The sequence below is a fragment of the Puntigrus tetrazona genome, chromosome 17, assembly GCF_018831695.1.
Source record: "Puntigrus tetrazona isolate hp1 chromosome 17, ASM1883169v1, whole genome shotgun sequence".
In the NCBI taxonomy this organism is placed as follows: Eukaryota; Metazoa; Chordata; class Actinopteri; order Cypriniformes; family Cyprinidae; genus Puntigrus; species Puntigrus tetrazona.
Window position 1 is genome coordinate 18942573 of NC_056715.1, and position 60948 is coordinate 19003520.

The 60948-nt window shown below is 39.2% G+C and overlaps 4 protein-coding genes across 6 annotated transcripts; 2 read left to right on the top strand and 2 right to left on the bottom strand.

Moving 5' to 3' along the window:
- The first annotated feature begins 2956 nt into the window (after positions 1 to 2956).
- Positions 2957 to 4154, top strand: LOC122362023 (general transcription factor II-I repeat domain-containing protein 2-like). Its single transcript, XM_043263268.1, is given in 3 exon segments — positions 2957 to 3272; positions 3275 to 3512; positions 4121 to 4154. Coding segments are annotated over 3 exon segments (588 nt in total).
- An 18108-nt stretch (positions 4155 to 22262) lies between these two features.
- Positions 22263 to 23467, top strand: LOC122362024 (general transcription factor II-I repeat domain-containing protein 2-like). Its single transcript, XM_043263269.1, is given in 4 exon segments — positions 22263 to 22578; positions 22581 to 22630; positions 22632 to 22819; positions 23434 to 23467. Coding segments are annotated over 4 exon segments (588 nt in total).
- Positions 23468 to 36133: 12666 nt separating this feature from the next.
- LOC122362028 (E3 ubiquitin-protein ligase RNF12-B-like) lies at positions 36134 to 38795 on the bottom strand. Its single transcript, XM_043263274.1, has 2 exons — positions 37143 to 38795; positions 36134 to 36804 (listed from the first exon to the last, which is right to left on the bottom strand). The coding sequence occupies exons 1-2, from the start codon at positions 37285 to 37287 to the stop codon at positions 36134 to 36136; spliced, it is 816 nt and encodes a 271-aa protein (XP_043119209.1). The 5' UTR covers positions 37288 to 38795.
- A 133-nt stretch (positions 38796 to 38928) lies between these two features.
- LOC122361743 (NACHT, LRR and PYD domains-containing protein 3-like) lies at positions 38929 to 50308 on the bottom strand. Of its 3 annotated transcripts, XM_043262681.1 has the most exons (9): positions 50118 to 50307; positions 49098 to 49273; positions 45209 to 45373; positions 43070 to 44947; positions 42200 to 42364; positions 41615 to 41788; positions 41379 to 41540; positions 40534 to 40580; positions 38929 to 39840 (listed from the first exon to the last, which is right to left on the bottom strand). In XM_043262681.1, exons 2-9 carry the CDS (start codon positions 49253 to 49255, stop codon positions 39263 to 39265), a joined length of 3327 nt encoding a protein of 1108 aa, XP_043118616.1. In that variant the 5' UTR covers positions 49256 to 49273; positions 50118 to 50307; the 3' UTR covers positions 38929 to 39262. The 3 variants fall into 3 exon arrangements, with proteins under 3 accessions (XP_043118616.1, XP_043118617.1, XP_043118618.1); XM_043262682.1 differs by lacking the exon at positions 45209 to 45373 and having other exon boundaries at positions 50118 to 50308; XM_043262683.1 differs by lacking the exons at positions 49098 to 49273; positions 50118 to 50307 and having other exon boundaries at positions 45203 to 45343.
- Positions 50309 to 60948: the final 10640 nt, after the last annotated feature.

The window sequence follows — 60948 nt, forward strand, 5'->3', positions numbered from 1 at the left end:
CTAACTCCAACTAACTTCGTAACTCCTGAATCAGGTCGAAATGTGTTTGCTTCAGTTCAAATCAGTGTAAGTGTATGAACGAATGCCTACAGAATCCTCGCCGAAACCAACGATGAAGAACCGTTCACTCCTCACGAACGAGTCCTTGAATCGTGCGATTCACTCGAGTGAACTCCAATTCGTCTCTTCTGGCACGAATCCAAAAGATCGCAACGTGATGAAATCGTCCACTCCCACCAAGCACACACAGCACACTCCAAATCGCTAATGCAATAAAAGAGTTCAGGCATACAATTAAAGAAGAATATGCAAGGATGGCTATGAATAAGCCAGAGCAGAAGTACAGCTCGTATCTCCCGCCACGAGCTGGCGCATGAGTGACGTCAGCAACCATCGACGCACCTCTCTAATTAGTAATTCAAATTGACAACAAATCAAATAAAATATATTTATATATTTACTTTGCTTGCCTGAATATTACTATACATTAGAAAGAAAAAAATACATATTCAATAATATATATAAAGAAATATTACTGACACCTTTACTAATTGCATAACTCCATTATTTGAGTGGGTTACACTTGCACATAATAATAAACTAAAAAATGCATACAAAAGGAATGAATGAAGTGCACATTCAATAAGTAAGAAAATACACTTAACTGGATAATTATACACTAACACGTGATCAAGTATACGGCAAAGCAGTTAACAAGATAAACACACACCTCATTGGCCTCTCTCACTCAAGAGGAATAAACTTGGATAGTTACAGTTTCTTAAACAAGCAAACAAAAAAAACATGTTGCAACATGTTGCTAGCGCCGCACTCGTGTGGATGTGCTTGTAGTGCACCGGAAACAACATCCTGATTGCAACAATATAATAATTCCCAGGCTAAACCAACAAAAATATTTTCCCCCTTTTTAGGGTTTTAATTAAATAATAAAAATGAATTGACATATACTAAACAGCATGTACTTATTACTACTTATGAACTTATTTTAACTATTTATTAGCTTTTCAATTATAAAGTTATCATTATGAATTTAAATATGAGAGTTGCCTCTGACGGCAGCTACACTCCCACCAAATCACTTGTGATTTCCAAAATAAACTTATGATGTGTACTAATCTTGTGGATTGGTTTTATTAGATGAACTGGTTTACTCAGCTTCTTCCCATGGTCATCCAATATTGAGTCACTGATTAGTAGCTCCACCTTTCCTACACATCCATCTTGACTTGGGTACACGGCAGTAACTTTAGCTAACTTCCAATCATTTCTGGCTGTTGTATCGTCTTGTATGATCACTATGTCATTGACTTTGACTTTGACCGTTTGTCTTGGGCCACCTTTGTCTTTGTTGTAAGCTCAACAGATATTCTTTCTTCCATCTTTGCCAAAATTCGTTAGCTAGGTACTACACTCTACGCCATCTTTTACAAAGGTAAAGGTCTTCCTTTACAAAATTTCCTGGTGGAAGCAGTATTACTGACGATTTCATTAGCAACAAAAAGTTGGGTAAAAGTGGCTGAGATCCAGTAGGATCATTGAGTAAGTGTGTTGTTATAGGTCGCCTGTTTACGATTGCCATCACTTCATAGGTTCTCAAGGATGAACTGTCACGTGTCCTAGACGACTGATCCAGGATGGACGTCAACAGACTTCTGATTGTTCGAATTTGTCTTTCCCAGGCTCCTCCCATATGACTGGCAGAAGGTGGGTTTATTACATACTCGCAGCCTAGCTGTTTCAGGCATTCTTGGTCAATTTCTTTTACTGCTTCTAAAAACTAACGTCTCGCTCCAACAAAATTGGTGCCTTGATATGATTGCAGTTGACGAACATTTCCGCGTAGAGCAATAAATGCACAAAGTGAATTAAGGAATGCGTCAGTTGATAAATCAAGTAACTCTATATGCATTGCTCGAGAGCACAAACATGTGAACAGCAGTCCTTAGCGTTTTAGTTCCTTTCTTCCCTCCTTAATATAGAATGGGCCGAAACAATCAATCCCACAACATGTAAAGGGGGAAGTTGTCTCCATTCTTTTGCCAGGCAGGTTTGCCATCTTTTGTTCTTCTGTTTGACGACTGAATTTCCTGCATTTGACACAGTTGTAGATAAACGATGACACTGCTTGACTACAGCCGAGAATCCATATGCCATTAGATCTCAGTTCATTTATGGTCATGCCACGCCCTTGATGTCTCACTTGCTGATGATAGTGGTCAATCAGTAACTTGGTAATGTGGCTGGTCTTTGGTAAGATAACTGGAAGCTTGATGTGTGGATGTAAAGTGTCATGCTCTAATCGACCTTCCACTCTGAAGATCCCCTTGTGGTCCAGGAAGGGATTTAGTCGATACAATCTGCTTGTTTTGTCTTTGGTAATTAACTCTTTTCGGGACTGAAGTTCTTTAATATCCTTGGAGAAGACTAACCTTTGTACAATGGCAATAACAGTGTGTTCAGCTTCTTCCCTTTCTTCAAGATTTGTAGCTTCATTGGTTCTGTTTATTGAGCCTTTAAACTCCCTTACAAATCTGGTAAGACTTGCAATAGCTTTAACTAGCTTTGTCCAGCTTGAGAATTTCAGGAAACGTTCTGCCAGAGAATTCATTGATGTTAAGGTGTGGTGCGCAAGAACTTTACGTATTTCTGGGTCCTCTGTGTTAAGTTCTCCTACCTTAATCTCTCCAGTGGGAAGTTCATCCTGCCAAAGAAAACTTGGACCACTAAACCATTTGGAAGCAATGAGCTCTTTAGATTTGAGCTAGAGGGCAGTAAATGTGTAAAAGAGCTCACGTCCAGCATGCGGCACTGACATGAGTTAGTCACAGGAAATAAACATTCGCAACGTGATGCGTCAAAGTAAAAATAAAATGGCAATTTTGCTTCACCATCCACCACTACTAAACAAGTTTTCGGTCAACACACCGTTCCCGAAATGGCATTTTCAAAAAAAAGAAAAGAGGACGTGGAGTGCCAAGTTTTCCAGGAAAAATGGACTGAGAATTATTTATTCACAGAAGTGAATGCAAAACCAGTGTGCTTGGTATGTTATCAGCAAGTTGCGGTGTTCAAAGAGTTTAATATTCGGCGCCACTATGAGACTCAGCATAAAGACAAGTATGACCACTTGAAAGGACAAATAAGGAAAGACGAGATAAACAAATTGGTCACTGGTCTGAAGAAACAGCAGTCTGCTTTTACGCGCAGCCATGATATTCCTGATGGAGCTGTAAGAGCGAGCTACATTATTGCTAATTTGTAAAAACATGCATGCTGAAGGCTGCAGAAGTCGTGTGCCCTGAAAAGCGACCTGCCTTTGCCAATATTAGTCTAACGAGGAACACTATCGCAGATCGGGTGACAGAACTCTCAAGTGATTTGAGCAGCCAAACGAAAGAGAAAATCAAGTCATTTATCGCATTTTCAATTGCAATAGATGAGAGCACTGATGTCACAGATGTGGCTCAACTGGCAATGGAGCGCTGGATAAGGTGGGAGCGGACTGGTCCCGTGCCATGAGCCTGGCTACCGACGATGCGCTATCAGTGGTCGGGAGAAAGGCAGGCGTTGCCACAAAATTCAGTGAAAGTACAGACTGCAAATGGAGGACAAGTGTTTTGGCCATTTCACTGCATTTTGCATCAGGAGGTATTATGTTGCAAAACACTCCAAATGGACCATGTTATGAGTGTGGTTGTGAAAACTCAATTTCATCAGAGCGCGCGGTCTAAATCACCGTCAGTTTGACACATTTCTCAGTGATAATGACATTCATGTTGGCCTACCATACCACTCTGACGTGCAGTGGTTAAGCAGAGGTGCAGCACTCAAGCGCTTCTTTGAGCTACGAGGGGAGATGGACAGTTCATGGAGAAGAAGGGACGCCCAATATAGGAACTTAAATGCAAGGAAGGGGTGCAGGATCTTGTGTTTATGGTTGATATTACACAACACTTGAATACACTTAACCCTACATTGCAGGGCCTTAACAGAGTTGTCACTCAATATTACGACAGCATAAGTGCGTTCAAGATGAAACTGTCACTGTGGAGAACGCAGCTATCCAATGGTGAGACCGTGCATTTCTCTTGTCTCACAGCTGTGCGTTTGAAGGCACAGGACCGTCCCGATAATGATTTGGATAAATATAAAGACAACATAACAGATTTGCTGCGAGAGTTTGAGCAGAGGTTTCAGGTATTCAGTGAACTAAAGAACAAATTTGTCTTTTTTCGCTCGCCATTTACAGTGAAGCCTTCTGATATGCCAGCTGACATTCAACTCGAGCTTATTGACTTGCAGTGCGATTCCGCTAGGAAGGATAAATTTGGGTCCGTGGGATTGGATACGTTTTATCAATATCTCATGCCAGGTTACCCCTAATTAACAGCCATGGCTGCAGAGGTTCTATTCATGTTTGGGACTACTTATCTTTGTGAACAGGTGTTCTCCGTAATGAACAATAATAAAACAAAGCAGCACTCAAGGTTAACAAATTTGAATGACATTGTTAAATGTGCTGCAACTCAGAATTAGACAACTAATATCGATGCACTTGTGAAGGCAAAAAGATGCCAAGTTTCAGGAGCCAGCAACAGCAAGTAGACTGCAGGAGTGCAGTGTGTGAGAGAGAAAAAGTGTGATGACACGAAATTTGTTTGCACTCATGAATAGAGATCATTAAAAATAAGATTAATCTGGTTTCATATTAGAGACAATTAATATTGTGCACGCTCTCATCAGGACTTACTTGTAAATGTATCTCAACAGCGTCAGTGTCACAGTCTTCTACTCTAGTGTACTTTAGACTTAGTTACTTATGATTTTAACTCAACAAAGTGATATTACGTCCTTATGTATGCTTGTGAACTTAAATTTAAATTCTTTAAAGATTAACTTAAACGTGTGTCCAACCAAAATAGAAATAAGCTTAGTGAGTCACCTTATATTACAAACAAACAATATCTTTTTAACAATAATTTTTGACCACAGTACTTTTACCCTTTAAGCACTTAACAGAGTCCCTTTTCAGTTAGCAAGGTTAATCTACGTCTTCATATTTAACTTGTTTTAAATGCGTTACTTCTTAGCATAACCATGTTGTTGGTTGGATTCCCGTTCACCGCTGATTTGGGCTTTACGAGCATGGAGTCCGACTTTTCTTTAATGTTTGAGAGCGACTTCACCACTTAAAGAGCTGCTTGTTACTGCTCCGCTGCGACCGCCACGAAACACACTGAGTTCTGACTGTTACTCCCCTCGAGTTGAATCAAAGGATCAGGTCGTTCTTGGTTTCAACAGACAATTTATTTGGACACGAGTCTGTAGTATGTCTTGTACATTATAGTCTTGCATCCCTTTTTATGTCCCGACAATGCCGTCAGAACTACGAAAGGCAAAACATAAAACTTATATTAACCCTCTAAAAGTGGTGCTTGCACATAATAATAAACGAAAAAATACATACGAAAGGAATAAATGAAGTGCACATTCAATAAGTAAGAAAATACACTTAATTGGCTAATTATACATTAACACGTGATCAAGTATACGGCAAAGCAGTTAACAAGATAAACACACACCTCATTGGCCTCTCTCACTCAAGAGGAATAAACTTGGATAGTTACAGTTTCTTAAACAAGCAAAAAGAAAAAAATATCTTAACTTTCTTGCAACATGTTGCTAGCGCCGCACCTCGTGTGGATGTGCTTGTAGTGCACCGGAAACAACATCCTGATTGCAACAATATAATAATTCCCAGGCTAAACCAAAAGAAATATTTTCCCCCTTTTTAGGGTTTTAATTAAATAATAAAAATGAATTAACACATACTAAACAAAATATACTTATTACTACTTATGAACTTTTTAACTATTCATTGGCTTTCAAAAAAAAAAAGTTATTATGAATTTAAATATGAGAATTGCCTCTGACCGCACAAATCTTATTATTGGTCAGTATTACAGATCAGCATTTAAGTGACAGCATTGCCTTTTATAGTGGAATGATTTCAGACATGAAATACAATCAGTACTGCATTTAGCATTGCTCCTATCATAGACTCCACAGTGACATTAATTCTCTTCCTTTTAGAAGAAAATAAGAATGAAATGTAGAAGAAGAAGTTATATATATGCTTTTTATTTCACCATATACAGAATAGGACAGGCTTTAAAACTTTAAAAGGGGCACAGGTCTTCAGGGAGCGTCGGCCTCAGAGACAGTGGATGTCTGAGAAGCAGGAGCTGGATCAGATCCATCTGCAGTTGAGAAGCAGTGGCCATCTGATATTTCCAGTCCGAATCAGAGACACCGGAAGCTTCAGAGGTCAAGTCAGACTCTGAGATAGTGTCTGTGTCGGCCTCAAAGCCCCGGCATCCTCATATTCAAGGGCAGTCTCCGAGGTAGGGTCAGTCTCAGAGGCAGTTGTAGGCTCAGATGAAGTTAAGAGGCAGTGTTGTCTTTGAGGCAGCGTCAGTCTGAGACGTCCTGTCATTGTGAAACGTACTTTCAGTCTGAGACGTAGTGGCGGTCTATCAGGCAGACTCAATCTGAGACGCAGACTTAATCTGAGAGGAAGTGTTAGTTTGACAGATGTCCCCTTCAGTGGAAGTGTCTTTCTCAGACGCAGGGCCAGTCTCACGGGGAGGGTCAGTCTCAGAGGTAGTTTCGGGCTCAGAGGCAGTTTGAGGCTGAAAGACAGTGAAAGTCTCAGAGACAGATTCAGTCTCAAGGGCAGTGTTATCTCTGAGGCAGTTTCAGTCTCAAGGACAATGTCAGGGATGATGGCCTTCTCACTGTCCATCTCAGAGACAATGTCCATAATAACAGTTTCAGGTGAACTGTCTATCTCAGGGACAGTGTTAGTGTCAAGTGCTCCGTCCATCTCAGGGATGATGGCGGTCTCGGTCACAATAACCGTCTCAGGGACGATGACAGACTCAACGACACTGTCTACTTCAGGGACAGTGTCAGCCTCAGGTACACTGTCCATTTTAGGGACGTTGATGGTCTCAGGACCACCGTTTGTCTCTGGGACAGTGTGAGCCTCAGGAGCACTCTCCATCTCAGTGGAGATGACAGTCTCAGGCGCACTGTCCATATTATGGACTATGATGTTTTCTGGACCACCGTTTGTCTCAGGGACAGTGTGAGCCTCAGGAGCACTCTCCATCTCAGGGGCGATGACGATCTCAGTAGCACTATCAGTCTCAGGTGCACTGTCCTTCTGAGGGATGATGACGGTCTCAGGTGCATCCTCCGTCTCATGGACAATGACGGTCTCAGGAGCACTGTTCACCTCAGAGTCACCTGCAGAGGTAGTACTAGATTCAGATCCTGTGTCAAAAGTAGAAGAGGGCAGAAATAGCTTTGGATCTACTTTATTGTTATCAGAATAATGGTTACTGTGATTAAGAATTGTAGAAATATATACTTAAATATAGAAAAATATTCTATAATAAAACATGGAATAGTTAAAGAACGCATTGATCACTAAATCCATTAAATGCTAATAATTCAGTATCAATAAAAATTTAAATGGTATAGAAAGCAAGCAAAAATGTTGCTTATACAATTTTATCAATGAAATGTCACATTTTTAATTTCCCATTTCAGACTGGGCACCAAACACCTGGAATAACGTGTATGTACAGAAGATACAATAATGCTCTTACCTTCTGTGAAATGCCACTCCAGTTGTTCCTCGGTTTTCTTTCTGGTGATCTGTTGGTGTCCTCCTGATTCACTGTATTCGGTGATTTACCTTTCACCCAGGTGGAGTACCACCATAACATCACCAGACTGGCAGTGAACAGCATGGTTTTGTTTTGGGGAACCAGCTGAATCTTCTGGAGCCGGGATAATCGCGCAGTCTTGCAGACAGACTTGCAATCTTAATATATCGGACTCTTAGATCAACTGAGTTAAGAGTGCAGCGGAGCAGAGGAAATATTTTGGTACTTGCAGTAGAGCAGAATGCAAACGAGCAGAGTTGCAAAAGCGATCAAAAAGAATGAGTTTAGAAAGATTCTGTTCATTCTAATTTCAAACGTCATAGACAGCACGCGCAGGATTTATGCAAAGCATTCTAGTCACGTGACTAAACTCCCAAGAAGAGATGTATTTAATTTTTTTAAATGTATTTATTATTTGTTTGTTTCTTCTTCTTCTTATTAATATACTACAGGCTACTAGTAAAATAACTAAAACATCAAAAGACACGGAATATGCTAAATAATAACCGGGAAAAGATCACACTATTTTCAAATTTATTTGTTTTTTAATTATTTATATTTTTGTACTATTTATATATCTCCAAGGAAAGTTTTTAGTTTTATTCGGACGGAAAGCGTGCTCTCACTCACGTGCACGCGGAGCATGGACGCGCACAACTGAAGCCCCGTGACTTTATGAAGAAACCGAATCTCAGCTGAAAAACTACATGACATTTCCCGGTGTGAAAAAATAAATATAAAAGTAAAGCACAACACAAATGTTTGGTTGCTCTCTTGAAGCAAAACACACACAGGGTTCACATGAGTGATCTACAGTATAGTCTAACGCTATCTCAAACTTTGATACAATGTCTTTTCTTTCTTTGAATTTAACTTAATTTGCATTTAAAACAAAAATACAGTGAAAGCTAAAACACGGTAAACTAACCCAATAAATAACCACACATATTCACACACACACACACGCTGAAGATACACACTTGTTCTGTCGAGACAAACATGCTGCTCGTTAATGCTGAGTAAAGCTTTTGTTACTCCCCTCGAGTTGAATCAAAGGCTCAGGTTGTTCTTGGTTTCAACAGACATTTATTTGGACACGAGTCTGTAGTATGTCTTGTACATTATAGTCTTGTATCCCTTTTATGTCCCGATAATGCCGTCAGAACTACGAAAGGCAAAACATAAAACTTATATTAACCCTCTAAAACTGGTGCTTGCACATAATAATAAACTACAAAATACATACAAAAGGAATGAATGAAGTGCACATTCAATAAGTAAGAAAATACACTTAATTGGCTAATTATACATTAACACGTGATCAAGTATACGGCAAAGCAGTTAACAAGATAAACACACAGCTCATTGGCCTCTCTCACTCAAGAGGAATACACTTGGATAGTTACAGTTTCTTAAACAAGCAAACAAAAAAATATCTTAACTTTCTTGCAACATGTTGCTAGCGCCGGACCTCGTGTGGATGTGCTTGTAGTGCACCGAAACAACATCCTGATTGCAACAATATAATAATTCCCAAGCTAAACCAAAAGAAATATGTTCCCCTTTTAGGGTTTTATTTAAATAATATAAATGAATTGACATATACTAAACAACATATACTTATTACTACTTATGAACTTATTTTAACTATGTATTAGCTTTTCAATTATAAAGTTATCATTATGAATTTAAATATGAGAGTTGCCTCTGACGGCAGCTACACTCCCACCAAATCACTTGTGATTTCCAAAATAAACTTATGATGTGTACTAATCAGCTTCCAGAAGAGTGACAATCTTGTGGATTGGTCTTATTAGATGAACTGGTTTACTCAGCTTCTTCCCATGGTCATCCAATATTGAGTCACTGATTAGTAGCTCCACCTTTCCTACACATCCATCTTGACTTGGGTACACGGCAGTAACTTTAGCTAACTTCCAATCATTTTGGCGTTGTATCGTCTTGTATGATCACTATGTCATTGACTTTGGCTTTTCTGTTTGTCTTGATCTGATTGCAGTTGACAAACATTTCCGCATAGAGCAATAAATGCACAAAGTGAATTAAGGAATGCGTCAACTGATAAATCATCAAGTAACTCTATATGCACTGCCATCTTTTGTTCTTCTGTTTGACGACTGAATTTCCTGCATTTGACACAGTTGTAGATAAACGATGACACTGCTTGACTACAGCCGAGAATCCATATGCCATTAGATCTCAGTTCATTTATGGTCATGCCACGCCCTTGATGTCTCACTTGCTGATGATAGTGGTCAATAAGTAACTTGGTAATGTGGCTGGTCTTTGGTAAGATAACTGGAAGCTTGATGTGTGGATGTAAAGTGTCATGCTCTAATCGACCTTCCACTCTGAAGATCCTTGTGGTCCAGGAAGGGATTGAGTCGATACAATCTGCTTGTTTTGTCTTTGGTAATTAACTCTTTTCGGGACTGAAGTTCTTTAATATCCTTGGAGAAGACTAACCTTTGTACAATGGCAATAACAGTGTGTTCAGCTTCTTGCCTTTCTTCAAGATTTGTAGCTTCATTGGTTCTGTTTATTGAGCCTTTAAACTCCCCTTACAAATCTGGTAAGACTTGCAATAGCTTTAACTAGATTTGTCCAGCTTGAGAATTTCAGGAAACGTTCTGCCAGAGAATTCACTGTTGTTAAGGTGTGGTGCACAAGAACTTTACGTATTTCTGGGTCCTCTGTGTTAAGTTCTCCTACCTTAATCTCTCCAGTGGGAAGTTCATCCTGCCAAAGAAAACTTGGACCACTAAACCAGTTGGAAGCAATGAGCTCTTTAGATTTGAGTCCTTGAGATGCATGGTCGGTGGGGTTGTCTTCTGACGCAACGTATCTCCATTGTGTTGTGTTTAGTGCTTTCCTTGATGCGCTGAATACGGTTCGCTACAAAAACATGAAAGCTCCTCGCTTCATTGTTTATTTATCCTAAGATGACTTGCGAATCCGTCCAGAAAAATTCTTGAATATTTTCCAACTCTAGTTCTCCTTTGAGCATGTCACTTATGCATGCTACGATCACTGCAGACAACTCCAGTCTTGGCACAGTGTTTACCTTGGTGGGTGCTACTCTGGACTTGGCAATGACAAATGAACAATGGATTTGTCCTGATTTACTGATTGCTCTTAGACAGGTACAGACACCATATCCAGCAACACTTGGACCTGAAAAATGGTGGAGTTCATATCTCTGAACTTCCTGAAAATTTGCTGGAAGATAGCAACGATCAATCTTGACATCAGCACGGTTCTTTAGATCTACAAGCCAGGACTCCCACCGTGACTTAAGCTCATTTGAGAATGGTGTATCCCAGTTTGTCTTGTCAACATGCATTTGGTACACTGATGGACTCAAGTGAAAATCTCCATTGTCCCACCATAGGAAACGGAGGTAGTCTTGATCTTCGGCTCTAACTCTGAACTGGTGAAACATACGTTCTATGTCGCACATCACTGCCACTGGACCTTTGCAAAACCGGCACAAGACCTATCAGGGTGTTGGTTAGTTCTGGCCCTGTGAGCAGGTGATCATTTAATGACACGTCTTTCTACTTTGCGGAGGAATCAAACACTATTTTTTTTTCCAGGTCTTTGGGGTGATACACCCCATGGTGTGGGAATGAACCAGGCAGGGCCTTTGTTTAGTTCCTTAAGTGGGACCCTTTCTGCATCTCCACGCTCTAGTGTTTCTTTCATGAACGTTGTATAGTCAATGCGGTATTGTTTATCTCTTTCAAGTCTTTTCTGAGACACTTAAGCTTTAAATTAAAAATTAAAGCTTTAAATGTACATGTCTCTTGTCAGAGTCCAGAGCATCTGCCTTTTCTTGTAGAATGAATGTAGTGTCACTCTGACTGTCTAAAAGGGCATAAAGCAGGATTTCGTGTTCTGGATCATTTGCTGTGGATAACCAAACTGGACTGATTGTGGATGTGAAGTTGCTGCTATTGTTTTGGACCACACGGTGTGATATTGTCTCGTTTGGTGCTTCTTTACTTTGTTTGATTTCCTTTGTGTGTTTTATGCATTTGCTTTCATTTTGTTCCATGTCACTTTCTTTGTTCTTTCTGATTTCTTTGTCCTGTTCCTCATGTAAACAGATTGGATGTTTTCCTTTCCATGTGTCACAAACATTTCTCCTTCCACATTTCTTTGAATAGTGTCCAAAGTTAAGACATCCAAAACATAGTCCTTTTGTTTGTTCTGTTATTGACTTGAACTGTCGACATGTGTGAATGCTATGGTATAATCTTTCACAGAAGACACATTTCCTTGTATTAGGTTTCTCTTCTCTTTCTCTTCTCTTCTCTTCTAACACTTCAAGTCTTTTAGGCTTAACCTTCTCTTCCCTTGAGTGCATGGAGTGACGTTACTGGGCTGCACGCTATCTTGGCTTCTCTAGTGACGAAGTTGACAAAGGTACTGAATGTTGGAAAGGAACCGTGCTGCTCTTCAAGCTCAATGACCTGTCTATTCCATCTTGCTATTAGCCAATCAGGAAGCTTGCTTAGCATTTTCTGATTTTCGCTGAAGTCATTTAGGCTCTTGATTTGTAGCACAGCAGCTTCACAGCCTCTAAGAAAGTCAGAATTCTCGTAACTCAGCACTGTCCTTAATTCCAATCTTTGGCCATGATGTTAGCTTATCTCTAAAGGTCTTGGCGATTAGAAATGAACTTCCATATCTTCCTTCCAGAGTGTCCCATGCTGCATAGTATGCTGCATCCATACCCAGCAAGAAGTAACAGCTCTTCTGGCTGTTCTGCTTAACATACTTGCAAAGATAGTAAATCTTTTCATTCACTGGAATGTTTTTCCTGTCTATTAGTGTCTGAAAGGACATTTTCCAATCTTTGTACTAGAGAGGATCTCCATTGAAAACAGCAGGCTCTGGTACTGGTAGACGGTTTATTTTAATAGACTCTGCTAACACTCTAGCCAGTGTTGTAGTGCTATCTTCTTGTGTGGCATTGGTTGTAAGTTTCCACCTTGTGGTCTGTTGTGGAGCAGAAAACTTTTGTAGTTTTGCAGTAGGTTGTGATGATTTGAGCTGAAATTCAGGCAGACTTCCTGACTTAGGAACAGCTTTCCCCTGTCTAACATTGTCGTGCAGGAGGTCTGAGATTTCGTCATACACTTTCAGTCATGCTTTGGCAGCATTCATTTTCTTTATAGTTTCTAGACCAGGCATGTCAAACATACGGCCCCCAGGCCAGACTCGGCACCGTTGGATGATATAATCCGGCCCGGCATAAATTTCTGAGTATGTCAAAAAAAGAAGCGAGTCTCTAGCTCATTTCCATCAAAGTTATGATTATTGAAAATAAATACAAACCAAATGCTTCGGCCGGCCGCTAGAGGGCAGTAAATGTGTAAAAGAGCTCACGTCCAGCATGCGGCACTGACATGAGTTAGTCACAGGAAATAAACATTCGCAACGTGATGCGTCGAAGTAAAATTAAACTGGCAATCTTGCTTTACCATCCACCACTACTAAACAAGTTTTCGGTCAACTTCCCAAAATGGCATTGGAGTGCCGAGTTTTCCAGGAAAAATGGACTTCTTCTTCTTCTTCCACTTGACCACTTGAAAGGACAAATAGGGAAAGACGAGATAAACAAATTGGTCAGTGGTCTGAAGAAACAGCAGTCTGCTTTTACGCGCAGCCGCGATATTGCTGATGGGGCTGTAAGAGTCACATTATTGCTAATTTGTAAAAACATGCATGCTGAAGGTTGCAGAAGTCGTGTGCCCTGAAAAGCGACCTGCCTTTGCCAATATTAGTCTAACGAGGAACACTATCGCAGATCGGGTGACAGAACTCTCAAGTGATTTGAGCAGCCAAACGAAAGAGAAAATCAAGTCATTTATCGCACTTTCAATTGCAATAGATGAGAGCACTGATGTCACAGATGTGGCTCAACTGGCAATATTCATTAGAGGTGTTGACAGCAGATGATATGTTCAGCGCTCTCGTTGGAGCGCTGGATAAGGTGGGAGCGGACTGGTCATGTGCCGTGAGCCTGGCTACCGACGGTGAGCCATCAATGGTCGGGAGAAAGGCAGGCGTTGCCACAAAATTCAGTGAAAGTACAGACTGCAAATGGAGGACAAGTGTTTTGGCCATTTCACTGCATTTTGCATCAGGAGGTATTATGTTGCAAAACACTCCAAATGTTATGACCATGTTATGAGTGTGGTTGTGAAAACTCAATTTCATCATAGCGCACGGTCTAAATCACCGTCAATTTGACACATTTCTCAGTGATAATGACATTCATGTTGGCCTACCATACCACTCTGACGCAGTGGTTAAGCAGAGGTGCAGCACTCAAGCGCTTCTTTGAGCTACGAGGGGAGATGGACAGTTCATGGAGAAGAAGGGACGCCCAATATAGGAACTTAAATGCAAGGAATGGGTGCAGGATCTTGCGTTTATGGTTGATTTTACACAACACTTGAATACACTTAACCCTACATTGCAGGGCCTTAACAGAGTTGTCACTCAATATTACGACAGCATAAGTGCGTTCAAGATGAAACTGTCACTGTGGAGAACGCAGCTATCCAATGGTGAGACCGTGCATTTCTCTTGTCTCTCACAGCTGTGCGTTTGAAGGCACAGGACCGTCCTGATAATGATTTGGATAAATATAAAGACAACATAACAGATTTGCTGCAGAGTTTGAGCAGAGGTTTCAGGTATTCAGTGAACTAAAGAACAAATTTGTCTTTTTTCGCCGCCATTTACAGTGTTGCCTTCTTATATGCCAGCTGACATTCAACTCGAGCTTATTGACTTGCAGTGCGATTCCGCTAGGAAGGATAAATTTGGGTCCGTGGATTGGATACGTTTTATCAATATCTCATGCCAGGTTACCCTAATTAACAGCCATGGCTGCAGAGGTTCTATTCATGTTTGGGACTACTTATCTTTGTGAACAGGTGTTCTCCGTAATGAACAATAATAAAACAAAGCAGCGCTCAAGGTTAACAAATTTGAACGACATTGTTAAATGTGCTGCTACTCAGGATTTGACACCTAATATCGATGCACTTGTGAAGGCAAAAGATGCCAAGTTTCAGGAGCCAGCAACAGCAAGTAGACTGCAGGAGTGCAGTGTGTGAGAGAGAAAAAGTGTGATGACACGAAATTTGTTTGCACTCATGAATAGAGATCATTAAAAATAAGATTAATCTGGTTTCATATTAGAGACAATTAATATTGTGCACGCTCTCATCAGGACTTACTTGTAAATGTATCTCAACAGCGTCAGTGTCACAGTCTTCTACTCTAGTGTACTTTAGACTTAGTTACTTATGATTTTAACTCAACAAAGTGATATTACGTCCTTATGTATGCTTGTGAACTTAAATTGCTTCTTTAAAGATTAACTTAAACGTGTGTCAAACCAAAATAGAAATAAGCTTAGTGAGTCACCTTATATTACAAACAAACAATATCTTTTTAACAATAATTTTTGACCACAGTACTTTACCCTTTAAGCACTTAACAGAGTCCCTTTTCAGTTAGCAAGGTTAATCTACGTCTTCATATTTAACTTGTTTTAAATGCGTTACTTCTTAGCATAACCATGTTGTTGGTTGGATTCCCGTTCACCGCTGATTTGGGCTTTACGAGCATGGAGTCCGACTTTTCTTTAATGTTTGAGAGCGACTTCACCACTTAAAGAGCTGCTTGTTACTGCTCCGCTGCGACCGCCACGAAACACACTGAGTTCTGACTGTTACTCCCCTCGAGTTGAATCAAAGGATCAGGTCGTTCTTGGTTTCAACAGACAATTTATTTGGACACGAGTCTGTAGTATGTCTTGTACATTATAGTCTTGCATCCCTTTTTATGTCCCGACAATGCCGTCAGAACTACGAAAGGCAAAACATAAAACTTATATTAACCTCTAAAAGTGGTGCACATACATAATAATAAACAAAAATACATACGAAAGGAATAAATGAAGTGCACATTCAATAAGTAAGAAAATACACTTAATTGGCTAATTATACATTAACACGTGATCAAGTATACGGCAAAGCAGTTAACAAGATAAAACACACCTCATTGGCCTCTCTCACTCAAGAGGAATAAACTTGGATAGTTACAGTTTCTTAAACAAGCAAACAAAAAAATATCTTAACTTTCTTGCAACATGTTGCTAGCGCCGCACCTCGTGTGGATGTGCTTGTAGTGCACCGAAACAACATCCTGATTGCAACAATATAATAATTCCCAGGCTAAACCAAAAGAAATATTTTCCCTTTTAGGGTTTTAATTAAATAATAAAAATGAATTAACACATACTAAACAAAATATACTTATTACTACTTATGAACTTTTAACTATTCATTGGCTTTTCAAAAAAAGTTATTATGAATTTAAATATGAGACTTGCCTCTGACCGCACAAATCTTACTATTGGTCAGTATTACAGATCAGCATTTAAGTGACAGCATTGCCTTTATAGTGGAATGATTTCAGACATGAAATACAATCAGTACTGCATTTAGCATTGCTCCTATCATAGACTCCACAGTGACATTAATTCTCTTCCTTTTAGAAGAAAATAAGAATGAAATGTAGAAGAAGAAGTTATATATATGCTTTTATTTCACCATATACAGAATAGGATAGGTTTTAAAACTTTAAAAGGGGCACAGGTCTTCAGGGAGCGTCGGCCTCAGAGACAGTGGATGTCTGAGAAGCAGGAGCTGGATCAGATCCATCTGCAGTTGAGAAGCAGTGGCCATCTGATATTTCCAGTCCGAATCAGAGACACCGGAAGCTTCAGAGGTCAAGTCAGACTCTGAGATAGTGTTTGTGTCGGCCTCAAAGCCCCCGGCATCCTCATATTCAAGGGCAGTCTCCGAGGTAGGGTCAGTCTCAGAGGCAGTTGTAGGCTCAGATGAAGTTAAGAGGCAGTGTTGTCTTTGAGGCAGCGTCAGTCTGAGACGTCCTGTCATTGTGAAACGTACTTTCAGTCTGAGACGTAGTGGCGGTCTATCAGGCAGACTCAATCTGAGACGCAGACTTAATCTGAGAGGAAGTGTTAGTTTGACAGATGTCCCCTTCAGTGGAAGTGTCTTTCTCAGACGCAGGGCCAGTCTCACGGGGAGGGTCAGTCTCAGAGGTAGTTTCGGGCTCAGAGGCAGTTTGAGGCTGAAAGACAGTGAAAGTCTCAGAGACAGATTCAGTCTCAAGGGCAGTGTTATCTCTGAGGCAGTTTCAGTCTCAAGGACAAAGTCAGGGATGATGGCCTTCTGAGGCACACTGTCCATCTCAGAGACAATGTCCATCTCAGGAACAATAACAGTTTCAGGTGAACTGTCTATCTCAGGGACAGTGTTAGTGTCAAGTGCTCCGTCCATCTCAGGGATGATGGCGGTCTCGGTCACAATAACCGTCTCAGGGACGATGACAGACTCAGCGACACTGTCTACTTCAGGGACAGTGTCAGCCTCAGGTACACGGTCCATTTTAGGGACGTTGATGGTCTCAGGACCACCGTTTGTCTCTGGGACAGTGTGAGCCTCAGGAGCACTCTCCATCTCAGTGGAGATGACAGTCTCAGGCGCACTGTCCATATTATGGACTATGATGTTTTCTGGACCACCGTTTGTCTCAGGGACAGTGTGAGCCTCAGGAGCACTCTCCATCTCAGGGGCGATGACGATCTCAGTAGCACTATCAGTCTCAGGTGCACTGTCCTTCTGAGGGATGATGACGGTCTCAGGTGCATCCTCCGTCTCATGGACAATGACGGTCTCAGGAGCACTGTTCACCTCAGAGTCACCTGCAGAGGTAGTACTAGATTCAGATCCTGTGTCAAAAGTAGAAGAGGGCAGAAATAGCTTTGGATCTACTTTATTGTTATCAGAATAATGGCTACTGTGATTAAGAATTGTAGAAATATATACTTAAATATAGAAAAATATTCTATAATAAAACATGGAATAGTTAAAGAACGCATTGATCACTAAATCCATTAAATGCTAATAATTCAGTATCAATAAAAATTTAAATGGTATAAAAAGCAAGCAAAAATGTTGCTTATACAATTTTATCAATGAAATGTCACATTTTTAATTTCCCATTTCAGACTGGGCACCAAACACCTGGAATAACGTGTATGTACAGAAGATACAATAATGCTCTTACCTTCTGTGAAATGCCACTCCAGTTGTTCCTCGGTTTTCTTTCTGGTGATCTGTTCGGTGTCCTCCTGATTCACTGTATTCTGTGATTTACCTTTCACCCAGGTGGAGTACCACCATAACATCACCAGACTGGCAGTGAACAGCATGGTTTTGTTTTGGGAACCAGCTGAATCTTCTGGAGCCGGGATAATCGCGCAGTCTTGCAGACAGACTTGCAATCTTAATATATCGGACTCTTAGATCAACTGAGTTAAGAGTGCAGCGGAGCAGAGGAAATATTTTGGTACTTGCAGTAGAGCAGAATGCAAACGAGCAGAGTTGCAAAAGCGATCAAAAAGAATGAGTTTAGAAAGATTCTGTTCATTCTAATTTCAAACGTCATAGACAGCACGCGCAGGATTTATGCAAAGCATTCTAGTCACGTGACTAAACTCCCAAGAAGAGATGTATTTTTTTAATTTTTTTAATGTATTTATTATTTGTTTCTTCTTCTTCTTATTATTAATATACTACAGGCTACTAGTAAAATAACTAAAACATCAAAAGACACGGAATATGCTAAATAATAACCGGAAAAGATCACACTATTTTCAAATTTATTTATTTTTTTGTACTATTTATTTATATATCTCCAAGGAAAGTTTTTAGTTTTTATTCGGACGGAAAGCGTGCTCTCACTCACGTGCACGCGGAGCATGGACGCGCACAACCGAAGCCCCGTGACTTTATGAAGAAAACCGAATCTCAGCTGAAAAACTACATGACATTTCCCGGTGTGAAAAAATAAATATAAAAGTAAAAGCACAACACAAATGTTTGGTTGCTCTCTTGAAGCAAAACACACACAGGGTTCACGAGTGATCTACAGTATAGTCTAACGCTATCTCAAACTTTGATACAATGTCTTTTCTTTCTTTGAATTTAACTTAATTTGCATTTAAAACAAAAATACAGTGAAAGCTAAAACACGGTAAACTAACCCAATAAATAACCACATATTCACACACACACACACACGCTGAAGATACACACTTGTTCTGTCGAGACAAACATGCTGCTCGTTAATGCTGAGTAAAGCCTTTTTGTTACTCCCCTCGAGTTGAATCAAAGGCTCAGGTTGTTCTTGGTTTCAACAGACATTTATTTGGACACGAGTCTGTAGTATGTCTTGTACATTATAGTCTTGTATCCCTTTTATGTCCTGTTTCAACAGGTGTTATTTGTATTCAGTGTGCCCTCTTTTTGTTTCTCTTTTGTTATAACACTATGCAGTGTAATTGTCACTTGTTTGACAAAAATATATCAAATATATCACAATTGAATTGAATAAAATAAAATGAAATAGACAGTCCAAACTAACTCCAACTAACTTCGTAACTCCTGAATCAGGTCGAAATGTGTTTGCTTCAGTTCAAATCAGTGTAAGTGTATGAACGAATGCCTACAGAATCCTCGCCGAAACCAACGATGAAGAACCGTTCACTCCTCACGAACGAGTAAGTCCTTGAATCGTGCGATTCACTCGAGTGAACTCCAATTCGTCTCTTCTGGCACGAATCCAAAAGATCGCAACGTGATGAAATCGTCCACTCCCACCAAGCACACACAGCACACTCCAAATCGCTAATGCAATAAAAGAGTTCAGGCATACAATTAAAGAAGAATATGCAAGGATGGCTATGAATAAGCCAGAGCAGAAGTACAGCTCGTATCTCCCGCCACGAGCTGGCGCATGAGTGACGTCAGCAACCATCGACGCACCTCTCTAATTAGTAATTCAAATTGACAACAAATCAAATAAAATATATTTATATATTTACTTTGCTTGCCTGAATATTACTATACATTAGAAAGAAAAAAATACATATTCAATAATATATATAAAGAAATATTACTGACACCTTTACTAATTGCATAACTCCATTATTTGAGTGGGTTACACTTGCACATAATAATAAACTAAAAAATGCATACAAAGGAATGAATGAAGTGCACATTCAATAAGTAAGAAAATACACTTAATTGGATAATTATACACTAACACGTGATCAAGTATACGGCAAAGCAGTTAACAAGATAAACACACCTCATTGGCCTCTCTCACTCAAGAGGAATAAACTTGATAGTTACAGTTTCTTAAACAAGCAAACAAAAACATGTTGCAACATGTTGCTAGCGCCGCACCTCGTGTGGCTGTGCTTGTAGTGCACCGGAAACAACATCCTGATTGCAACAATATAATAATTCCCAGGCTAAACCAACAAAATATTTTCCCCCTTTTAGGGTTTTAATTAAATAATAAAAATGAATTGACATATACTAAACAGCATGTACTTATTACTACTTATGAACTTATTTTAACTATTTATTAGCTTTTCAATTATAAAGTTATCATTATGAATTTAAATATGAGAGTTGCCTCTGACGGCAGCTACACTCCCACCAAATCACTTGTGATTTCCAAAATAAACTTATGATGTGTACTAATCTTGTGGATTGGTTTTATTAGATGAACTGGTTTACTCAGCTTCTTCCCATGGTCATCAATATTGAGTCACTGATTAGTAGCTCCACATTTCCTACACATCCATCTTGACTTGGGTACACGGCAGTAACTTTAGCTTCTTCCAATCATTTCTGGGTGTTGTATCGTCTTGTATGATCACTATGTCATTGACTTTGACTTTGACCGTTTGTCTTGGGCCACCTTTGTCTTTGTTGTAAGCTCAACAGATATTCTTTCTTCCATCTTTGCCAAAATTCGTTAGCTAGGTACTACACTCTACGCCATCTTTTACAAAGGTAAAGGTCTTCCTTTACAAAATTTCCTGGTGGAAGCAGTATTACTGACGATTTCATTAGCAACAAAAGTTGGGTAAAGTGGCTGAGATCCAGTAGGATCATTGAGTAAGTGTGTTGTTATAGGTCGCCTGTTTACGATTGCCATCACTTCATAGGTTCTCAAGGATGAACTGTCACGTGTCCTAGACGACTGATCCAGGATGGACGTCAACAGACTTCTGATTGTTCGAATTTGTCTTTCCCAGGCTCCTCCCATATGACTGGCAGAAGGTGGGTTTATTACATACTCGCAGCCTAGCTGTTTCAGGCATTCTTGGTCAATTTCTTTTACTGCTTCTAAAAACTAACGTCTCGCTCCAACAAAATTGGTGCCTTGATATGATTGCAGTTGACGAACATTTCCGCGTGAGAGCAATAAATGCACAAAGTGAATTAAGGAATGCGTCAGTTGATAAATCATCAAGTAACTCTATATGCATTGCTCGAGAGCACAAACATGTGAACAGCAGTCCTTAGCGTTTTAGTTCCTTTCTTCCCTCCTTAATATAGAATGGGCCAAACAATCAATCCCACAATATGTAAAGGGAAGTTGTCTCCATTCTTTTGCCAGGCAGGTTTGCCATCTTTTGTTCTTCTGTTTGACGACTGAATTTCCTGCATTTGACACAGTTGTAGATAAACGATGACACTGCTTGACTACAGCCGAGAATCCATATGCCATTAGATCTCAGTTCATTTATGGTCATGCCACGCCCTTGATGTCTCACTTGCTGATGATAGTGGTCAATCAGTAACTTGGTAATGTGGCTGGTCTTTGGTAAGATAACTGGACGCTTGATGTGTGGATGTAAAGTGTCATGCTCTAATCGACCTTCCACTCTGAAGATCCTTGTGGTCCAGGAAGGGATTTAGTCGATACAATCTGCTTGTTTTGTCTTTGGTAATTAACTCTTTTCGGGACTGAAGTTCTTTAATATCCTTGGAGAAGACTAACCTTTGTACAATGGCAATAACAGTGTGTTCAGCTTCTTGCCTTTCTTCAAGATTTGTAGCTTCATTGGTTCTGTTTATTGAGCCTTTAAACTCCCTTACAAATCTGGTAAGACTTGCAATAGCTTTAGCTAGCTTTGTCCAGCTTGAGAATTTCAGGAAACGTTCTGCCAGAGAATTCACTGTTGTTAAGGTGTGGTGCGAAAGAACTTTTACGTATTTCTGGGTCCTCTGTGTTAAGTTCTCCTACCTTAATCTCTCCAGTGGGAAGTTCATCCTGCCAAAGAAAACTTGGACCACTAAACCATTTGGAAGCAATGAGCTCTTTAGATTTGAGCTAGAGGGCAGTAAATGTGTAAAAGAGCTCACGTCCAGCATGCGGCACTGACATGAGTTAGTCACAGGAAATAAACATTCGCAACGTGATGCGTCAAAGTAAAAATAAAATGGCAATTTTGCTTCACCATCCACCACTACTAAACAAGTTTTCGGTCAACACACCGTTCCCGAAATGGCATTTTCAAAAAAAAGAAAAGAGGACGTGGAGTGCCAAGTTTTCCAGGAAAAATGGACTGAGAATTATTTATTCACAGAAGTGAATGCAAAACCAGTGTGCTTGGTATGTTATCAGCAAGTTGCGGTGTTCAAAGAGTTTAATATTCGGCGCCACTATGAGACTCAGCATAAAGACAAGTATGACCACTTGAAAGGACAAATAAGGAAAGACGAGATAAACAAATTGGTCACTGGTCTGAAGAAACAGCAGTCTGCTTTTACGCGCAGCCATGATATTCCTGATGGAGCTGTAAGAGCGAGCTACATTATTGCTAATTTGTAAAAACATGCATGCTGAAGGCTGCAGAAGTCGTGTGCCCTGAAAAAGCGACCTGCCTTTGCCAATATTAGTCTAACGAGGAACACTATCGCAGATCGGGTGACAGAACTCTCAAGTGATTTGAGCAGCCAAACGAAAGAGAAAATCAAGTCATTTATCGCATTTTCAATTGCAATAGATGAGAGCACTGATGTCACAGATGTGGCTCAACTGGCAATGGAGCGCTGGATAAGGTGGGAGCGGACTGGTCCCGTGCCATGAGCCTGGCTACCGACGATGCGCTATCAGTGGTCGGGAGAAAGGCAGGCGTTGCCACAAAATTCAGTGAAAGTACAGACTGCAAATGGAGGACAAGTGTTTTGGCCATTTCACTGCATTTTGCATCAGGAGGTATTATGTTGCAAAACACTCCAAATGGACCATGTTATGAGTGTCGTTGTGAAAACTGTCAATTTCATCAGAGCGCGCGGTCTAAATCACCGTCAGTTTGACACATTTCTCAGTGATAATGACATTCATGTTGGCCTACCATACCACTCTGACGTGCGGTGGTTAAGCAGAGGTGCAGCACTCAAGCGCTTCTTTGAGCTACGAGGGGAGATGGACAGTTCATGGAGAAGAAGGGACGCCCAATATAGGAACTTAAATGCAAGGAATGGGTGCAGGATCTTGCGTTTATGGTTGATATTACACAACACTTGAATACACTTAACCCTACATTGCAGGGCCTTAACAGAGTTGTCACTCAATATTACGACAGCATAAGTGCGTTCAAGATGAAACTGTCACTGTGGAGAACGCAGCTATCCAATGGTGAGACATTGGATCCATTTCTCTTGTCTCACAGCTGTGCGTTTGAAGGCACAGGACCGTCCCGATAATGATTTGGATAAATATAAAGACAACATGGGAGATTTGCTGCAAGAGTTTGAGCAGAGGTTTCAGGTATTCAGTGAACTAAAGAACAAATTTGTCTTTTTCGCTCGCCATTTACAGTGTTGCCTTCTTATATGCCAGCTGACATTCAACTCGAGCTTATTGACTTGCAGTGCGATTCCGCTAGGAAGGATAAATTTGGGTCCGTGGGATTGGATACGTTTTATCAATATCTCATGCCAGGTTACCCCTAATTAACAGCCATGGCTGCAGAGGTTCTATTCATGTTTGGGACTACTTATCTTTGTGAACAGGTGTTCTCCGTAATGAACAATAATAAAACAAAGCAGCACTCAAGGTTAACAAATTTGAACGACATTGTTAAATGTGCTGCAACTCAGAATTAGACAACTAATATCGATGCACTTGTGAAGGCAAAAAGATGCCAAGTTTCAGGAGCCAGCAACAGCAAGTAGACTGCAGGAGTGCAGTGTGTGAGAGAGAAAAAGTGTGATGACACGAAATTTCTTTGCACTCATGAATAGAGATCATTAAAAATAAGATTAATCTGGTTTCATATTAGAGACAATTAATATTGTGCACGCTCTCATCAGGACTTACTTGTAAATGTATCTCAACAGCGTCAGTGTCACAGTCTTCTACTCTAGTGTACTTTAGACTTAGTTACTTATGATTTTAACTCAACAAAGTGATATTACGTCCTTATGTATGCTTGTGAACTTAAATTTAAATTCTTTAAAGATTAACTTAAACGTGTGTCCAACCAAAATAGAAATAAGCTTAGTGAGTCACCTTATATTAAAAACAAACAATATCTTTTAACAATAATTTTTGACCACAGTACAGTTAAGCACTTAACAGAGTCCCTTTACAGTTAGCAAGGTTAATCTACGTCTTCATATTTAACTTGTTTTAAATGCGTTACTTCTTAGCATAACCACGTTGCTGGTTGGATTCCCGTTCACCGCTGATTTGGGCTTTACGAGCATGGAGTCTGACTTTTCTTTAATGTTTGAGAGCGACTTCACCACTTAAAGAGCTGCTTGTTACTGCTCGCTGCGACCGCCACGAAACACACTGAGTTCTGACTGTTACTCCCCTCGAGTTGAATCAAAGGCTCAGGTTGTTCTTGGTTTCAACAGACAATTTATTTGGACACGAGTCTGTAGTATGTCTTGTACATTATAGGCTTGCATCCCTTTTATGTCCCAACAATGCCGTCAGAACTACGAAAGGCAAAACATAAAACATATATTAACCCTCTAAAAGTGGTGCTTGCACATAATAATAAACAAAAAAATACATATACGAAAGGAATGAATGAAGTGCACATTCAATAAGTAAGAAAATGCACTTAATTGGCTAATTATACATTAACACGTGATCAAGTATACGGCAAAGCAGTTAACAAGATAAACACACACCTCATTGGCCTCTCTCACTCAAGAGGAATAAACTTGGATAGTTAGAGTTTCTTAAACAAGCAAACAAGAAAAAACGTATTAACTTTCTTTGCAACATGTTGCTAGCGCCGCACCTCGTGTGGATGTGCTTGTAGTGCATCGAAACAACATCCTGATTGCAACAATATAATAATTCCCAGGCTAAACCAAAAGAAATATTTTCCCCCTTTTTAGGGTTTTAATTAAATAATAAAAATGAATTAACACATACTAAACAAAATATACTTATTACTACTTATGAACTTTTTAACTATTCATTGGCTTTTCAAAAAAAAAGTTATTATGAATTTAAATATGAGACTTGCCTCTGACCGCACAAATCTTACTATTGGTCAGTATTACAGATCAGCATTTAAGTGACAGCATTGCCTTTTATAGTGGAATGATTTCAGACATGAAATACAATCAGTACTGCATTTAGCATTGCTCCTATCATAGACTCCACAGTGACATTAATTCTCTTCCTTTTAGAAGAAAATAAGAATGAAATGTAGCAGAAGAAGTTATATATATGCTTTTTATTTCACCATATACAGAATAGGACAGGTTTTAAAACTTTAAAAGGGGCACAGGTCTTCAGGGAGCGTCGGCCTCAGAGACAGTGGATGTCTGAGAAGCAGGAGCTGGATCAGATCCATCTGCAGTTGAGAAGCAGTGGCCATCTGATATTTCCAGTCCGAATCAGAGACACCGGAAGCTTCAGAGGTCAAGTCAGACTCTGAGATAGTGTCTGTGTCGGCCTCAAAGCCCCCGGCATCCTCATATTCAAGGGCAGTCTCCGAGGTAGGGTCAGTCTCAGAGGCAGTTGTAGGCTCAGATGAAGTTAAGAGGCAGTGTTGTCTTTGAGGCAGCGTCAGTCTGAGACGTCCTGTCATTGTGAAACGTACTTTCAGTCTGAGACGTAGTGGCGGTCTATCAGGCAGACTCAATCTGAGACGCAGACTTAATCTGAGAGGAAGTGTTAGTTTGACAGATGTCCCCTTCAGTGGAAGTGTCTTTCTCAGACGCAGGGCCAGTCTCACGGGGAGGGTCAGTCTCAGTAGGGCTCAGAGGCAGTTTCGGGCTCAGAGGCAGTTTGAGGCTGAAAGACAGTGAAAGTCTCAGAGACAGATTCAGTCTCAAGGGCAGTGTTATCTCTGAGGCAGTTTCAGTCTCAAGGACAATGTCAGGGATGATGGCCTTCTGAGGCACACTGTCACTGTCCATCTCAGAACAATAACAGTTTCAGGTGAACTGTCTATCTCAGGGACAGTGTTAGTGTCAAGAGCTCCGTCCATCTCAGGGATGATGGCGGTCTCAGTCACAATAACCGTCTCAGGGACACGAGGACAGACTCAGGCGACACTATCTACTTCAGGGACAGTGTCAGCCTCAGGTACACTGTCCATATTATGGACTATGATGTTTTCTGGACCACCGTTTGTCTCAGGGACAGTGTCAGCCTCAGGAGCACTCTCCATCTCAGGGCGATGACGATCTCAGTAGCACTATCAGTCTCAGGTGCACTGTCCTTCTGAGGATGATGATGGTCTCAGGTGCATCCTCCGTCTCTTGGACAATGACGGTCTCAGGAGCACTGTTCACCTCAGAGTCACCTGCAGAGGTAGTACTAGATTCAGATCCTGTGTCAAAAGTAGAAGAGGGCAGAAATAGCTTTGGATCTACTTTATTGTTATCAGAATAATGGTTACTGTGATTAAGAATTGTAGAAATATATACTTAAATATAGAAAAATATTCTATAATAAAACATGGAATAGTTAAAGAACGCATTGATCACTAAATCCATTAAATGCTAATAATTCAGTATCAATAAAAATTTAAATGGTATAAAAGCAAGCAAAAATGTATACATTTTATTTTAATTTTTAATTTCGCATTTCAGACTGGGCACCAAACACCTGGAATAACGTGTATGTACAGAAGATACAATAATGCTCTTACCTTCTGTGAAATGCCACTCCAGTTGTTCCTCGGTTTTCTTTCTGGTGATCTGTTCGGTGTCCTCCTGATTCACTGTATTCGGTGATTTACCTTTCACCCAGGTGGAGTACCACCATAACATCACCAGACTGGCAGTGAACAGCATGGTTTTGTTTTGGGGAACCAGCTGAATCTTCTGGAGCCGGGATAATCGCGCAGTCTTGCAGACAGACTTGCAATCTTAATATATCGGACTCTTAGATCAACTGAGTTAAGAGTGCAGCGGAGCAGAGGAAATATTTTGGTACTTGCAGTAGAGCAGAATGCAAACGAGCAGAGTTGCAAAAGCGATCAAAAAGAATGAGTTTAGAAAGATTCTGTTCGTTCTAATTTCAAACGTCATAGACAGCACGCGCAGGATTTATGCAAAGCATTCTAGTCACGTGACTAAACTCCCAAGAAGAGATGTATTTTTTTTAATGTATTTATTATTTGTTTCTTCTTCTTCTTCTTATTAATATACTACAGGCTACTAGTAAAATAACTAAAACATCAAAAGACACGGAATATGCTAAATAATAACCGGAAAAGATCACACTATTTTCAAATTTATTTATTTTTAATTATTTATTTTTTTTGTACTATTTATTTATATATCTCCAAGGAAAGTTTTTAGTTTTTATTCGGATGGAAAGCGTGCTCTCACTCACGTGCACGCGGAGCATGGACGCGCACAACCGAAGCCCCGTGACTTTATGAAGAAAACCGAATCTCAGCTGAAAAACTACATGACATTTCCCGGTGTGAAAAAATAAATATAAAAGTAAAAGCACAACACAAATGTTTGGTTGCTCTCTTGAAGCAAAACACACACAGGGTTCACGAGTGATCTACAGTATAGTCTAACGCTATCTCAAACTTTGATACAATGTCTTTTTTTCTTTCTTTTAATTTAACTTAATTTGCATTTAAAACAAAAATACAGTGAAAGCTAAAACACGGTAAACTAACCCAATAAATAACCACATATTCACACACACACACTGCTGAAGATACACACTTGTTCTGTCGAGACAAACATGCTGCTCGTTAATGCTGAGTAAAGCTTTTGTTACTCCCCTCGAGTTGAATCAAAGGCTCAGGTCGTTCTTGGTTTCAACAGACATTTATTTGGACACGAGTCTGTAGTATGTCTTGTACATTATAGTCTTGTATCCCTTTTATGTCCCGACAATGCCGTCAGAACTACGAAAGGCAAAACATAAAACTTATATTAACCCTCTAAAACTGGTGCTTGCACATAATAATAAACTACAAAATACATACAAAAGGAATGAATGAAGTGCACATTCAATAAGTAAGAAAATACACTTAATTGGCTAATTATACATTAACACGTGATCAAGTATACGGCAAAGCAGTTAACAAGATAAACACACACCTCATTGACCTCTCTCACTCAAGAGGAATACACTTGGATAGTTACAGTTTCTTAAACAAGCAAACAAAAAAAATATCTTAACTTTCTTGCAACATGTTGCTAGCGCCGCACCTCGTGTGGATGTGCTTGTAGTGCACCGGAAACAACATCCTGATTGCAACAATATAATAATTCCCAAGCTAAACCAAAAGAAATATGTTCCCCTTTTTAGGGTTTTATTTAAATAATATAAATGAATTGACACATACTAAACAACATATACTTATTACTACTTATGAACTTATTTTAACTATGTATTAGCTTTTCAATTATAAAGTTATCATTATGAATTTAAATATGAGAGTTGCCTCTGACGGCAGCTACACTCCCACCAAATCACTTGTGATTTCCAAAATAAACTTATGATGTGTACTAATCAGCTTCCAGAAGAGTGACAATCTTGTGGATTGGTCTTATTAGATGAACTGGTTTACTCAGCTTCTTCCCATGGTCATCCAATATTGAGTCACTGATTAGTAGCTCCACCTTTCCTACACATCCATCTTGACTTGGGTACACGGCAGTAACTTTAGCTAACTTTGGCTTTTCTGTTTGTCTTGATCTGATTGCAGTTGACAAACATTTCCGCATAGAGCAATAAATGCACAAAGTGAATTAAGGAATGCGTCAACTGATAAATCATCAAGTAACTCTATATGCACTGCCATCTTTTGTTCTTCTGTTTGACGACTGAATTTCCTGCATTTGACACAGTTGTAGATAAACGATGACACTGCTTGACTACAGCCGAGAATCCATATGCCATTAGATCTCAGTTCATTTATGGTCATGCCACGCCCTTGATGTCTCACTTGCTGATGATAGTGGTCAATAAGTAACTTGGTAATGTGGCTGGTCTTTGGTAAGATAACTGGAAGCTTGATGTGTGGATGTAAAGTGTCATGCTCTAATCGACCTTCCACTCTGAAGATCCCCTTGTGGTCCAGGAAGGGATTTAGTCGATACAATCTGCTTGTTTTGTCTTTGGTAATTAACTCTTTTCGGGACTGAAGTTCTTTAATATCCTTGGAGAAGACTAACCTTTGTACAATGGCAATAACAGTGTGTTCAGCTTCTTGCCTTTCTTCAAGATTTGTAGCTTCATTGGTTCTGTTTATTGAGCCTTTAAACTCCCTTACAAATCTGGTAAGACTTGCAATAGCTTTAACTAGATTTGTCCAGCTTGAGAATTTCAGGAAACGTTCTGCCAGAGAATTCACTGTTGTTAAGGTGTGGTGCACAAGAACTTTACGTATTTCTGGGTCCTCTGTGTTAAGTTCTCCTACCTTAATCTCTCCAGTGGGAAGTTCATCCTGCCAAAGAAAACTTGGACCACTAAACCAGTTGGAAGCAATGAGCTCTTTAGATTTGAGTCCTTGAGATGCATGGTCGGTGGGGTTGTCTTCTGACGCAACGTATCTCCATTGTGTTGTGTTTAGTGCTTTCCTTGATGCGCTGAATACGGTTCGCTACAAAAACATGAAAGCTCCTCGCTTCATTGTTTATTTATCCTAAGATGACTTGCGAATCCGTCCAGAAAAATTCTTGAATATTTTCCAACTCTAGTTCTCCTTTGAGCATGTCACTTATGCATGCTACGATCGCTGCAGACAACTCCAGTCTTGGCACAGTGTTTACCTTGGCGGGTGCTACTCTGGACTTGGCAATGACAAATGAACAATGGATTTGTCCTGATTTACTGATTGCTCTTAGACAGGTACAGACACCATATCCAGCAACACTTGGACCTGAAAAATGGTGGAGTTCATATCTCTGAACTTCCTGAAAATTTGCTGGAAGATAGCAACGATCAATCTTGACATCAGCACGGTTCTTTAGATCTACAAGCCAGGACTCCCACCGTGACTTAAGCTCATTTGAGAATGGTGTATCCCAGTTTGTCTTGTCAACATGCATTTGGTACACTGATGGACTCAAGTGAAAATCTCCATTGTCCCACCATAGGAAACGGAGGTAGTCTTGATCTTCGGCTCTAACTCTGAACTGGTGAAACATACGTTCTATGTCGCACATCACTGCCACTGGACCTTTGCAAACCGGCACAAGACCTATCAGGGTGTTGGTTAGTTCTGGCCCTGTGAGCAGGTGATCATTTAATGACACGTCTTTCTACTTTGCGGAGGAATCAAACACTATTTTTTTTTCCAGGTCTTTGGGGGTGATACACCCCATGGTGTGGAATGAACCAGGCAGGGCCTTTGTTTAGTTCCTTAAGTGGGACCCTTTCTGCATCTCCACGCTCTAGTGTTTCTTTCATGAACGTTGTATAGTCAATGCGGTATTGTTTATCTCTTTCAAGTCTTTTCTGGAGACACTTAAGCTTTAAATTAAAAATTAAAGCTTTAAATGTACATGTCTCTTGTCAGAGTCCAGAGCATCTGCCTTTTCTTGTAGAATGAATGTAGTGTCACTCTGACTGTCTAAAAGGGCATAAAGCAGGATTTCGTGTTCTGGATCATTTGCTGTGGATAACCAAACTGGACTGATTGTGGATGTGAAGTTGCTGCTATTGTTTTGGACCACACGGTGTGATATTGCCTCGTTTGGTGCTTCTTTACTTTGTTTGATTTCCTTTGTGTGTTTTATGCATTTGCTTTCATTTTGTTCCATGTCACTTTCTTTGTTCTTTCTGATTTCTTTGTCCCGTTCCTCATGTAAACAGATTGGATGTTTTCCTTTCCATGTGTCACAAACATTTCTCCTTCCACATTTCTTTGAATAGTGTCCAAAGTTAAGACATCCAAAACATAGTCCTTTTGTTTGTTCTGTTATTGACTTGAACTGTCGACATGTGTGAATGCTATGGTATAATCTTTCACAGAAGACACATTTCCTTGTATTAGGTTTCTCTTCTTCTCTTCTCTTCTCTTCTCTTCTCTTCTCTTCTCTTCTCTTCTCTTCTCTTCTCTTCTAACACTTCAAGTCTTTTTAGGCTTAACCTTCTCTTCCCTTGAGTGCATGGAGTGACGTTACTGGGCTGCACGCTATCTTGGCTTCTCTAGTGACGAAGTTGACAAAGGTACTGAATGTTGGAAAGGAACCGTGCTGCTCTTCAAGCTCAATGACCTGTCTATTCCATCTTGCTATTAGCCAATCAGGAAGCTTGCTTAGCATTTTCTGATTTTCGCTGAAGTCATTTAGGCTCTTGATTTGTAGCACAGCAGCTTCACAGCCTCTAAGAAAGTCAGAATTCTCGTAACTCAGCACTGTCCTTAATTCCAATCTTTGGCCATGATGTTAGCTTATCTCTAAAGGTCTTGGCGATTAGAAATGAACTTCCATATCTTCCTTCCAGAGTGTCCCATGCTGCATAGTATGCTGCATCCATACCCAGCAAGAAGTAACAGCTCTTCTGGCTGTTCTGCCAACATACTTGCAAAGATAGTAAATCTTTTCATTCACTGGAATGTTTTTCCTGTCTATTAGTGTCTGAAAGGACATTTTCCAATCTTTGTACTAGAGAGGATCTCCATTGAAAACAGCAGGCTCTGGTACTGGTAGACGGTTTATTTTAATAGACTCTGCTAACACTCTAGCCAGTGTTGTAGTGCTATCTTCTTGTGTGGCATTGGTTGTAAGTTTCCACCTTGTGGTCTGTTGTGGAGCAGAAAACTTTTGTAGTTTTGCAGTAGGTTGTGATGATTTGAGCTGAAATTCAGGCAGACTTCCTGACTTAGGAACAGCTTTCCCCTGTCTAACATTGTCGTGCAGGAGGTCTGAGATTTCGTCATACACTTTCAGTCATGCTTTGGCAGCATTCATTTTCTTTATAGTTTCTAGACCAGGCATGTCAAACATACGGCCCCCAGGCCAGACTCGGCACCGTTGGATGATATAATCCGGCCCGGCATAAATTTCTGAGTATGTCAAAAAAAGAAGCGAGTCTCTAGCTCATTTCCATCAAAGTTATGATTATTGAAAATAAATACAAACCAAATGCTTCGGCCGGCCGCTAGAGGGCAGTAAATGTGTAAAAGAGCTCACGTCCAGCATGCGGCACTGACATGAGTTAGTCACAGGAAATAAACATTCGCAACGTGATGCGTCGAAGTAAAATTAAACTGGCAATCTTGCTTTACCATCCACCACTACTAAACAAGTTTTCGGTCAACTTCCCAAAATGGCATTGGAGTGCCGAGTTTTCCAGGAAAAATGGACTTCTTCTTCTTCTTCCACTTGACCACTTGAAAGGACAAATAGGGAAAGACGAGATAAACAAATTGGTCAGTGGTCTGAAGAAACAGCAGTCTGCTTTTACGCGCAGCCGCGATATTGCTGATGGGGCTGTAAGAGTCACATTATTGCTAATTTGTAAAAACATGCATGCTGAAGGTTGCAGAAGTCGTGTGCCCTGAAAAGCGACCTGCCTTTGCCAATATTAGTCTAACGAGGAACACTATCGCAGATCGGGTGACAGAACTCTCAAGTGATTTGAGCAGCCAAACGAAAGAGAAAATCAAGTCATTTATCGCACTTTCAATTGCAATAGATGAGAGCACTGATGTCACAGATGTGGCTCAACTGGCAATATTCATTAGAGGTGTTGACAGCAGATGACATGTTCAGCACTCTCGTTGGAGCGCTGGATAAGGTGGGAGCGGACTGGTCATGTGCCGTGAGCCTGGCTACCGACGGTGAGCCATCAATGGTCGGGAGAAAGGCAGGCGTTGCCACAAAATTCAGTGAAAGTACAGACTGCAAATGGAGGACAAGTGTTTTGGCCATTTCACTGCATTTTGCATCAGGAGGTATTATGTTGCAAAACACTCCAAATGGACCATGTTATGAGTGTCGTTGTGAAAACTGTCAATTTCATCAGAGCGCGCGGTCTAAATCACCGTCAGTTTGACACATTTCTCAGTGATAATGACATTCATGTTGGCCTACCATACCACTCTGACGTGCAGTGGTTAAGCAGAGGTGCAGCACTCAAGCGCTTCTTTGAGCTACGAGGGGAGATGGACAGTTCATGGAGAAGAAGGGACGCCCAATATAGGAACTTAAATGCAAGGAATGGGTGCAGGATCTTGCGTTTATGGTTGATATTACACAACACTTGAATACACTTAACCCTACATTGCAGGGCCTTAACAGAGTTGTCACTCAATATTACGACAGCATAAGTGCGTTCAAGATGAAACTGTCACTGTGGAGAACGCAGCTATCCAATGGTGAGACATTGGATGCATTTCTCTTGTCTCACAGCTGTGCGTTTGAAGGCACAGGACCGTCCTGATAATGATTTGGATAAATATAAAGACAACATAACAGATTTGCTGCGAGAGTTTGAGCAGAGGTTTCAGGTATTCAGTGAACTAAAGAGCAAATTTGGCCTTTTTCGCTCGCCATTTACAGTGAAGCCTTCTGATATGCCAGCTGACATTCAACTCGAGCTTATTGACTTGCAGTGCGATTCCGCTAGGAAGGATAAATTTGGGTCCGTGGGATTGGATACGTTTTATCAATATCTCATGCCAGGTTACCCCTAATTAACAGCCATGGCTGCAGAGGTTCTATTCATGTTTGGGACTACTTATCTTTGTGAACAGGTGTTCTCCGTAATGAACAATAATAAAACAAAGCAGCGCTCAAGGTTAACAAATTTGAACGACATTGTTAAATGTGCTGCAACTCAGAATTAGACAACTAATATCGATGCACTTGTGAAGGCAAAAAGATGCCAAGTTTCAGGAGCCAGCAACAGCAAGTAGACTGCAGGAGTGCAGTGTGTGAGAGAGAAAAAGTGTGATGACACGAAATTTGTTTGCACTCATGAATAGAGATCATTAAGAATAAGATTAATCTGGTTTCATATTAGAGACAATTAATATTGTGCACGCTCTCATCAGGACTTACTTGTAAATGTATCTCAACAGCGTCAGTGTCACAGTCTTCTACTCTAGTGTACTTTAGACTTAGTTACTTATGATTTTAACTCAACAAAGTGATATTACGTCCTTATGTATGCTTGTGAACTTAAATTTAAATTCTTTAAAGATTAACTTAAACGTGTGTCCAACCAAAATAGAAATAAGCTTAATGAATCACCTTATATTAAAAACAAACAATATCTTTTTAACAATAATTTTTGACCACAGTACTTTACCCTTTAAGCACTTAACAGAGTCCCTTTTCAGTTAGCAAGGTTAATCTACGTCTTCATATTTAACTTGTTTTAAATGCGTTACTTCTTAGCATAACCATGTTGTTGGTTGGATTCCCGTTCACCGCTGATTTGGGCTTTACGAGCATGGAGTCTGACTTTTCTTTAATGTTTGAGAGCGACTTCACGACTTAAAGAGCTGCTTGTTACTGCTCCGCTGCGACCGGCACGAAACACACTGAGTTCTGACTGTTACTCCCCCCGAGTTGAATCAAAGGATCAGGTCGTTCTTGGTTTCAACAGACAATTTATTTGGACACGAGTCTGTAGTATGTCTTGTACATTATAGTCTTGCATCCCTTTTTATGTCCCGACAATGCCGTCAGAACTACGAAAGGCAAAACATAAAACATATATTAACCCTCTAAAAGTGGTGCTTGCACATAATAATAAACGAAAAAATACATACAAAAGGAATGAATGAAGTGCACATTCAATAAGTAAGAAAATACACTTAATTGGCTAATTATACACTAACACGTGATCAAGTATACGGCAAAGCAGTTAACAAGATAAACACACACCTCATTGGCCTCTCTCACTCAAGAGGAATAAACTTGGATAGTTAGAGTTTCTTAAACAAGCAAACAAAAAAAAATATCTTAACTTTTTTGCAACATGTTGCTAGCGCCGCACCTCGTGTGGATGTGCTTGTAGTGCACGGAAACAACATCCTGATTGCAACAATATAATAATTCCCAGGCTAAACCAAAAGAAATATTTTCCCCCTTTTTAGGGTTTTAATTAAATAATAAAAATGAATTAACACATACTAAACAAAATATACTTATTACTACTTATGAACTTTTAACTATTCATTGGCTTTTCAAAAAAAAAAAAAGTTATTATGAATTTAAATATGAGACTTGCCTCTGACCGCACAAATCTTACTATTGGTCAGTATTACAGATCAGCATTTAAGTGACAGCATTGCCTTTTATAGTGGAATGATTTCAGACATGAAATACAATCAGTACTGCATTTAGCATTGCTCCTATCATAGACTCCACAGTGACATTAATTCTCTTCCTTTTAGAAGAAAATAAGAATGAAATGTAGCAGAAGAAGTTATATATATGCTTTTTATTTCACCATATACAGAATAGGACAGGTTTTAAAACTTTAAAAGGGGCACAGGTCTTCAGGGAGCGTCGGCCTCAGAGACAGTGGATGTCTGAGAAGCAGGAGCTGGATCAGATCCATCTGCAGTTGAGAAGCAGTGGCCATCTGATATTTCCAGTCCGAATCAGAGACACCGGAAGCTTCAGAGGTCAAGTCAGACTCTGAGATAGTGTTTGTGTCGGCCTCAAAGCCCCCGGCATCCTCATATTCAAGGGCAGTCTCCGAGGTAGGGTCAGTCTCAGAGGAAGTTGTAGGCTCAGATGAAGTTAAGAGGCAGTGTTGTCTTTGAGGCAGCGTCAGTCTGAGACGTCCTGTCATTGTGAAACGTACTTTCAGTCTGAGACGTAGTGGCGGTCTATCAGGCAGACTCAATCTGAGACGCAGACTTAATCTGAGAGGAAGTGTTAGTTTGACAGATGTCCCCTTCAGTGGAAGTGTCTTTCTCAGACGCAGGGCCAGTCTCACGGGGAGGGTCAGTCTCAGAGGTAGTTTGGGCTCAGAGGCAGTTTGAGGCTGAAAGACAGTGAAAGTCTCAGAGACAGATTCAGTCTCAAGGGCAGTGTTATCTCTGAGGCAGTTTCAGTCTCAAGGACAAAGTCAGGGATGATGGCCTTCTCACTGTCCATCTCAGAGACAATAACAGTTTCAGGTGAACTGTCTATCTCAGGGACAGTGTTAGTGTCAAGTGCTCCGTCCATCTCAGGGATGATGGCGGTCTCGGTCACAATAACCGTCTCAGGGACGATGACAGACTCAGCGACACTGTCTACTTCAGGGACAGTGTCAGCCTCAGGTACACGGTCCATTTTAGGGACGTTGATGGTCTCAGGACCACCGTTTGTCTCTGGGACAGTGTCAGCCTCAGGAGCACTCTCCATCTCAGTGGAGATGACAGTCTCAGGCGCACTGTCCATATTATGGACTATGATGTTTTCTGGACCACCGTTTGTCTCAGGGACAGTGTCAGCCTCAGGAGCATTCTCCATCTCAGGGGCGATGACGATCTCAGTAGCACTATCAGTCTCAGGTGCACTGTCCTTCTGAGGGATGATGACGGTCTCAGGTGCATCCTCCGTCTCATGGACAATGACGGTCTCAGGAGCACTGTTCACCTCAGAGTCACCTGCAGAGGTAGTACTAGATTCAGATCCTGTGTCAAAAGTAGAAGAGGGCAGAAATAGCTTTGGATCTACTTTATTGTTATCAGAATAATGGCTACTGTGATTAAGAATTGTAGAAATATATACTTAAATATAGAAAAATATTCTATAATAAAACATGGAATAGTTAAAGAACGCATTGATCACTAAATCCATTAAATGCTAATAATTCAGTATCAATACAAATTTTAATGGTATAGAAAGCAAGCAAAAATGTTGCTTATACAATTTTATCAATGAAATGTCACATTTTTAATTTCGCATTTCAGACTGGGCACCAAACACCTGGAATAACGTGTATGTACAGAAGATACAATAATGCTCTTACCTTCTGTGAAATGCCACTCCAGTTGTTCCTCGGTTTTCTTTCTGGTGATCTGTTCGGTGTCCTCCTGATTCACTGTATTCGGTGATTTACCTTTCACCCAGGTGGAGTACCACCATAACATCACCAGACTGGCAGTGAACAGCATGGTTTTGTTTTGGGGAACCAGCTGAATCTTCTGGAGCCGGGATAATCGCGCAGTCTTGCAGACAGACTTGCAATCTTAATATATCGGACTCTTAGATCAACTGAGTTAAGAGTGCAGCGGAGCAGAGGAAATATTTTGGTACTTGCAGTAGAGCAGAATGCAAACGAGCAGAGTTGCAAAAGCGATCAAAAAGAATGAGTTTAGAAAGATTCTGTTCATTCTAATTTCAAACGTCATAGACAGCACGCGCAGGATTTATGCAAAGCATTCTAGTCACGTGACTAAACTCCCAAGAAGAGATGTATTTAATTTTTTTTAAAAATGTATTTATTATTTGTTTGTTTGTTGTTCTTCTTATTATTAATATACTACAGGCTACTAGTAAAATAACTAAAACATCAAAAGACACGGAATATGCTAAATAATAACCGGAAAAGATCACACTATTTTCTAAATTATTTTTTTATTATTATTATTATTTTTAGTATTATTTATTTATATATCTCCAAGGAAAGTTTTTAGTTTTTATTCGGATGGAAAGCGTGCTCTCACTCACGTGCACGCGGAGCATGGACGCGCACAACCGAAGCCCCGTGACTTTATGAAGAAAACCGAATCTCAGCTGAAAAACTACATGACATTTCCCGGTGTGGAGCTATTAGGAGCAGATCAATTACAGATTCGTTATTAGAAGAAGAGATTCACAGACAAGTAATATATCGCTCTCTTTTTCTCTCTCGGTAAAGGTAAGATTTATCTTTATCCTTTGCCGCTTATTTTTCTTCTTAAGACAATTTCTTGTTTTAGTTTTGAACAGCTAGTGGTGCTCATGAAGATTGCTGCACAGGTACATCTAAAAAAATAAATAAAATTGTATCATGAAAAAGATCTATATGTTTTGTCATTGACTCATTTCAGGATCTGAAACTACATGATAGATGAATTATATAGATTCATTACACAGTGAAATATTTCAAGCTCTAATTACTCAGTGTGTAATGAATCTGTGCAACATTTAAAAATATATTGACCTTTTTGAGGTTTGTTTAATATAAATAGTTGTTTGGAAACGTCTAATAATTGACAATATTATCAGATATAAGTTAACTTCTCTCAATCTGAAGTTATATCATGATTACAATGCAATTAAATGCAAACAAATGACCTATGCGAATGAATCCAGAAATTTGTTGGTTCAAATCAACCTCCGTTTCAACAATGAAGGTAGAAAACATTCTGAATTTGAAGATCAGGTTAAATGTAACTTATTTTGTCTTCCGGGAAACATGCAAGTATCTTCTGAAGGGCAGGACACAAAAGATGCTGAGATAACCAAAGACTTAGTGGAAGCTGTAGGATTTTTCTGAAGAACAGCAGTTTAGAAGACATGATTTTACGATCAATATTAAATCAATATTACATAACATGAACATTATTTCATTAGATTATGATCTACTTTAATAAAGCGGTGCTGGAGACCTCTGGTTATAAACTCAACGTACTAGATGACAAGCACATATGAAATCTCATTCATTTGAGGAATATGGAAAACATGTGCCATATCTGCTATTAGGGTTTAAAACGGCAACGTTTCCACTTTGAAATCAATTCGATGACCACCTGAAATTTATAACACAGACGTACCATTTCATCTCTTTATTAAATGTATCGTATAAATACCGATGCTATTACATTTCGCACTCAATGCATCAGCCTACACCTGAAACCTAGTTACCATAGCAACAGAGCGATCTCTCAGAGATTGATGTTAAGTTTGCTTTTAATGGCGTCGCTACGGTTTTCTGGGCCCCTGAACTCGTTGACTTTTAAAGAGTCAGTAGAATAAAGTCACCTCACCGCACCCAGTGTTTGACAACTCGTATTATTGTGTTCACAGAGTAAACCTTTGGCTGAATGGTACGCATTAAAATTTAAATTATCCATCTGCGTAAGGTACAGAAAAAGCGTATCGCGTTCATCTGTAGCTCAGTTGTTTTTCCACAGGAGGCCGCGTAATCTTACACAAAAACACTGAATTATCAGCATAATTAAATCCAAATCCAGCATAGAGGGGTTCAGTGAATGTGGTGTTAACCGTATGTAAGTGTGTGAGCGTGTGTGTGTCAAAGACAGAGTAGAAGGACAGAGAGCCCGCCGGCCGGTCCAGATACACTCCTACTCTGTTAGAGTGATGTAAAGGGACAGATATTTCTGTGCTCTTATTATTGTGTCTGACAGCGAAACTGTTATTTGAACAGTTCAGACTCCAGGACTTTTTGTTGTATCCAAACAAAGACTCACTGCGCCATCCTTTCCTGCCGATTCTTTTATACGTGACCGATACAACAACCCCTTCCCTCTCACTCCAGTCAGTCTCCCAGTAACAGCGTCCGGACAGACTCTCTCTACACAGAACCTGAGCGCACTCATCGAATCTCTCTGGATGAGCAGGGTATGCCTGCTTCTCTCTCACATACGTCACCCTTCTGTTCCTCTCAGTCAGAGTAAGATGAGTGTTTGTGGTGTTTAAATCCAGCGTGAGATCACATGCATCTGAACACAAGAGGAGAGATGACAACATTTAGAATTCAGGATTGTAATCAACATCTGGTTTATCTAGAGTTAGGGGACAGGAAATCGAATTAGCTGAGCGTTAAAACGTTTGCGTGTCTGTGCAAATCTGAGTCGATCGATGACATGTTTATCACAATGGTTAAATAGGAACTAGGATTCTTGTATCATATTGATATAAAAAATGCAATAACAAAAAAAGAAATTATGTTTCATTCCTTGTTATTAACAATGTGAAGTGTGTTGAAGCTTACAGTGCACCCAAACTGGGGTTTGTGAAGGAACTGCAGGGGATTTGTATATTTAAAAGAAAAGCTCATAATTAACTAAATAGGTTTATCAAAAAAAAATATGATAAAGGTCAAGGTGTGAATAATTACACTTTCACTAGTCTCTGATGCAACCTGTGTTGTTAAAAGCGCTATATAAATAAAAATGATTGATTGATTGATCAACACACAGCCTAAAATCAGTAAATTATGAATAATTTTTCCTGTTGTGTGGATAATAATATGTAATCGTTTAATCAGTAAAAGTAACTGTAGTCTGATTCAGAGTATATTATAATTTAATCTAATACAATTACTTAATATTTGGAATCTGATTAGGTTTAATCAGATTATTAATCCAAATTGCATGTAATGTTACTATCGGCTCTGTTTGTGTGCGACCTACATTTTTGTAGTCCTGCTGTAATCCTGAACGTTCCTCCACAGTCCACGCTATAAAAGACAAAAGATGTCACCCTTGATTTACATCATAATATTATGTAAATATTTTCATTTGCGCATTAGAGAATGTAGACATTGTTAAAAACACTGGTGCTCATGCTCATATTTTTTCATGACAATAATGTTATCTCACCAGTCACGACCAAGTCTTAAGTATTTTATGAGGTGGCTAATTCATAAAAATTTGTATCACCTCACTCATTCATACGAATTGTGCAACTTGTAAAATATGTATGAATTGCTTTAACTCCTAAAAACTATGCTTTGTTATTGTCAGAAGATCAGCTATCTTGTTGAATGTTTGTAGTGGTATAAAGCGTTGCACCACCAATACTTATACAACGGGTCCGACCCTTAAATGATTCACTTGAGTTCATTCATTGAAACTGTGCTTTTCACTGTAATCGAGAAAAATGTGAAATAAAAAATATTGGCCGAAGCCGAACTAAATGAAAAACTGTTTTCGCATTTTTCCCGTATATTTTGCCCATTTTTTGCATAAATTAAAAAGCCAAAATGTGCTTTTTACTGTTTTTTTAAATAATAATATTTACTTAAGACTAAACATTTCTTAAATATACTTAGAACTATGCCAACAAAGTAATATATAACTTAAAGTTTGGACTTTTCGACATTGAACCCTGATTAACAAGCAAATAGAGCTCATAATTTCGTCATAAATTATTCAGTTATTTATTTTTTATGCTACATAAAAAGTTTTCAGATGACATTCAGTGACAGCACACACAGTTACAAATATACACGGATGACTGTTGGTGTTAAACATACTTGAGTTTGTATAGACTGTAGTTTGGATCAGAGAGCAGCTTGACTAATGATTTTCCTGGATGATTGTAGCTCAGATCCAGCTCTCTCAGGTGTGAGGGGTTTGAACTCAGAGCTGAAGCCAGATAACAACAGCCTTCCTCTGTCACCATGCAACCAGATAACCTACAAACACACATCAAAAAAATTACATAATCTATTTAATAAACAGTTTAAAGTTTATTAATCTGTTGTATTACTTCAGTATATTGAGTTGACAATGTGAACTCTTCAGTCCATCAGAGAGCAGCTTTACTCCTGAATTCTGCAGGTCGTTGTTACTCATGTCCAGCTCTCTTAGTAAGGAGTTTGTTGATTGTAGTGAAGAAGACACACTTTCACAGCACTGATCAGTAAGATTACAGTAAGCAACTCTGTAACAGGATGAAATAATTCATTATAATACCAGTAATTCATCTTAGCAAAACCTAAATCACCTAAAATCACCTAAACTCTTTTAAATACTTGATAATATTTGACTTCCTTGCTATAAAGGTTGTTTATGCATTCATGCAGCTCAACAGACACAAGTGAAACTAAGGTGTTGGATCAAAATCTGAGAGAAAACACCTACTGAAAAAAGACAAAAAAACATTCAAAGCGTAAATTCACCAATAAAGAAATCAAAAGGCAGGTTATATATTCACACAAAAGCAGTAGCTATTTAAATTTAAGAGCTCAAATCAGCAGTGCACTCCTAATTTAAACAACCCTAAATTTGATATATTTACAATTGCAACTGTAATTTAAAAAAACAAATGATCTTTTTTGTCCTTTTTTAATACCTCAGTACGTGGAGTTGACAGTGTGAATTGTTCAGGAGGAGCTCCACTCCTGAATCTTGAAGGTTATTGTTACTCAGGTCAAGCTCTTTCAGTGAGGAGTTTGATGATTGTAGAGATGAAGACAAAATTTCACAGCATTGACCAGTGAGATTACAGAAGGCAAATCTATAACACAAGATGAAATGTGGTTTTATTTTAATGACACTGATATCACCTATTGGACGCTTTAATTTTTTTGCATTACTATTATTTCTGTAATTTCATGCGTTTAAAACAGCTGAACTAAATGTCAATCCAAGACTTTTCATGTTCATACACATACCAATGCTGTAGATAAATAAATGAATTACACAAAGTAGTTTTTACGTTCTTACATCTCTGTTGTTGGATTTAATTACTGTAATGGTATATTGGTATGTTCTTCCTTTGAAGTGCTTAATGCAGACATCTCATCCCCTAACGTTCCCTCAAATCCCCCAAGGTTCTATGACATGTTTGATTAAGTCTGCGGTTCTCAACTCCAGTCCTTGCACCCCACCCCTCTGCATATTTTGTATGTATCTCTTTGTTAATGCACCTGATTCAGATAATCAGCTAGTTAGAATAGAACTTCATGGATGAACGGTGTTCCCATCAACATGTTTACTCTGTGTTACTAAGATAATGTTAACTCTCAGTGCAACCAGATAATGTTTTTAATTAAGTTAATTAATTATCTTAATCAATATGCAATCAAATTATTTCAGATATTTTCCTTGAGGAGAGTTGTCACATCAGTGTTATTGAAACTTATAAAAATGTCAATGTTACTGTGTCACAACAATCCAGAAGCATTCAGTTTCACCTGGTATCACAAATAATAACACTCACACAGCTTTTCTGCAGTTCACCACAGCTGGTATCAGTCTCCTTCTGCCTTCATCTGATGTGTTGTATTTCTTCAGATCAAACTCATCCAGCACCTCCTCTGATATCTCAAGCATGTAGGCAATTGTTGAGCAGTGAGCAGGAGAGAGTCGATTCATTGAATGTTTCTCTGATTTCACAAACTCTTGTATCTCTCTGTACAGAGTTTGATCATTCATTTCCAGCAGACAGAGGAAAATATTGATGCACCTGTCAGCTGAAAGCTGTTCATCACTCTTGATTTTGTCTTTAATGTACTGTGTGATTATCATGATGTCCTCTGAGCTGTTCTCTGTGTGTGTCAGTAGATTGTGTAAGAGTCTCTGATTAGACTCCACTGAGACACCTAACAGGAACCGCAGAAAAAGATCTAGGTGTCCATTTTCACTTTGTAAGGATTTATTGACTGCTTCTTTTAGTAGCTCATGCAAAGACATTCTCCAGCTGTACCAATGATATCTTTCATCCAGAAATAACTTCAGTGATTCAATATTCTTTGTTAAACAGGAGTAAAATACAAAGAAAGCAGCTAGAAATTCCTGAAAGCTCAGATGTATGAAGCAGTAGACTTTCCTCTGATGAATCACAGATTCCTCCTTAAAGATTTCAGTGCAAATCCCAGAATACACTGAGGCGTCTGTCGCATCTATGTCACTCTCTCTCAAGTCCTCCTCATAGAACATCACATTGCCCTTCATCAGCTGTTTAAAAGCCAGTTCAGCAAGTTTCACAATCACTTCTCTGCTGGACTGTAACTGTTCCTTTGGTTTTCTCTCATCATACTTCTGATTCGTCATGTTGATCTGAGTCAGCAGGAAGTGGATGTACATTTCGGTCAGAGTTTGAGGGATTTCTGCACTGTCATCTTTCAGGTTTTGAAGCACAGTGGCTGAGATCCAGCAGAAGACAGGGATGTGACACATGATGTGGAGGCTTCTTGATCTCCTGATGTGTGAGACGATTCTGCTTGCTTGATGCTCATCACTGATTCTCTTCCTGAAATATTCCTCCTTCTGAGGCTCAGTGAATCCCTGAATTTCCGTCACTCGGTTTATGTATTTTGAGGGGATCTGATTGGCTGCTGCTGGTCTGGAGGTGATCCAGATGTGAGCAGATGGAAACAGGTCTTTTCTGATAAGGCTAGCCATCAACATACCCACTGATGAAGATTTATTAATGTCAGAAACGTTCTCATTGTCTGAAAACAAGAATGTCATTCTGCTTTCATCCAGACCATCAAAGATCAACACAACATTACACTCTTCATAAATCTTTGAGTCCACATCTTGGAGTTCCGGATGAAAGTCCAGCAGAAGTCTGTGAAGACTGTACTGGTGATCTTTAATCAAATTCAGCTCTCGAAATGGAAGAACAAACATGAAATCTACATCCTGATTTGCTTTTCCTTCAGCCCAGTCTAGAATAAACTTCTGCACAGAGATGGTTTTTCCAATTCCAGCAATGCCTTTAGTAAGAACAGTCTTGATTTTGTTTTTCTTCTGTTTTCTTTGATTTTTATATTCAGGTTGAGCTAAGGGTTTAAAGATGTCATTGCAGTAGATTGGAGTGTCTTGTGTTCTTGCCGTTTTCTCCATCTGTAAAACCTCATGTTCCTCATTCACCCCCCCACTCTCTCCCTCTATTATATAGAGCTGTGTGTAGATCCTGTTCAGGAGGGTTTGATTTGCTTCTAGTTTGTTTCCCTCAAATAAGCTCTCAAACTTGTTCTTCATGCTGGTTTTGTTTTGGTCTTTGACTCTCTTCAGGGCATCTGTGTGGGTCTGAGAGTTAGGGTCAAAGCAGTTCTGACAGGGCATTGCTGACCTTATCACACTGCACATTCTGTAGAAACAGTTAAACGAAAAGAAAAACAGCAACAGTTTCTGTTAGTCAAAACTCAATTGCACGATTTGCAATACCAGAATCTAATGCCTCAGTATTGATACTAAATGATACCATAGGTGACGAAAAGGATAAATATAAAAATGGAAAAGGAAAAATAACTGAATTATTTGATAAACAATGCATGTTAGTTTTTTTACAAATCTAGTGTCAGTTTTTAAAGAAAAAACAGTGCTATCTGTAAGATATAAATACATTTACTCAGGGTCAGAGGTCACTGCTCCATCCCTGAGACCAGGTGGTAGAGGCATAGATGTGTCACTCTTCATAGACACACAGCTGGGTTCTGGAGATACTGCTTTATGTTCGTGAACATCCTCTGCCTGATTCTCTGCCTTCTTCCATAGACTCATTGTATAGGTAGTTCTTTTGGAAACCAAGAAAAAACAGAGAAAAGAAGAAAAGAAATATTAGAAATTACTCTTGAATGTGAGCAGGTTGCAAGGAGGCAGTTTAAATAGCCTTCTCTATGGATAAGATCACCTACATCTTAGATAAGATTCCTAAAGGTTTTGCACTGTAGGATATTAGAGCAAATCAGACAATTTAAAATTTGATCAGAACATGAAAACATGAGGAGCCTAATTCCGCAAAGATGCTCAAGACAACATGATGTTTGTAAATCACATCCTAGCCCAACTAGTCATATCTATGCATAACTCCATATTATGTATGTAACCCATGCATTTGATGATCAAGCGCTAATCACTTATTTTTGTATGTATTTTGAATAACTATTGACTTATGATACTGTTGTTATAGAAATCATGTCCAAAATTATATGTTGCAAGAACATTGATTTATGTATTGGGAGGAACAACACCTCAAGCTAAGACAAAAGCCGAGTTTAAAAACTCAGGACACCATTCAAACTACGCTCTTAGAGTTTGGCTTCTTAGTCATATTTTTTTATGCTTTTTGCCATCACTTTTTGCATTATTTGAGAGTCGTTACAGTGGCTTCAACCTGCACATTCCATGTTACTTATCCACAATGGGGCATTGTCCTCATTGTCCTCATCATCCGACATATGATCCTTCACTTGAACCTCTGCTGTACATATTTTTTTATCAGCTCCTGGGATCACCTTGATGACACGTCCAGTGGCCATTGTGCTCTGGGCAGTTGGGGGTAATCCTGTATCTAGTTGAAGTAGGTTGGTGTTAGTTTGCCATTTGTCTCTGGTTTGCAATGCAGAAAGGTAATTATAGAGAAACTGTGATCAGAATCAGTTATTGAGGACTTGAAAAGGCCTCCAGCATCGACTACTGAGTACTTGTGTATTTGTAGCAGAGCAGGGTGTAGCCACCACATCAGAATGAGATCAGAAGGGTGACTAGGTCAGAAGAGATGTAACCTAGCTTTGGAATTCAGAATTCCCTCATTTCACTCTCCCATGCCAACCAAGCTGCCTATATAACTTGGGAGTAGCGGGTCATCCCATTCTCTCTGTTTATTCCAACAATAATTTTGGCTCTTGGGGTGAATGGGATGATGAACTCAAGTGGGTCATACTGTCTGGCCAATACTCTGTAAATATTCCTCCTGATATTGGGACTGGCTTCCTTCAGGTGTGTTTTGTATATCAGCGTGTCAGATTTACACCTCCAGCGTAGTCCCAAAGCAGGTTCCTGCAAGTCCATTTGACTTTGGTTGAGCCATTGGTCACTGTCTTGAGATAGCACTTCTGGGAGAAGGTGACTTCTGGGACATTGCTTACCCATTGCCTTAACTCAAAGCCACCACCATTCAGTAGTTCTCTCAATTTGTTAACCAATGCTTTGGCCTCTTCAGGAGAAGAGAAGCTCTTGAGCAAATTGTGCAAATAGAAGTGTATCTTAACTGCATCACAAACTTCATCACATTCATCAGTAACATGCCATTGAAGGGCATAAGTTGCACAGCATGGGAACAAAAAGTCCCAAATGGCAGAACCTGCCATTCATACACACTAGGAGGCAACTCTCTCTTCAACCTCAAGAGAGGTTTGTCTTCAGGAAGGTTATGTCACCTGATGTAACATAACCTTTACAATGCTGCTGATTGCTGTGGAATGTTCTCTATATTGCAGCAGGGAACCTAGTTGTGAAGAGCACAAGTTGGGGCCAGGCTGGAGCAGTTCATTTTACATTGTTTTCTTTATAGGTAAAGAAACAGTTGAACACAATTCTGGCTTTCTCTTTGTGGGTTACCATGTGATGTGGTATGAACCATGACTCTGTGGAGGAATCCAACATGAACACCAACAGTACGGGAAGACGTCTGTTGGGTCTGGATGCCTCTTTAAGGTTCTTTCGCGCCGAAGTCACTCTTGTTAAAATAAAGACACAACAATTTGTTCTTAATTTTAAGAGCTCGCAAGTGGTGTCTTCAGTTGTAAGCGAGAGCAAAACCGTCCAGTCTGCCTTGGTTTGCATCTGAAAGCCCCACCAGAAAACCTCCTTTTTATTGTGAAAAGATAAGAAAACACACCATGTCACAAAGTGGAGCATCATATCATCATAGCGTGACTCGTCCAAGGTTGAGTTCTGAGATTAAGACTGTCTTCCCAAAACTTGAGAAGAAAGCGGCATTGGAACGCAATAAGCAGGAACTGAACTGAAGTCATAGAACTGAAGATATGAGAGAACAAGCAATCCTTGAAGATATGCACAAACATCTGCTCTGGAAATTTCCATCATGCAGTCACTTAATGTCTGCATTAATGTAACAACATTAAATCATAGAAAATCATGTTTCATCTAACAACATCAAACTTCGAACATGATGATGCTGCACAGCTGAAAGGGAGAGAGTGGTTGTGAACAGGCAGGACAAGGATTTGTTCTGTTGTGCTAAGTACTTAGTAGGGCCTTAAAGGCTGAATGATTGACTGCATTCAGCCTTTCTGTCAAGGCACAGGATATGGATTTCTTGTCTTTGGACTGTTCTCCAGATTTAGTGTTTATATCATGTAGCGCAGTCAGATGCTTTCCTTTGCATGTGCTACAGTTGGCTCTCAGGTGGCACTGTGCCACTTGGTTACTGTGGCCACATCTCCAGTACTGGTGGGTAATAACCCACTGCTTCTGCTGCTGCTGCTTGGTGAGCTGAGAGAAGTTAGACAATCATCCAGATTGAGCAGGTTATTACAGCAGTAACCTTTTCAGGTGACTGTGGAGTAGACCATGCTGCAGAAAGTGCTTCAGCAGAGGTAGTTTGGGTAGAGGCTAATAGCGCAATCATTGGCTGTAAGAGTCATTGTTTAGAAGTGCTTCTTCAAATTTGAGATGGTACATCAGAATTTGGTATTTGAACCTCTCTATAGCATCAGGGGAAAGAATATTCTCCAAGGATATTCACAGCCTTGCAAACTCTAGGGTCACCACAAGTCTTGGGACCCCTGAAGGCTTGGGACCCCTGTATGATCTCTCTTGTCTATGTGGGCAGTCTTCTGCTGGGTAACCTCAGGTGGTTGATTCATTCTGTCACTGGGAGAAAGGGCTCTGTGACTAATTGTGCAGGAGGACTAATAGTGCATTTAGCACTGAGGGTATTTCTTACTATAAGACTGAGGGCATTTATTCCATCCCTCCTATTGTCCGATTGTGGGGAATGGAATAATATGGGTGCATCGGTTAAAGTGCATGAGGCTCAGTTTTATTAACAGTTTTTTTGTTGCATGCACAAATCCACTAACATCTACAATAGATAACTATCTTTTACAATAGATGTAATAACACAAGTCATTACTATCCAGAACCTTACATACATCTCAAAAGCTTAAAATGACATCAGCCTGTATTAGGGTGTTATTATGATTTTCACTTTAGTATACTAATCCAAGTACTTAGTAGTTCCTTTAGAATAAGTTGGCAATACTTGAATCATTACTAGTGGGTTATCATTATGTTCATTTTAGAATTATGCATTATGCATAATTCTCAGTAATTATGAACCTGTATACAGTAGATCTTAGGAGTTTAGAACTTTCTTCTTATAATAGTAATTAGACTATAATATTTATAGTAATTTTTAGTAGTTATTCATTAACAACAGAACAAGTGTTACCTCATGTTTTAATAGTGCAATGATTCAAGTTTACACTTACTCAGGGTCAGAGGTCACTGCTCCATCCCTGAGACCAGGTGGTAGAGGCATAGATGTGTCACTCTTCATAGACACACAGCTGGGTTCTGGAGATGCTGCTTTATGTGCGTGAACATCCTTTTTCTCTCTTCTCCTCCTCCTCCTCTCTCGTCTTCTCATTGTACAGGTAGTGCTTTACTTTATAAAAAGACAAATACAACTGAATTTTGTGACACACATGGGAAATAAATTAAAAGGAAAATTCTTTATTAATTGTTATACAAGATATTACATATGTAATATGTCACACATTTGGACTTTTTTTTGTTGTTTTTCATGTCCCATGTGCTCTGTGTGACCTACTTTCTGTCTTCAGTTGATTGTCTCATTATGTTCAGGTGTGTTTAGTTATTTATGTCATTTACTTTCTGCTATATAAGTTCCTGTTTGTCCTAAATTAATTCGTCCGGTCTCGTCTCTAGTAGCGTCTGTGTAAGCGTCTTTGATTTTGTGTTGTTACAGTCTGCCTGTCGATTATTATTTAGTTTTTTGTGGAAGATTAAAACGGTAAAGAGTTATATTCTCATAGAGTACTTCTTCCCTCAACTACACCGTGAAACACACTTTCATGAGAGCAGGCTGGCGTACGGTCCATGCGGTACCTCTCAGTGCACGTGCACATTAATGTTCTATAAAAGTGCTAGAGTATCACACTGAGATCTATGCAAAATATTATGTCACAATGGCTGTATTGAGTATTCAAGTAAAAACAGTCGTTAATGTCTTTCATAAAACTAAACATTTAAGAAAATATAGGATGGCTGTCTATAATGGATCCATGCATTTCTTATTAGGCTTATAATGTTAATCCAACTACAAAAGAAAAACATGAATCACTCAGCAACTTGTGTAACTTAAATATGTAGTTGTAATACAGTTTTCATTAACACTGTAAATTTAGGTAATTTGTATCTAATGATCTGAGGGCTAAGCCCCTCTAAAGATGAAATAAGAACCGTCTCTGCTATTAGGCTTTACTTACCAACGAGTAAAAATGAATCCAGAAGTGTATTAGTTCAAACAGGACTGTCAAACATATCTGCATTTATTTTCTGAATCCATTCTGTCTCTAGACAGAAGCATTAATACATTTTGTTTTAAATTGGATTCTTCTTATTCCCGATGTTGTCCATGCTCTTCTTTCACAAAATGGAGTCTGCAAGGAATAGTTTCACTTTTGACAGACAGGTTAAACATTGACTAATCTAGAAAGGTAAAACTTGCTGGCCGTGTGTAAATCACCTACACAGGTGGGTTTTTTTTACCTAATCAACATAAAAATACTAAAACATTTTTACAGCAATGCTCTTTAGCTACCTGTGCTAATATGCCTTGAAATAGATAATTCTGCAGAATATTTGACATATAGCCGATTTCAGAAGATTGCTAAATAAATGTGATCTCCTATGGCTCATCTGATCATTTTAACTTTAGAGAAAAACGGTGGAAAATTAAAGGTTACATTATTTCAGTAATTCAACTCAAATTGTGCTGTATCCAAGCATTGTGCAGTATCCAAGAATGTTAACAAAACAATTGACTGGAAGGAAAACGTGTGGAAGAAAAAGATGCATAACCAACCGAGAGAGCCAGTCTTATGAGGATTGTCAAGCAAAATCGATTCAAGAATTTGAGTGAACTTCAAAAGGAATGGACTGTGGCTGGGGTCAAAACATCAAGAGCCACCACACACAGACATGTCAAGGAGTTTGGCTACAGTTGTCGTATTCTTCTTGAAGCCACTTCTGAACTACAAATTTGAATTTGAATTACAGACAACATCAGAGGCGTCTTACCTGGGCTAAGGAGACGATGAACTGGACTGTTGCACAGTGGTCCAAAGTCCTCTTTTCAGATGAGAGCTAGTTTTGGATTTCTTTTGGAAACCAAGGTCCTAGAGAGAGGTAGGGAGGCTGAAGAAGCTCATAGACTCTTTCATTTAGATATCACACTATAGAGACTGTGCCTGTTCTCCCGAATTAGAAAATGCAGAAAACATTCTGAACTCTATTGAGGTCAGACAACATGTATCAAGTCATACTCTATATGTAGTACTGTCACATGGAATTATTGTTAAATGGTGTTGAAAACCTGCAGCAAAGTGATGATATTTCAGATTATCTAGTCTTGTGTGAACTCCATAAAGCTTAAACCGTAATTTCTACATCTTGTTACGAGTATGACAGAATCACTTCCACCACAAAAGAGTGCTTTGTAAGTAATCTTCCTGACTTCCAATACTGCAGGAAAAAGATGTAACAAGCAGACACACTCTACCTGTCTAAATCTAGATCAGCCAGAACTGGGAACACTCCCCATAACACACAATGTACTTTTTACATCGTAAAAAGAATGGCATCTATGCTAATTTTAGTTTGTTTCTTTTTCCTTCCATATCCAGATCAGATGGTGGATCAGCACCAAGAGATGACCTTCATTGGAGATCAGAACACCTAGACGAGCCCTGTGGACAGATCCCTGGAACCACACACACACACACACACACACACACACACACACACACACACACACACACACACACACACACACACACACACACACACACACACACACACACAAGCTCTTTCTTTAGTTCTTCATACAATGTAACATAGCTGTGCTTAAAACTGAACAGAGAAGAAATGGGCCCCAACCGATTTTTTCCCTCCATTCTGTCACAAATGGGGTTTTGGTTTCTTGCTGTTGCTGCCTCTGGTTTGCTTAGTTGTGAAAACTTCATTTCTAGCGTTTATTGATTACAAGTGAAATTAAACGTATTGTACAAATATCACTTCAGTAAAACTCTTAAAGTATGTGATATTTATTGCACTTCAGTACAAAAAGTAGAAGTATTAAAAGTAAAAGTACAAGTAAATGCAAAATGAAAAATAAATGAATATTCTTACCGTATTATCGCACACGATGTTGTATTGCTAAGTGGTCATCAGTCTTGCTTTCATAATACCAAGACCACAATATATGAGTATATAACTGAATATATGACCAGACTGCAACTGGCCCCAGTTCTTTATTTAACCGTGTAAGACGACAAATACCTTTATAAGACCAAACCTACAAATTAAGATTGCATTATTATCATTTGCTGCCAGCCACAATTTATTAATACAAAAAACAATCGCAATAAAACATGAACGTTTGAAAATCGGATGCAAAATGCAAATTTATTAAAATACCTTGCGTGAAAGGTCAGCGCTTTGCTGTCCCGATGTGTCAACCTATGCTTGAATGCTGTGGAGCTGGAAATTAGACAACATACACACCACAAACCATACCTGACTTATATTTTCTAACATGTAATTCGGTATCCTACCGGACACTATCTTAAATGTTTTGACATTGGCTATTGCTCTTTCTACATGCACTCTGTGTTTGGCTATATTTTTTGCTATGTGAACATCCGGGACCGACATGTGAAGATTCGCAGATGGAGGAACGTTTAGTTGAAGGCCAAGCTCCTTCACGTCTTTCTCAATAAGAAACCCCTTATCCACCATGAGCCCGTCACCTCTCTTAAGGTGGCCACACTGAAGCAGACCTTTCAGTAAATCTTTAATTTCGCACCGTCTAAATAGTTCTTGGTCAGAAATCGATCCTGTGTATAGCGTAGAAGCAAACATAATGGAGCCATGAGGATCACAGGCTATCAGAGACTTGAGCGTGTCAGCAGACTTACGGTTAGAAGAAGTCTGACTTTGTACTAACAGCGAGCTGGGTTTCTCTAGCTTTACCTCCGTGCAAGTAAGAATTGCAAAAGTTGTCGGAAACTCTGCTTTGTAGCTGTTTGGCATGTTTTCTGCGATGATGTCCCTGTGTGGCCAAACAGAGAGGTTACCAAGCCTGTCATACATGAAGTCAATCCAAGAGCCGAACAAAGTCCTAACACTCTGCATATCCATTTGAAATTTGAAAGCTAGCTCTTCCAGGTCAAAGTTTTGTCTTAGCTTCATAAGCACAAGCAGAAACTGTTGACGTAAAGACATGTGGAGGATGTGCCGGTCCGGTTTCTCACATGTGAAAGGGATGTGTGTTTGTGGGACCGTTTCGTTATGTGGAAGTGTGAAAAATCTGCACAGTTCGTTAAATTCATCGTAATTGAACCCAGTGCAGTATTTGAAGTAGTTAGGGACACTGCTGTTATTAACGGTCTCTGGTGTCAGCGAGTGAAGAGCCTGATGAGTTTGTATTTTCTCTCTTAGCAAGTCATTTTCTTTTTCTTTTTGAGCAAGAAGAGTCTTAAGTCTTTCCAGTTCCACTTGTGTTTCTTCTATTTGGGGTTGGTCATCTGTGCATTCTGTGAACATAAGAATGAAATGATTAAAACTGTTTTATTAACACTGAACATTTTAAATAGCACAATTTAAATAGCTTTGCAATATTTTTTGTCTTTTCTCTTGCTTTTCTGTAGCTCCCGTTATTGGTCAAGACCTGGCTAAGATCCTCTCTATTGGTGATTTTCCACTTTTCCCTTTGTCACAAAAACCAGATGGAATGCTACAATGCAACGACTGCCTCAAAGTCTGAATCAGAGGAACTGGAGAAAGCACCCAAGCAACGGAGCATCAAAAACATCTAGCGCTGTTCTAGCCTTTCTTCATTGCTGTGGTTTGCAGTGTCGTCATCTTCCTCAACGAGCTGCTCGTAGTCTGCTCTCCTCAAAGAGTGTAAAGTAAGATGAGGAGAGCAGACTACGAGCAGCTCGTTGAGGAAGATGACGACACTGCAAAACCACAGCAATGAAGAAAGGCCTGGAGCTTGAGGCCGTTGCTGCAGCCCAATACACAGAAATCACAGGAATCCAAGTCTACATGGCCTCCATTGATAGTTTTCACTTGGCGTCGCATCCTTATAGGAAAGCCCACACGGCAGGACATTTTTACACAGTTTTCATATGTAGCACTGTAGTAAAACAGATATTTAGAGAGAAATTTAGCAAACGCCTCACTGATGATATATATTTTGTACAGGCAAGCAGATGAAGTCAGGATATAAATGCAACTTGCAGTTGGATGTTAAGTGGGATCCCACAGAAAGCCGTTATAAGGAAAACAACAATTAAGTGGATTACGTTCATATTCCGGCCTCATCTGCTTTCCTGTGCAAACTACGCATCATTAATACAGATATTACTAAATTTGATATTTTAATGTCGCTGTTTTTAGTGAGATCCCCGAGTGTTAAGACAACGTCTTAATATAACGTAAAGTATGTGTCTTACTGAAATGTATAATGGAAACCTATGAAAGATGCATGTTAGATACTCAACAACTGTTTCTGGGGCGCCATTATTTCACGTGCACATTACATTCAGCGTCAATGATGTCAAATGTTTGCGCTCGGTGAGCTACTGGGCTTTTTACTGCAACACACAATTCAGAATAAACAATCCAGAAAATACAATCCTGAGAAGATACCATATTGTGTCGGTTTGGTTGTCATTTTCAGTTGAAGGGCTACAAGAGATGGTTTAAGCCTGTGCTTCTATCTATCATGTCCTCTAAGCTCTTTCATTGGCTGGGGTCATCCTATTAGTAATTTATTTTCAGAGTTGTGTATCCTGAGTTGTCTAGCTCACCGACTGCTACCATTTTACGGCATCAGAATAATTGCGCCCCCCCACAGTCCAAAATATGTATAAAAGGATGTAAAATTTTTAAACAAACCATTCACCATTCTACATATTTCAGTAAGGGACATAATTAACATTATATTAAGTCAGGGTTCCCTTTAAGGCACTTTAAGTGTTTCTGCAATATTGTGTTGCGCTGTTTAATGATTGAAATATTGCTGCGGGGGCTTGTACTTTGTCAAAACGTACTTTTTTTCAAATACCTTTCTTTTATTGTTTCGAGAGGTGATCTAAATATTTACGGCTGTAAAAAAAAGTTGCAAAATTGACACGCTTGTGCTGCAGTTCTGTGGATGTTTTGTCCAGGTCTTCGCATCGGAGGCCAATATGGATGATATCGATACAATCCTTTTAAACTTTTTAATTAAACTTATTAAGAGTAAATGGCTAATAATACCCACTTAACTTTATATTTGAAATGCATTTTAACATTCAATATGCAATATTATTTACAAATGATGTAAATGTGTTCACTGTTGAGGTAACCATAGAAATCTTCAAATACTATAATTAAACTACGGCCACAAAACCATGGCTCTTTTCATAAGAGACTGCCAGTGATCGGCAGCTGCATGCATAAAAATGCAACCTTTTTATTCTGAGACTATATGATCTATATTAACATTACAGAATGCAACACGATCAATATAAACTTTTAACATTTGAATTGAAATCAATTTTCTGCATTGTCCTGGGCTACCGTTCCCAAAAACACGGATGCTTTCTTATGGTAGGCTACTTTTAGGAAACGCAGCTCTATTTGAATGTGCTGTCAGAAGTGAGTCTGTGATTGATTGATTCTGCCTTGCAACAGTTGAATGTGTCCAGATGAGCTACACAATTATTTGCTAAAATAGGTTTTTCATCCATTTTTTTATGAGATAAAAATCACTGGCAAATGAAAACACTTTAGTATCACTACTTTTATTTGAGTATCGATATTTTTGATGGTCACATCAGTATTGACATGATTTGTCAACAAAAAACAAAACACGTACCCATTTTAATGACCATAGTGCTGTCCTCTGTAGCGGTATGCTCCATTATTGATTCTGCTACCATCTCTTGTTTGATAACAATGGAAACGCCCTGTAGATCACACCTGTAATAAATTATATATACATTTAATTTGCATAACATTGCTTTTCACAAACACCAAATGTGACCGCGACCTCTACTTAGTCTTTAAAAAAAGGCTGGTATGAATTTAAGGATTGATCAAACATAACACTCTTGACTTTTAATCTTTTTTGTTAATAATTTAGCATATCGGGAAAATGTTATGGGGTTTCAAATCAAAATATGAATTTGTTATATAACAGGACAGCAATTTCATGCATGTCCACTATAAAGGACACCAGCATGCTTATTACACATTTTGGGAGACATAAATGAATTGGGAAAAAAAAAAAAAAAACTATATTCCTATAAAATATTTGATATCTTTATATTTGTGTAATAAAGAGGTGTAATATATATCAATTATTACACCTCTTTATTACACATTAATATGCAAATTAGATGCAGTGTATAGATTGTATTTAATGGGAAAACCCTCTTATGGCCATTTTTGCACACATATTAAAGCAAATTTATATATCAAATCATTTGGGTACATCTTTCATAACATAGTTGAGAATCATCTCGCAGTGAATCATCAGAAACATTTTTTTTTATTGTTGATTTAAAAACATAAAATTCATAGGTTTTGCCTATTAATTTATTTTTTTAAATTGAATATCTTTTTTTTTTTTAAAGTATTACTTTTCAATTGTTTCTTATGCTCTAAAATGTGCTGATTTTACAAAAAAAAAAATCTCGGCCCTAGACGGATATGACAAGTAATGTAATTGCAATGCCATACATATAGTTATTATTTCTTTTTTCTTTATATAAACACAAACACCTGATGTTTTGAGCACTGTCTGGCTTGCGGTCTCTCGTGGTCCTTGCCTGGGCGGCACAGACACCGTTCTCAACTTATTGCAGTCATCCATCAACGCTGGCAGAGGATCTGGGTGAGCAGGGGTCGGCCGGCCATCAACGAAGTGCTGTAGAGCAATGACAGAGGAAAGGACTTAATTATATCAAAGAGTACAGGAGCCAAGAAGAGGCTCTTTGGGTGACAGCCACTTGGTGGTGCTTCAGTAGCGTGGCTGCTGCTGCTTGGAGGGAAAATGCCAACTGGGCACAGAATCAGAGAAGGACAGTGAAAGAGAAGTCAAATGAAAGAATGCAACAAGTAAGTACAAAAGTCTGTCATAGCCATTTTTCTTATTATATTCCGATGTTTAATATCAAACATAGTTGGGTTGTTTAATTTAGGCTAAATAACAATAACTACAGTTATCTCTCCAATTTTCCTGATGCATGTCCTAAATTTGAATTCATATGTGGTATTAATTCAGTGTTTATACTGCTAACAACTTAACTTAAAATTATTTCAACTGACATTATTTCTAAAGCAAAGGTTTTGTATAACCGTTACCTTTGAGCACACATAGATGTGTTTGGCTGTGGAATGGTTTCTCAGCTTGTCACAGAGCTGCTGCTGAGGCCGGCCACACAAACTTATCCACTTCATACACTTCTCCAGATTTCTGGCAGGTTTAGGGAACGGGTGAAACTGTGTGTTGCCCAGCCTTTCTGGGTACCTGCTGTCGGCGTTGCACGCCGCAAAAGTACACCTTTTCACCATTTTTCCAAGTTTAACAACCGACGTTGGCTCACTACGTTTGACCCCCCCCCCCCCTGTTGTCGGACCGTTTTGTTTGTCGGATTAAATGGCGGATAGCAACGGCGGCACACACCCGCGTGACGATTGGTCAGATCGCCTGTCAATCAAACTGCCAGCAGCAGCCGTAGCCTATCCGCGACCGCGCTACATTTAAAGCTACATGCACATCGAGTTCATACGAACAGCAGCTAAACACAATTCTGCAGTACTAACGCGAACTAAAACATTTTTTCCAAGCATGTCGAGCTTTTTCCATAAACTCGCGATATCTGATCACTTTAACAGTAGTTAAAAGGGGTGAAAGTTTTTTTTCACTTAAAAGTTTGGATCCAAACGCAAGAGGGCAACAGAGCATCAGTTACCGCCCTCATAACTAAAAAATAAGTCAAATTGCTTAATCTCGTTTGAAATAATTTTTATAAAATATTTTAATAACAGTACTTAAATAAATACATCAAAAATAAAATGTATATGTATTTAATATCATTAGGACACAACCAAAGAAGCTATTCAGCCATTTTGCTCTGATATAGCCTAGTGCTTCTCACACTTAATAATTGATTATTAGTTGCTAAATAAATAATGAGATGGTGTGATTTGTCACAAGGTTGTATTTTCCAAATTTTAAGACCTGCCATGGACCAGATTTTTAAATGTATTTTTATTATTTACTGATATAGAAAACATGGTATTCGGTTGAATGTTCTTTCTTTTTCTCATGACTACAACCATAAATCTATACATACCTTAAACACATAAATCGTACACTTACATGTACAGACACACTTACATTACAATATTCATTTACCCTTATAAACAATAATTAAAAGTAAGAGTTTACTAAAAGGTACAACTTCTAGCAAATAGTTAGTTAACAATGAGAATTGGTGCCAAAACACACACAAAAGCCTTACACTTAAAAACATGAATATTAATGAATTAATTACACATACACATACAAATGTGCATATAATAGGAACTACACACAACTTACGCACAAACATATCGTCTTACACGAGAGAATGTCCTTCCATACTCAAATACGCAAATTCCTAATTTGCCATAGTTGTGCGTTATACCTTTTCTAACTGATCAAACGTAAAGTGCTGATCGTAAAACAAAAATTTGCAAACCAAAGAAAATTTGAACTTTCAACAATTTCAATGCCTTGCATAGTGTAGCCATCTAGTGGCTAAGAGAATTATTAGTAGTATTAGAAATTATATTCTACATCAGTTCTGTCTAAACTCTTTCCTGGAGAGTTCAGCTCCAAGTTTCTAACACGCCTAGTAAGATCTCGATGAACTTGCAATAGCACCTTAAAAAAGTCTGAACTGTAAGATAAGAAGATTGCCTTCATTATGTTTACAAGCTTCCACAAACTTTGTCTTTGACTTTTTATACTTGTTAAAGAAAGACGATGAGGATTGGTTATGGCTGTATTGTTTTATGACGGTGGAAATCAGCAGGACAGTTGCTGATCTCAGCTGGCTCGGCTAAGTCCTCTGCCGCTTGAAATCTGAATGATGAGTTTTCGTGAGGTCTTGTCACAGCGGTTCCTGGACTGCACGTGGGTGGAGCTTCTCTGATGTGAGAATCAGACGGCTCAGCTGTCACTTCTGAGAGCCTAATGTCACTCTCACACCCTACTGGCTACAACTGAGTAAGCGAAGAGGTTAAATATAGCTCAGCAGAGCGGCGGAGCTGCACACAATCACTGATAGAGCAGGCATGTGTGGAGCTGCAGCGTTTGTCCCTGGAATAGACCTGAAGAACTGCTAGTGACTCATTGATTTTACAGCGCGCCTAAGCACTCAAGTCATGCTTTCTTTCACTTGTTGACTCTTGGTTTGGAGCACAGCTTCTCACTGTGGATCCTGCAGAGGAAAGATCTCTGGAGAATGGGTACCACTATCAGAGGAATGGTTCTGTAGTGTGTTTAACCAGGAGCACACAGGAGTACACCAGCCTGAGGCTGAGGGACCGTGGGTGAGTGTTTCATTCACGTTTCATTCAGAGAGCAGCGCGTTCTTGTTCTGTAGGACTCTACTTTATTAATAATTTGATGAACTTGACTTTGGACCGTAGTGAATTGCAAAGTGAAGCTATATACCATATCACGTGACTGTGTAGCATTCACTTTATTGAAGAAAGTGCTTTTCCAGTTAAAATATATTGAAATTGCAGCATATATACGTCATCTGACCACATAGCGTTCATTTGCTATCAATCATGGTTGAAGCATAAATGAACATCTGAACCCCGTTTTGGAAAGTGTACTAGTCAAAAACTTCTCATATGTTCACCAAAGTTGCATTTATTTGATCGAAGTATAGTGAAACAGTATTATAGAATATTATTTTAAATTAAAATAAGCGTTTCTTTCGGAACATACCCGGTGATCAAAGCTGCATTTTCAGCATCATTACTCCAGTCTTCATCGTCACACGATCCTTCAGAAACCATTATAACATGCTGATTAGTTGCTCAGTTATTGTTGGCTCTTAACTATTCATTTAGTTTTTTATTACCAATAGGACACATCGCTACTTAATATTCTTATGGAACCTTTTTTATGATTCTTTGATGAATACAAAGTTCATTTGCATCTATTTGCAAATAGATTATGATTATTATTTCATTTGTAACAATTAAATACATCCTTGCTGACTAAAACTATCAATTACTGTCTTTCATTATTCTTTCTTTCTCACTCCAATCTTTTGAATGATAACACATCACAGTTTCCACAAAAATGCAAGTGTTCAACAATAATTACAAATGTTTTTTAAACCGAAATCATATCGGAATGATTTCTGAGGGATGGTGTGACACTGAAGGCTAATATATTCAATCAGAAAACGTTTTTTAGATGGTAGCATTTCATTGGACTGTTACTGTCCTAGATTACAGGCAATAGTGTAACAACCAAGCAGATGGCATGATAACGGCATGATTGTTCGGTTTAGTTTCGAGAGCAAAGTCTTTCTCCCCAGCATTGGGCCAATGCTTTTAGTCAGCTGGATAGTCATTTATTCCCATGGTAATGGTGTGATTGGGAAATATTGGAGCTTTTGGCCTTTTGTGTGTCTGGGTTTCTGAGATTTCCTCACGTTTGTCTCTGGATATGTTTATAGTTGGTCGGCCCATTGATATATATGTATACTGTATTTTATACACACTAAATGCCTCATCCTATTAATACTACGACTTGAACATGAACTTCCCTTGAATGGCTTTTTAAAGAGCAATCCGATGATGTCACGTAACCAGAGAGGTTTTGGTTTCCTGATGATATGCTCTCTTCTGCTTCTTCAGGAGTTCAAGCACGTTGAGTTACAGTGGAATGTAACCTGTTAGAAAGGCATCCATGGCTATCTCTTACACACGTGTGGCTGTGGCACGTTATTAGCTCAAATTTTTACTTCG

Coding starts and splice junctions, on each gene's coding strand:
- LOC122361743 (XM_043262681.1), bottom strand. CDS start 49,255: ATGAGAAGACGAGAGAGGAGGAGGAGGAGAAGAGAGAAAAAGGATGTT. Junction 44,948..45,208: donor GCAGTGACCTCTGACCCTGA/GTAAATGTATTT, acceptor CTGTTTCTACAG/AATGTGCAGTGTGATAAGGT. Junction 41,541..41,614: donor TGTCAACTCAATATACTGAA/GTAATACAACAG, acceptor GTGTGTTTGTAG/GTTATCTGGTTGCATGGTGA.
- LOC122362028 (XM_043263274.1), bottom strand. CDS start 37,287: ATGCTGTTCACTGCCAGTCTGGTGATGTTATGGTGGTACTCCACCTGG. Junction 36,805..37,142: donor GGAGTGGCATTTCACAGAAG/GTAAGAGCATTA, acceptor CTTTTGACACAG/GATCTGAATCTAGTACTACC.